Source organism: Equus caballus, chromosome 10, assembly GCF_041296265.1.
Source record: "Equus caballus isolate H_3958 breed thoroughbred chromosome 10, TB-T2T, whole genome shotgun sequence".
NCBI lineage: Eukaryota > Metazoa > Chordata > Mammalia > Perissodactyla > Equidae > Equus > Equus caballus.
Genome location: NC_091693.1, coordinates 86,607,121 through 86,679,209, shown reverse-complemented (window position 1 = coordinate 86,679,209; position 72,089 = coordinate 86,607,121). Strand labels below are relative to the sequence as shown.

Genomic DNA, 72,089 nt, shown 5'->3' with positions numbered 1-72,089 from the left:
CAGAAGTGGTGCTTTGGACAGCTGCGGTTTGGGATGCTTCTCAGCCAGTCACCGTTCCAGCCCAACCCTCCACCCACCTCTAGATTCTTAATGCAGACAAGACCAGTATTCTCAGCATCCCTGTCCACATGGGAAGTTAATTGGGACAACTGGTTTCATCTCACACACTAACAGTGTTCAATAATTGGTTATTGAATAAGGGGATGAATGTGATAATATCTAAATCTTAAGGTATTCCTACTCCAGATTTAACTCTGTGTCTCCCTGAGTTTCCTGAATTTCTAGAACGGGTTATTTTGTATTTTGCATTTTATTTTTGTTTAAGAATTCACACACTGTAAAATAACTTCTCACCTCATGGAAAAAGATGATTATCCATGTGAGGTGGATGCTAAGAAGTTTTTGACAGTATGGAAGCTTACCTAAGTCTAGAGTACGTGTTGGCCCTGAAGTCCAATAGTTTACAATGGAGACCATTTTCCTCCAGACTTTGATTGAAATACCCCTGCCCTGACCCTTTGCTGTAGCAGACCCCGGATTTCCTTGTGCCGCTCATAGTCGATGTTCTATGGGTGCCTACTCTCGAGCTAACAGTGTGCTGTGACTTACCACGTTGGATCTCGGTTTAGTTCATGTCGAATGCGGCGTGGAGGGCAGAGGTAGTGATCTGTATGCTTATAACCAGGCATTGTCTGCTGTATGAATGAGACTGTATACAGAAAAATTAAAAGAGCTGATTTTTGTTGACTTGTTACGTAACTCTATCCTTTTTTTCATGTCTTTGTATGTTTTAAATTTATCTAAAGCTTATAGCACATGGCAGCAACTAACAGTGGTTTTCCTGAAGCCTCGCTTACGGTAATCATTTAGCTTCTTCAGTATATCAGCCAGAACAGAGAGCTGCCTCTTTCTTCCCAGAAACTGAACAGCAGCAAATCATTCCCCATACATATAAAACTGGATTTTACTCAGTTTTCCCCATATTCCACAGATGTGGAGGACTTTTCATTTTTTATGTTAATTCAAAGTACTCTGGGTAAGATCTCACTTTCTTAAATTCATGAGGTTGAAAGTCAACCCATTTCTATGCTTATCTTTTAACAAATTTACTTAAATCCAACCTCGTAATTTCCCCTTAAAATTTCCAGTCTATTTTTTAATGCACAAATAAGGTATATTTCAGGGACTTGTTGCTCTGACAGAATTTTATGGTGAATAACATTGGCCACGTACTGTTGAAATGAATATTTTTCCCATTGGTACGTTATGTAATAAGCTGTAAGCTCAGAGTGAACATCTGTACTGTGGAAACACCATGTGCAGAATTTTGGGGTCAAGTTATGTTAAATCTGTGTTCTCCAAAGTCGTAGTCTCTTTCATAATAAATGACATACAAACGTCAACTTTATTATGTACCTAACAGCTACACATCTATTATTATTTTGACCCTACAATAAAATTTCCTTATGACGATGCCATTATTTTAAGTGTATAATATATCCAGTATGCCGAGGGTCAAAGAGCAGGCTGCCTCCTTTGTTCTCTCTTTTTCAGGGTTTTGTGAACAATCATTTCCTTCCTCCTGCTAGCTTTGGGTTCGGTTTGCTCTTCTTTTCCTAGTTCCTTACAGTGTAAAGTTAAATGACTGATTTGGGGTCTTTCTTATTTTTTAATATAGGCATTGGCTGTTAGTTTCCCTCTCATCACTGCCTTTGCTGCATCACGTAAGTTTTGGTATGTTATGTTTTTGTTTCATTCACCTCAAAGCATTTTCTAATTTCCTTGTGATTTCTTCTTGGACCCATTTGTTGTTTAAGAGTGTGTTGTTTAATTTCCACATATTTGTGAATTTTTCAGATTTCCTTCTGTTATTGATTTCTAGTTTCATTCCATTGTGGTTGGAGAAGACACTTTGTATGGTTTAAATCTTTATAAATTTATTGAGACTTGTTTTGTGGCCTAACAGATAGTCTATCATGAAGAATGGTCCATATGCAATTGAGAAGAACGTGTATTAGAGGTCTGTTAGGTTGGGATATTTATTTTTGACAAAGGTACAAAAGCTACTCAGTAGGGAAGGGAAAATATTTTCATATAGTGCTGGATCAATTGGATATCCGTATGCAAAAAACCTACCTTCTATCCATACCTGGCACAACATACAAAAATTAACTCAAAATGGATCATGCATATATTATAAATTATAACATTCTAGAAATTATAAACCTCTAGGAAAAAAGTAAGAGAAAATCTTTGTGATCTTGATTTAGACAAAGATTTATTAGAAATGAAACCCAAAGCTTGATTCACTAAAGAACAGACATAAATTGGACTTCATGAAAATTAAAAACATCTAGTCTTCACAAAACAAGCCACATCTCTGGAGAAAACATTTGCAACTCATATATCTGATAAAGGACTTGTATCCAGATTATCTAAGAAGCTCTAAAAATGTAATAATAAGGAAATTAAAAAATAGTCAAAAGATTTGAATAGACACTTCACCAAAGATATACAGGTAGCAAATCAGCACATAGAAAGTTAGTCACTGTCAATTGTCATTAGGGAAATGCATATTTTAATCACAAGAAATAACACTACACACCTTTTAAAATTGCTAAAATTTAGAAGTCTGACCACACCAACTGTTGGCGAGGATGTGGAGGCAGTAGACCCATCATACACTATTGATGCGAATATAAAATGGTACAATTGCTTTGGAAAACTATTTGAAAGTCTTTAAAAAAGTTAAACACCACCTATCTTGTGATGTAGCCATTCCACTTCTAGGTGTTTACCCAAGACAATGAAAGCATATGTCCTTACAAAGACCTGTGCATGAATGTCCACAACAGCTTTATTTGTAATAGGCCAAAACTGGAAGCAATCCATACGTTCATCAATAAGTAAATGGATAAATAAATTGTGCTATGTCCATATACGAATATCGATACGTACAACATTAACGAATCTCAAGATAATTATGCTGAATTAAAGAAACCAGACAAAATGAGTACACGCTATCTGATTCCATTCATATAAATTCTAGAAAATGTTAATCTATAGTGACAGAAAGAAGATCAGTGGTTCAGTGTCTTCCTGGGTTTGGTTGTGGAAGAGGGGAGAGAGAGAGGGATGACGAAAGGGCCCAAGGAAACTTTTGGAAGTGATAGATATGTTCATTGCCTTGATAGTGGCTATAGATATATATAATTCCATGCAAAAATAGTTTATTTCATAGCAATAAAACCTCAATAAAGCAGTTTATAAAACAATAGAACAAATAGGATCATATCCCTGGTTAAACTTCTTCAGAGGTTCCGTAGCCTGAGACAGAAGCCAGCCCCCTGGCTGACCACGCTTTTGATGACACCGTCTTCTGCAATTCCTCCACGCACATCTTGTGTTCCTACCACAAGTCCCAAGTTGAGAACAACTTGGAGTTCCCCCAAGGAACCGTAGTTTTTTGAACCCCCTCACTGTGCAAACATTGTTTTTTCCTTAGTTTGAAGCCTCCACTTCTCTTACATGTCAGATAGATGCCTGCTTATCCCTTGGAGAAAAATTCAAATCGCTTTTGTCAAGTTTTCTCCCCAATTCACCAAGGAGCTGGGCTCTGCCTCTCCTGTAGTCCCATAGCGCGCCGTTCAAGCTACTATGGTTACACTCTTGATGGGCTGAAATGATTTGTTTATCTTATAATCTCTTTTCCGTTTGATTGTGAGCTTTTCATGGCAGAGACTGTTTTAAATGACTTTCTCCCCAGCAGATAGCAAAGCTCAATATATTTTTGTTAAATAAATGTATGATCTGAAGTCCAAAAGGTAAAAGTATAAATTGCTTTTATAAAATCATAGTACACAAGAGCCAGCTATTGTTACCGTTCTAAATATGTCCTGGAAGTAAGAATTATTCCAGGAATCATCCAAGCATCTCTCCTAGAAAGGAGACACAGGTTTACATCATACTTTCCATCGATAAATTACTCCACAGACTCCATCATCTAGATTTGTATCTCTCTCTGAGCCCAGTGACATCTTGATGTCCATACAGCTCACATATCCTACTTCTCCCATTATTGAAGTTAAAACAAAGTTATTTGATTATAATATTGGCAGTGTTTTTAAGTAAAAAAAAATCTATAAAATTGTTAATAAGAGAATAAAACTGACTTAATACTACCTTTTTACTCTAGCAGTAATAGTGTAATTACATTTTCATTCATTTCACTGTATTTTCTTAGGTAATCTTAAAACAACACAATGCTTTCAAAATATTTCCTGCTTCCTGGTTTTCCACTTTGATTTTGTATAATGGCTGTTCTTTCTTAACTGAAAAGGCTGCTGAGGATAAAGGGTGGTAATACAATCAGGCCAACCTTTTTCAAATTTCCTTCTTTATTGCTTTCCACCTTAATGAAAACATTCTCACACTAAGCCGTGGTGATATAAAGAACGACATTGCACTGCATTTAGCATTACAGTGTCAATCAAAGAAAACAATTTTGTTGCTCTCTGAGGAATCTGAAAGCAAGATAAGACTATAATTTTTCACCTTTGGATTTGGCACAGAAATACCATTCTTACAATTAAACTTGCTGTTAATTGCATTATGATTATTTTCACCTATTGAATCATGTGCGTAGTTCACCTTCTCTTCAACTGAGCTTGCAAGGCCAAATGACTGGTCACTGGGAAAACTCAGAAGGGACAAAGTTACAAAGCTCCCTTCAGAAGAGATGCTCCTAATCCAATTGATTATGCCTCAGAGAGTCTGTGAGCTCCTTTTCCATAGCTGAGCAATTCTTGTCTGCTCAGCTTTAAATAACTATGAAATCCAGACCGGTGGAACTCTTCCAATCTGTGGACAGTGTGATTAATTCAGAGAGCTTTGGCATGGTAACAAAGTCAAGTGTTTCTCACTGTGAGAAATTCTCAACTTATTTCATGGATACGATTGAGCAGATTTGGAAGTACACTGCTTCCATGGGAATAGCATCAGGAAGTGACACATGGGAAGGGAGGAGCTGGAAAAGCAGTACCTTTGCTGTTGGTTTCTCAGAGCACTTCACCAAGAGCTCTGAGATCTGAGGAACTGTAGCCAACCAGAGGTGGATGAAGCCTCGAAGTCCCTCATACCGAGGAGAGATGACTCATTAATCAAGCACCAATGTTGACCCGGTGACTCAGTATACAGTGAGCATCTATGGTATGTGGCGTGCTTCTAGACATACAGAGCGGAGAGAGAATGACACAGATTTCTGGGCTGAGAGAACGCTTCTCAAGGAGTGATTCTAGCATCACCTACAGCAGAGCTGTCTTCACGTGTGACAATAACCTGGGCACCATCCAGGTTAATGAAGAAGAATTTTGTATGATTTGGCCTGGAAATATGTAGTTTAATCTTCTTCCCAGCAATTTTTATGTATCCTAAAGCATGAGGACCACTGATCTCCAGCTTCCATTCAATGAAAAAATAAAACGAACTAACAAGCTACTCTGATATACAGCATAATTTGATTTCTGTAATGGGAGAGATAGAAACGGCTACTGAGATTTTAAAAAGGGAGAAATTATGCCTGGTAAGAAGCATCTGAAGATAGCTGAGCAAGAAGGAGTGTTCGAGATAGAGTTCCCGGGAAAATATGTGGTATTTCTACGGTTGGCATCTGGAGTAGTCATGCTCTAGATGAAGGGATAACATGAGGAAAAGCAAAGTATGTTCATGAAATGCTGAATTTTGATTAGTAATATGTCTCCACCTTTATGTTATAACACCTGGAGAGCTTTCAAAAATGCTGATGCCCAGGCTCCGCCCTCAGAATTCTTCTTTCATTTGTCTCTTCTAGGGCTTTGACATCAGTTTTTAAAAAATTATTAAATTGTATTATTATCATTTAAAATATTTTTTTGAAAAGGAAAATTAAGAATAGGAGCTGTTCAGCAAGCAGAAAGAGACGGATTTGGTGAGCAAAGAAAGGCTACATGTTAATTGGAGAGGTCGTTAGAATATTCAGGTGTCTAGTTCCAGCAGGTTACAGGAAACGCAAGTTGGAGTTCTGGAAAGAAGATGGAGGAGGAGATACTCCTTTTGAGAGGATTTTAAAGCTTCGAGGGTGGATGAGGAGAGAGCGGCAATTGAGATTTAGGGAGTTAGGAGAAGCAAGAGACATGGAGGTGCTTAGAATTATAGCAGAAGTAGCTGCACAGTCACCACGGTGAAGGGAGGGAAGAGTTCCTGAAGCTTTCAGGTGATCGTCGTCAGGACCAGCTATCACAGTCATTCTCAACGCAAGCTTCCCCTTAGAATTGGCTGGGGTGTGGTCATGTCTGAGGACCATCAACTAAGAGAAGTTGAGAAGGATGGAGATAAAGGAAAGACTTTGGAATCTGGTGATTAGGAGATGACTGGTGATTTTTGAGAGAACAGTTTCAGTTTAATATTTAGAGTGGAAAGCCAAATAGCAAAGGAGTTAAAGAATGAGAGGTAGTGAAGAAGGAACTCTGGCTAGACCACACTGCTTTAGAAAAACATTTTGAAACCAAACCAAGCCAACTTTTATACTTCCTTAAAACCACTTTTAGAGAAAATAGCTATATTCAGAAGACAGCATTAAAAAAAATCAAACCAGTTTGTGACCCACTAGGTTTCTGTGACTCAAATTGTCACAGGGGGCAGGGCATGGAGGCAGCAAGAAATTTGAGATGATAAGTCAAATTTTGGGAATGCCTTTGGATGGAAGTGGTTCCAAAGTGTCCTCCATGGCGATTCCCCCTTTCTTCCTTCTGTGTAAAGTCTTCTTTCCTTTCCATTTTCTCACTTTATTGCCTTGTGGCTCTCTTACATAGTAAAGTGAAGTGATGGGGTAAGCTGGAGAATCTAAGACTGAGAAATAATTTGATTTGAAATATTTCCTACCACTAATTTTGTCCTTGATGGAGTCAGATCTTTTTTATATCAAGGAAATTTTCAGTTTAACAGGAAAAACAGATTGATGTTGAAAGTTATCTTTACATTCTGGCAAACATCTGCATAAAATGTATATTTGAGGTTTGGTGGTCACGTGTATTTTGATGAAGTAGGGTCATATCTACACGTTTTCTTCTTTTGTCTTGTCCTTTTATGCTTACATTTAGCACCCAAATAAGTCAGAAAATAATGATTCTTGAATTTAAGTGACAGCATCATTGATGTTATCTATGGAAGCTTCATGGCTATTGATGTTTCTAGTAGCTAATAACCACAAATTCTGAACTTACTTCAGACTACTTCATCTCTCCTGGTTTTCTCAAATAGCTTTTCTTTTCTTTTCTTCTTCTTTGTTAACTTTTTGCCTTATCCCACGCAAACACCACACTTATATCTTTCTCAATATCAACTGTTGCTTCTGTTTTGGCATTCAGTGATGAGTATTTCAGGTAGAGAGATTAATGAGACATAGAAAAATGCAGCTATCTTTTTTTGAGGAACCTCCATTCCATTTTCCATAGTGGCTGTGCCATTTTACATTTCCACCAACAGTGCACCACGGTTCCAGTTTCTCCACACCCTCTCCAACACTCATTACTATTATTTTTTTTTAAATAGCCATCCTAACAGGCATGAGGTAATATCTCATTGTGATTTTGATTTCCATTTCACTGATGATTAGTGATGTTGATCATCTTTTCATGTACCTATTGGCCACTTGTGTATGTTCTTTGGAGAAATGCCTATTTAAGTATTTTGCCCATTTTGATCAGGTTGTCAAAAAAGTTAAAAACAGAACTACCATATGATCCCAGCAATCTCACTTCTGGGAATGTATCCAAAAGAATTGAAATTGGGATCTTGAAGAGACATCTGTACTCCCATACTCATTGCGATGTTATTCACAGTAGCCAAGACACAGAAAGACCCTAAATGTCCATCGATGGATGAATGGATAAAGAAAACATGGTATATATTTACAATGAACTATTATTCAGCCTTACAAAAGAGCAAATCCTACCATATGTGACAACATGGATGGACCTGAAGGACATCATGCTAAGTGAAGTAAGCCAGTGACAGAAGGGTGAATGCTGCATGATTCCATTGAATGAGGTATCGAAAATAGTCAAATTATAGAAACAGAGAGTAAAATGGTTGCCAGGAGCTGGGGAGAGGGAGAAATAAGGAGCTGGTGTTCAACAGGCATAAGGTTTCAGTTATACAAGATAAGTAAGTTCGAGAGATGTACCGTAAAACATGTGCCTAGAATTACTAATACTGTGTTGTGCACTTAAAAATTTAAAAGGGTAGATCTCATGTTAAGTGTTCTTACCACAATAACAACAACAACAAATAACATCAACAGAAAGTAGTGAAGAAATATCAATATAATTGTATTCAAAAGTATATTTTTAACTTATAGTTTTATTTGAAATTCATTAGAAATTTGTTATAGCAAATACCTCTTTCCCAAGCTTTCCAGCCTTTACGGCCACCCAGTAGAGCCAGGGATGGATGGGTATATAATCCAATTTGATTTTCTCTCTTTATCACTCCCTCTCCTCTCTCCAATGTGGGTGAGGAAGCATTTATTCTTGGAATTATGGGGAGCCCACCAAAGTATGAAGTGGGCATATGGAAGACAAAACAAATAGATCAAATAACCACATTTCCTCTAGAATTGCTTCAGTCCCATGAGCTAACAAATACCCTTTATTTTTTAGGCCAGTCTGAGTTTAAATTTACATTATTTACAACCAAAACATTCTTCTAGAATAAAAGAAAAATTAAGGGATTAGGAGTTCAGGGACCAAGTGCAGGGTGTTATCACATAGTAGATGCTCAGGAAATAGTAGTTGAATGCATAGGTTTTCAAATTTTTCATCATCTCCCTGTGGAAACTTGGGCAAATCACATCGTTTTAATGTCTCTGATTATAAAATAAAAAGTTAAGGAACATTTTCCAAGATTACTTCCCACTAAAAATAACTATGTATTTTCTATGAAGGCAACACTAAATATTACTATTAACATCAATCTCATATTTGAAAGATGATTTCTTTGCATGTTTCTATTTTTCAATTCTCTTTTTTCTCATTGTTTCATTCAGCATCACATTTTCTAGCAAATTATCCACGACAAAAGTAATAAGCATTATATTCGCCAGGAAATATATTCACTATAACATATTTTTAATACATCAATTTATGTCCTTAAGAACGTAAGATATTTATTATAAGATAGCTAAACAAGAAGACCTTTAATATTCGATCACAACAGAAATCTTACCATTTTGCTGTGTACTGAAAACTACAGTCATTGTTTTCCGCAAAGGTTTCAAATATGTGCAGGGTGTGACTATTACGTGAGTTCGAGGACCATCTACTGCTTACCAGGAGCATTCGACTTCTAGTCTTGTCAAAACAATTTGAATATTTTCTACTGTTTTGTACTTTATTTCTCTTCTTTTGCTTATAGAACAGAATAATTTTACACTGAAATGCTAAAATTAGATGTAATTGTTGTATTATTATCTAACCAAGGTTAAAACCAAAAATTCTACTTCAAAGCTTTGGTATGGAAGGTTAATAATTACCTTATTCAGTTACTTAGGGAAACCAGTTAACAGTTTATGTAGAGAAAAGAGAATGACGACTTGAATGAGAAGATTGAGAAATGGTTCGTAAAGTGGCAGCCATATTGGGATTTCGATGAATGTCAGAAACAAGTTTGCGTTGGATGATGTGGAGAATGTGTGACGATTCAATGGAGTTTGTAGTAGTTGCTCTCAGGTTGAAGTTGGAAATTGGTTAAACTCCCTAATGTGGTTGAAGGGCCATTACTTAAAGGAGCCGGCAAACCCTACTTATTGCTTTAAACATTTCAGGACCCTCTCTATAAGAATGTGATATCAAATCCTAATTTCTGCTCCAATTTTATTTGAACTTGGTCATCACTTTATTCATTCAAAATGGTGACTCTGATCCAGTTCTTAAATACTGTAGTTTGTGGCATTCAAAGACTGTGAGTCAACCTGAGCCAACTCTGAGCTTTTTCCTTTTGTGTTACAAGCAGCTTCCAAAATAAGATTATATTCAGAGTCAAAACACTAATAACATTTGTTAGGGAAGTAAAGAACCATAATAAAGAGGCAACTATCATCCCTCTGTGGTCAAATTCTGTTCCATGGAAGTTGATTCCATGTGGAATATAAATATTAAATGGATGCTTAAAAATCATCAGCTATCTCCTGATATTTAAAATTTTAGTATAAAACATCCCTTCATGTCTCCCTAAAAATTATGAGCAGAGAGATTCAACAACTATAATGAATGTAGAATATAGCTTTGAAAAGACACGAATAATTCTTTACTTCTTGGCAAAAATAAATCATCAGAGAGAAGCCATGGCTTTAAATGAAGGCCATGGCCATATGATGTGTTCTTTTCATGGCTTGTTCGTGAAGAACCTGTTTTCAATTGCTCTAAGTAAAAATTTTCAGTTATAACATAATGATGTATTCCACTCAGTGATCTTCTTTCTGTTTTATGGTCTAATTCCCTAAAGGGAAGGAGAGAGCATTTAAAAGGCATCCTAGGGTCCAGATCTCTTAAGGCTTTATTCTTATCTTAAAAAAAAAACACTGTTAGACTTGCCAAGGAATCCAATGCAATTAACATAACAGCTTCATGAGCTATTATCCAGTTGAGAAAAAATATTAAAACTTTAACAATATTATACATTCTTTAAAAAATTTATAAAAAGCACTATGACAAAATTGCAATTTGAAGGGAGGAAACATCACTTAAAGTTTTTTCATTTTACTAGCTTACATAGATTTTATTTTACCAGCATTTGCCTAATTATTTTTAAAGACAGGTTCACACCAGGCCTCTGAAATAGACGAGAGATCAACTTTGGTGTAGTATGTACTTAAAAGAGGTCTCATCAGGACTCCAGCGACAGCAGACTCCCTGTGCCACCTGCAGCACTAACTGAACAGGGTTTGAAGGATGAAGGGGAGGAAATTAATCTCTGGGGGTGGAAGTCAGAGGAGGGCTGACTTTTGGCTGAGGGCAAAGTCTGGGATGGAGCCTGAGGGGGGCTGATGGGCCCAGGTGATTTTACATAACTTGATCTGCGTATAAGCGACATAGGTGTGTTCACTTTGTAAAAGTTAATGGAACAGTTCCCTTAAGACCTGTGTACTTCACTGTATGTTATATTTCAGTAACACAGTTTACCAAAAATATGAAGAGACACTCTAAAAGACAATTGACCTGGATTCTTTTTTTTTTTTTTTCAAGATTGGCACCTGAGCTAACAACTGTTGCCAATCTTCTTTTTTTTTTTTCCCTGCTTTTTCTCCCCAAGTCCCCCCAGTACATAGTTGTACATTTTAATTGTAGGTCCTTCTAGTTGTGGCATGTGGGAGGCCACCTCAGCATGGCCTGACAAGTGGTGCCATGTCCACACCCAGGATCCGAATCAGCGAAACCCTGGGCTACCACATTGGAGCACGCGAACTTGACCACTCGGCCACGGGGCCAGCCCCTGACCTGGATTCTTAACAGAGTCATCATAAAGAAAAACAAAACAAAAAAACAACCAGATGCAATATGTGAATCTTGACTGGATCTTGGATTAAGGGGAAAATAGCTATAAAAGTATTTTGGGGTCAATTAGGGATGTGTGAACATGGAATGGACAGTGGAAGATATTATGAAATTATTCTTAATTTTCTTAGGTGTGACAAGGTATTGTTGTTATATGGTTCTTAGCAAATGCTCACTAATGTACTTAGAGATAAAGTGTCAGGATGGCTGCAACTTCGTTTCAAATGGTCCAGAAAAAATTGCATGAGTGTGTGTGTGTGATTTTGCATGTGAGTGTGTGTTTGTGTGTGAGTGTGTGTGACAGTGTATGAATGTGTGTGCGTATAACAGTGTGAGCAAATTACAGTAAATGAGATGAAATCTTAACAATTGCTAAATCCCAGTGTCGAGTATAATTTTCTTTGAACATTTTTGTATTTAAAGTGTTTTTCCAAGTAAAAAGGGTATTTTAAAAAACGGTAAGGGATAAAATGATCCACTGACCCAAATCTTCAGTCCTGGGCTTCCTGCTGACCAGTTCTGAGGACCAAAATGAAGCTGTGGGTGCTTTACGAGAATGTGGAATAATGACCCCGAGACTCTGGGTGAGTCATATCCTTACATACAAAGCTCCTGAACACTTACTGTCCTAAATTTTATTTTTATATGGTACACATTTAGAAAATTTAGGAGTGTCCTGGAAAGTTGTAACAGCTGGTCCCCAAGGGTTCGGCCCGGGGCGGGCTGGGTGACGGTCTGAGGGAGGCCGAGTTTCAGAGAAAGGCCCCAGGCTGCCCGGGAGCCCACAGTGTGAGAAACAAGCCACGGGACGGGCCCTGACAGATGTTATGAAGGGGTGGTGTTAAGTGCCTTTTTCAGGATATTAAACCAGCATCCTAACTGGCAAAAAAATGAATTGTCACTGACATTGTGTCAGCCCATTGGAGACCCTTGCTGCTGCTTTCCGCGATCTGGGAACCATTATAACGGGAGATCGATATGCTCCTGGGCAAGGATTTAAATAACGATTTCTAATAAAACCTATTTTAGACTATTTGGGCCAGAGGATAGAGACAAGTCACAAAACATAATGTATTTAAAGCTGCTCTCCCTCCCTTTCTCTCTTTTTTAAAGACCTGAATAATGGAGGAGAGATTTGACGATAAGGCACAAAAAGGCCTTTCGGGCCAGGCTGAGCTGCTCAGCTAATGGCTGTAAACTGACACCCCTAATGAAATAAAAATGTCTCAGTTCAAGTGCATAGCTGCACAATTGTTAACAACCCTGAGCCCCGGCTGCCGTCCTGGTGATGGGTGCCCAGCAGCGCGCTGACCGTTTCCCAGGACTTCCTTCCTCTCAGCCCCTGCCCATTGAAAAGCAAATGAAAGAACCTGCACAAAATTACAGGACAGGAGCATCCGGGCTGGAGGCCAGGGAAGCAGTGGCGTTTATCGTTTTTCTCTCTTTCTCTGCTGGTGAAAGTGGACTGTTTCTTTTTCCTGTGAGTCCTGAGGCCTGTGATGGGTGATTGACAGGCAGTGTTCTGTGGGCCGTGGACTTTTTAAAAAGGTGCAGGTGAGATGGAGACACAGAGGGGTGTGTAGCCTGGAGGCCACAGAGCCAGGCTCCGCCCTGGGCCTGGGGCTGCCGGCTGCCCTGAGCTCCCGGCCCCTCTCGGCCTGGCTGGCTGTGGTTGGAACGGCTTTCCCGCTCTGCCTCACAGCTTGCAGTTGTCTGATTTCCATCAGCGGCAGCTCCCTCCACATGTCCAGCCATCAATCTTCCGCCGCCCCTGGATGAGTGTGTCACAGCACGGGGCATGTTCCAGTTAAAAAATAGCCTTCGCCGCAGCTTTCCCTCCTCAGCCACCGATAAGTATGCCTTTGATATTTTTATTAAAAAAGAAAGAAAACACATTGGGAAATATGTTTCATTTCTTACGGCACAGACCAAAGCCCCTGAGGTTGAGAAGGACTGAGGTCTGGTGAGAGGCAAAACAGGGAGGGGCTGGGTTCTGCCTCCGAAGTCCCCGGAGCTGGGCCAGGTGGCAAGGCCACTCCTGCGCAATCACAGCAGCGTCGCTACAGTCTCTGCGGGGGCTCCGAGCCGGGATGCGCCTCGGTACTTTTCCCAAGCCACAAGCCAACATCCCAAGCCTCCAGCAAAGAGGACCACGCATTTTAGGGAGAAACATGGTTTTGAAAGAATTTGCAGATAAGTTGTGGTCTCCCCCTTTAGCTTTCGCCATTCCCACTGATGGTCTTCGGAGAACCTGGAGAGAGCAGCTGTACCTCCTGCTTCCTTGCACAGCCGGCGGCAGGAAGGCAGCAGCGCGTGGGAGACGGGGAAGGCTCCCCTGGCCGGCCTCCGGGAGATGCCTGCCCACTTAGTCACCTCCAGGAGACGACGCAGTAAACATTGTGTAGCCAGGGTCCCGGCGCCTATTTTAAAATAGGCTGTCCCAATCTATTTATCGTCAGGGGTCCACCTACCTTCCTGGCAGGGTCACCAGAGAATCTGCTGGAGGTGCAGTGCTGTAGCCACCCCATCCGGGCCTCTCCACCCCTCCAGCCTTCTGTCCATCTGTAAGGCTGAGGAGAGGCCACCCTGGCTGAGGTTTATTCCAATAGGTTTTTCAAATGAGGTCAGTCATCCATTGCTAGGAGGGACTTCCAAGTTGTCAAACCTTATACCTGACAACATAAGCTCAGAATTTAAGGTAAAAGAAGACCTCTTTGTAGCCCACTCTCTCGTGCCTAATATCCTTTGGGGGTTGCAAAATCAACTGGCGTCTTTCTGGTGTATAGGCTTTCTAGTAGCCACTCCAGAGCCCAAGACCGAGGTAGGAACATGGCGGACATGGAGGGAGGGTTTCTAAATGGCCTGGTGTGGGAAGTTGAGCTGCACAAATCTGTAGGCCCTGGAGCAACTCTATTTTGGAAAAATCTTAGAAATATCAACAAAAAGGCTGGGACTTGAGGAAGCTTCCAGAACTTGTTCTAGGCATCTGGTACTGAGTATGCTTGGAATAATCGTTCAAGGACGTGGCGAGTGGCGAGCCTTCTGTCCTCTGTGGGACCACAGACAATGTTTGCCAAAAGTAGTATCTATATTGTAAAGAACTGATTCATATTAGAAAGGGGAAGGTGAGCCATAATGGTTCCAAAAGGACATGAAGGAAGCAATCTCTTCATTAAGTACTGCTCAAATCTTTTGTCCATCTGGTTAAGCCTTGCATCATTGACTGACTGAATCTGGTGACTTCCCCTACTTGCTGGCTTGCCATAGCCCATAAAATTTTACTAGCTCTGAAATTTTAAACTGTTGAGTGAACGAATAAAATTGCTGTTTGTGATAATAGTGATAATTATGATGTTTATGGTTCAGGACATAAAGACTAAAATAAATAAGTGTATTTATTTTAAAAGAATAAAAAAATTATCCATGAACTCAACATATATTTTTGGGGAAACTGCCATGTGTTAGGCACTGTTTTTGAGGTGGAGATACAACAGAGAAGAAGATAAAATACTTCATGGAGTGTACATGCTAGAGGAGAAGATATACAATAAATGATTAAAAGGAAAAATAAAAGATATAATATCAGATACTGATCAATGCTACTAATAATAATACCGGTGGTTAGAGGTGGCCTTTCTGCAAAGACTTGTTTGGCTAGAGCACTGGATGATGAGAAGCAGTGAGCCCGGGAAGCATCTGGGAAAAGAAGGCTCCATGCAGGGAAACCAGCCTACACGTGTGAGAAAAAGAAAGCAAGCTCGTAGTAGGGGGACCATCCATCCAAGTTTGCCCAGAACTGGGGGCTTCTCAGGACACAGGACTTCCAGGGCTAAAACAAGGAAAGTCCTGGGCAAACTGGGAAGAGTTGGTCATCCTATATGTTCCTGGACACACCAAATGAGAGGCTGTGATACAGGATGAGTTTGGAGAGGTAGATAGGGATGAGGTCACATGGGCTCCTGGAGGCCATGGTTTTGAGTTGTTTTATTCTGAGTTTGATGAGAGGATTTTGTAAGATATCTGTGGGTCGCAGGCTTTTATTCTAGAAAAGGTTCCTATTGCATATGGTGTGGAAACTTGAATGATTTATATTTTGGTTTGATTTATATCCATTCAATTGTATTGAGTGGTATTGAATGGATATTAGGTTAGATTAGCAATGTTCTTATGGGTGCTGTCAACCCTGCGGAATTTTGGAAAAGTGAAAAATATAACAGACCTAGAGCCGGGATGATCAAGCTTTGTAATTTGCTGAAGTTGCTACACAGGCTCCAGTGACAGAAAAGGAGGAACAGGCAGGGCCGTGGCCTTGGTATAAAGACTTTCAGATTGCACACCCTCATTGCTCAGTGGGATGAAGGGAGGGAAGATTCATTTGGGGTTGGGGTTAAAATTTGTTTGTGGGAGATAGGGGGACTTGATTCATTGTAGGGACTTTGTGAGAGTTTGACAGTGAGGGGGGTTGTAATGTTAAATTTTATAGGGTGGCAGGAAACACCAGACACTTGATGTTGGCCCAAGGGTTACTTGGGCTGTGTTGTAATCTGGCACTCACTGTATGACCGTCTCTGGTGAACTTGGATAGAATTAAAGCAGAGCATAAATCAAGATGGAAAATAGAATGGAAGGTAACAATTGGAGATTCTGTATAATGTTACCTTGGGGGAAATATTCATATCCTGTACTGAGCCCTATCAGAAGTTTCTGGAGACAACATTAAAACGGCATTCATGAAAGGCCTTGGGGACTGAACTGTCCGTTTCATTGGTCCCCTGTGGCTACATGGTGCCCAAAGACTAGGGAAACAGCTCCACAATGATGCTGGTGGAACATCTCTGACACTGCTAAATTTGTCTCTCAAGGGCCATATCCCCATCTCTACTTGAATGCTGGATTGTTAGCCCACACGCCCGTCATGTTTTAATTGAATGCAGGAACTTCCTCCTTCTTGATCTCCCGAATCCATTCTTCCCTCCGCTCCTGGGATCTGTTCTCAGCAGGAAGGTCAAAGTGATCTCTTAAAAACAAAGAAATTCCTAATTCCTATCACACTCTGCTTAAAAGTCTGCCAATAGCTTCCCCCTACGGTAAGAATAAAATCCAAGTTCTTTTCACGGCTGCCTTCCTCTCCAGCTCATCTTCCAGCACTCTCCTCTGCCTCAGTCCCCTCCAGCCACCCTGGACTTCTTGCTCATCCTGAAATGCTCCAGCTTGTTCCCATGGCAAGGCCTTTATACTCAGTAGTCCTACTTCCAGGAACACTCTTCTCCACATCTATGCTGGAGTAACTCCTTCATGGGAGGTAGCTATCCACTTAAATCTCATTTCCTTGGAGAGTCCCTTTCTGTCTCCAATATCTGAAATAGCCATCACTGCCCTGTCACTTTCCATCTCCTTAGTCTGCTTTCTTTTCTTAATAGGACAAAGCAGCTATGTTTCATTTATTCAACCAGAATGATAAGAGAACCAGGACTGCTCCCAGGTGGGCACCTTCATTCTTTTCTCTTGAGGATGTTTATTCTTCTACGTGGCAGTCGAGCCCGGGGCTGCTGTCCTTGTCCATGGTGCCTTGGTTACCCTCTATCCTTTTCCTCTGTGTTGATGGATATGCCTTGGATTTATCTCTTCTTCTACTGCAGTGGCAATATCCATGTCATAGGTCTGGTGTTTAGGGTTGAAGTAGACAAAGCTCACGTACGATCTGCTTTGGTTTTAAGACCTACCTGTAATAAAAAGAAAAAGACTCCTGTGCATTATCCTTCCTGACTCGCTGAAGCTCTGCACTAGTCTGCTCGGCCAGCTAATGATAGGCAGCGTTAATTCTTGCTCTTGCCAGTCATCGTCTTGCACAGTAGCCCTCGCAGCGACCCCCGGACAGGGGTTATTGGTCTGGCAGATGATTCAGACATTCCCAGGTTCTCTGCCCAACACGATGTTGATATCATCTCTTCAAAATACTCTTCAAAATGTTATATCATTCCCAACATTTAAGCTTGCCAGAAGGGCCTGGAATACTATTAACGACATAAAAAGATATTTTTTTAACAAGGGCAAAGGAAAAGCTCTAATGGTCTTAAAACACATTTAAGGCAATACATATCATTTCCATCTTGCCTGTACCTAATCCTTTCAATGCTGAAATGACCAGTGACATACTGATAAGTAACACATGAATGCACAAGTAAATATCTCCACCATAGAACAATGCTAAAAGTGTAACACTTTTGGTTTTTATGTTGGAAGTTTACATTAAATACCACTAGCATAAGTTGAGCACTCACAATTTCTATGTTAAAACTCTCTTTCCCAAAATTATATTAATCTGGTTAGGTATGTGGCAGTTAAACTTAATAAGAAACACTTAGCATATTGCTTTAAGATTTTTTCAGTTTTTTGTATTTATTTGCCACAGAAGCTATTTTTGTACTACGTACAAACCAAATCATTGAGTGAATACAAATTAGACCTGCTGATAACTTACTGAATGGCTTGGTTCCTGAAAATCTATTCCTGTTTGATTTAACGGATTTTGAAGGATTTATATTTGAAATTCACTCTCAGTTAAGAGTGTAAAAGATAATGTTTTAATCTTTGCACCTTCTCTGTTCACTTCTGCTCCCTCTGAGCCTACCTCTGTGTTAATACCTTCAGGATCATTTAAGAGGGAGATGGAGATAGAGAGAGAGAGACAGAGACAGAGAGACCGACAGAGACAGAGACAGACAGAGACAGAGACAAATGTTTTAGTTGTTTCCCCTCCAGCTCCTTCTCCGTAACTCTTTCTCACTCTCTGAAAACTTGTCTTGTTTTTACAGTCAACCTTCCTTTTCCTCCTCAAATATTGCTCAATTTCATTTTCTGAAAACACGTTATTAAGTAAGAGAATCAAATACCCCATTGGAGAAAGAAGAAAGTAGTGGTTAAGAGGCTACCCTCTGAAGCAGCCTACCTGGGTTTGAATTCCCAGTCGACTACCTATTTGAAGAGTGAAGTCGGGCAATTTGTTTGAACTGTTAGTTCCTTCGTCTGTGAAATGGGAAGAGTATCAGTGCTTGTCTTATAAGCTGTGTTCTTCCATGATAGAACTTGAATGAAACATGTTAGTAGATATAGAGTGCCTGGCGGTTAGTAAGCACCATAAACTTTTTCCCTTATTATAATCTCCCTTCCAAATCCTGAGTCATGCATGTCATTATCCAAAAATGTCACACAAGACAAACCCTGGGCCACGCTGGGGCTCCCGTGTATGGCCTATGCTCTCCTGCCCCAACCTGTTCATCCATTCAAATCGGGCTAAATCCAACACTGTGGACAGCTTGGAAGGAGAAAACTAATCATAACAGGGGTATCTACAGTGTGTCTGGAGGAAGGGGAGGGGCACGTATTCCCAATGCCTTGAGGACGGGAGATGAAGCATGGACGCAGAACTAACTTGGTGGCTGGGAGACCTGGGCTCCCTTTAGTGCTGTCTTTGGGGATACCTTCTAATCATAATGGAAGTAAGATTAATCTAAGACTTATCTGATTTTGAAGTACAACCTTGTTTGCATTGCCATTGAAAAGTCCCTGCTTAATGACCAAAACCAGGTGTATAAATTGTAAACCCTGCTTTTCAGTAAGGAACGCTGCTTCTATACAAGTGTCTTTTCATTCTCAGACTCTGAAAACCCACACTTTCCACCAAGTAGTCGTTGGAGGTGGAGTGACCTCCAGCAACCATAATTGCTCAAGCCTTTTGTGGCACAGAGAGTTGCAAATATTTCCATCTGGCTCAAGCATCACAGGAAAATAACCACTGGTCTGGCATTACACATCTACCGAAGGCAAGTTTACCTCCTAGGAATTCAAGGCTGTACAATGTTCTTCTTTCTGAAGATAATGATGCCACCTAGCTATATTTTAATTAATAGGAAATTATTGGACATACATTCTGAAAAGTCAGAGCTACATCTGAGGGGACACATTAAAGGAATTCAAAATAATGGGAAGATTATCTGACATTCTTAAGAAAATTTCATAGTTGTTTGCCGTTTTAACATCATAAAATTTTCTTTAAATAAACAGTGATGTTTAATATGTACAAATCTAAGAATGACTTTTAATGATGTGATAAGAGAAAACAAATTTTAAAATAAAGCTGTACACTTATAAAGGTATAATTTAATTATAAATATTAATTAAAATTAATTAAAAATATTAAAATCTGTTTGACTTCACATTCATGGCTCAAAATAGTAGGAAAATGCTTTGAATTTAGAAGAAATAAAGTCAATAATAAATCTTAAAAACTTAAAGATCCTAGAATCAGTCATGATTGCTTGGGTTGCAAGAGACAAAACCCCAATTTAAATTGGTTTAAGGAAAAGAGAGAATTTATTGGGTCACATAACAATACCATATTAGTTTCAGGCATAGTTGGATCCAGGCATTCAGATGCTGTCATCAGGAATTGTCCTCTCTTCCTCCATTTCTTCATTCTCAGGCAAGCCTTTTCCCATGTGAAGGAAAAGATAACCACAAGCAGCAACAGGCTTACAGGATTTGTATAGCTTGAAATCTGGAAGAAAGAAAGATCATTTCCCCTTACTCTCTATAATAATTTCCCCAAAGAGCTCTGATTGATGCTGCTTGGGTCTTGAGCCTAAACTGGGCTAAGTACTTCACATAAAGCAATAAGATCATGTGCCTAGTCTTGTATTCAGGAAGTAAGGTAATGAAATTGATAGCCCCCACATAATCACAGTATGAGGGAGAGGAAGCAAGACAGAAAAAAAATAAAAGAAATAAAACTAGATGTTTGCCACAATGCAGTAAATATATAGTTACTCCATAGAGGTGATGTAACTTTACTAGAGGTTGCTGGTCAGAGTTGCTCAAGGAGCATTTATTGGTTGACTTCTCATATGGGCATAGCAATTTATACTCAGGATTTTCCTCTTTTATTCTTGGGTACTATCAAAAGGAAAACTAGCAAAATTAAAAACAAAAGCACAAACTCCATTTTTAACAACACTTGGAGTCACAAAATTTCTAAAGGTTGCCCAAATTGGTAAACTTCATGCAAAAGATGGAAGGAAGTGGAGAACAGTGGAGAGTGATGGTGGGCCAGATTGTTGAATGTGAAGCCAAAATACACTTCACAAAGTGGAGAGTTACACCTGAGGGTCAAAATGTTTGTCTCTATCTTCAAAAGGGGGTGCAGAAACAGGAGGAGCTAGCTGAAAACAGAAGCCGCCATCCTTGACCCTAACCAAGTAGAATGATTAAGTCTGAAAAAGAGAAGAGAAGGCTTTATAAAAAGCATCATACAGATGCCATATTTGCAGGAGGCAGCCTAGGTTTGTGGTAGCTGAGGATAAGGCAGGGTCTATGATACCAAGAAAACAAAAACAAAAATAAAAACAAAAACCAGCTATTCTAGAGCCCTACTTCATCCCGCCCTACTTACAGGAAACTCTTATTATAACAGGCCCACAAACTCTCAGTTCATACAGTGATAAACCATAGACAGAATCAGCACACGTCAATGCAGAGAAGCCATAAGAAAAAAGGAGGAAACAAGCAGCAACATTTATTAACAAAAACACTTACCAAGTTAAAAAAAAAATGTTGCCATGGAACAGACTAAATTTTAAACAAATATTTTCCTTTACAAATGTTTTAAAAAATAAATATACCAGAGACCTCTGTGAATGAAGACCACAAAAAGGAAGAACTTTGGACAGAGATGGAGAGACAATAGTAGTAGGTAAACTAGCATCACTTGATAAGAAAGTAGGGAAACGAAAAGCATGAAAAAATGAAGAATGAATTAGAAGGAGCTCAAAAGTTAGTAAACATTGAGGAAAAACAACAATGGACACAGATAAGAGAAATGACAAAAATAAATAAAATACAATTAAAATAAATGGTTAAAAAGATTAGAAAATTGTTGGTAATGGAAAATAAGAAAAGGAGATACACCATATGCATAATTGGAGTCTACGAAAGAGGTAAATGGAATAGATCAAACATTTAAAGATACAATTCAAGAAAACATTTCTAAAATAAAATCACTTGAGTCTAAATATAAAGGGCAGGTCACATGTTACAAATATGCAATACCTGAACATTTTTAGTAAAGTTACTGGACTTAAAAAATAAAGAATCCTTTGGGCAGCTGGGAGAAGATATGACTTATATGGAGAAAAAAAAATCCGTCTTCTCTCATAGATCTTCACAGCAATATTTAACGTCAGAATTCAAGTGATATATACTGAGCACTGAACCATGAAAATAGAGAATGCATTTTGTTTTCAAGTGCCCATAAACCTTTCCACAGACCTCAATCATACTGGGCAAGAAAGAAAATCTTAGTATACTCCAAAAACTAAAATTAACACAGAAAATGTCCTCTGATCACAATGCAGTGACACTAGAAATTAACAAAAGCAACCACAAAATGCCTCCACTTCCTGGAAATCAGAAAGTTCTTTTTTTTTTTTCTGCTTTATCTCCCCAAACCCACCCTGTACACAGTTGTATATCTTAGTTGCAGTTCCTTCTAGTTGTGGGAGAAAGTTCTTAACAACAACTTGCTCAAAGAGAAAATTTAATCTGAAATTATAAAATATTATAAAATATCTACAAAATGATGATCACTAGGACTTATGAGATATAGCTAACAGTGTTCAGATAAAATATTTTAGTCTTAAAATATTTTGTCAATAAACAGAAGACTAAAAAAATTATGCATATGTATTAAAAGGTAAGAAAAGGAATAATGATATTAGAAAGGAATTAATAAAGATGGCATTAATTAGAAAATAAACTAATGAATAAATGAAACCCATAAATAAATTCAAAAGCTGTTTTTGTTTAAAGCACTCACTAAGCTAATTTTTTTCTTTTTACTAAGATTATGATAGTTTACAATCTTGTGAAATTTCACTTGTACATTATTGTTAGTCATGTTGTAGGTGCACCACTTCACCCTTTGTGCCCTCCCCCCACCCCCCCTTTCTCCTGGTAACCACCAATCAGTTCTGTTTGTCTAAATGTTAACTTCCACCTATGAGTGGAGTCATACAGAGTTCGTCTTTCTCTATCTGGCTTATTTCACTTAACATAATACCCTCAAGGTCCATCCATGTTGTTGTGAATGGGATGATTTTATCCTTTTTTATTGCTGAGTAGTATTCCATTGTATATATATATACTATATCTTCTTTATCCAATTCAGAAATGAAGGAAATTAAGAGAATTATAGAGAATATTTATGCCCAATTCTATACCAATAAATTAAAAAATTCATATGAAAAGAGCATTTTTATTGGAAAAATGCAATTTACCAAAGCTGACTCCAGAACAAATAGAAAAATCACATTACATAGAAGAAACAGAGAAAACTGTCAAAGAACTTCCTTTCCAAAAAGCACCAGGTGAAGACAGGTTAACAAAGGGTTTCCACCAAACTTTTGGAAGATAACATTATTTAATCAGTTTCAGAGCACAGATAATGAAGGAAAGCATCCACATCTTCTCCAGAAAATGTAAAGATACCTTGATACCAAAGCCTAATAAGGATTGTCCCCATAATAGTTTTTCTACTACATAATAAATTACCACAAATTTAGCAGCCTAAAACAATGCACATTTATGATGCCATATTATCCCTGGGTCAGGAGTCCAGGCATGATTTAGCTGCCATAAACATATCAGCTGGGCTGTATTCTCATCCAGATGCCTGATTAGGGAACAATCTGTTTCCAAGCTCACTTAGGTTGTTGGCAGAATTCATTTCTTTGTGGCTATAGAATTCACGGTAATTTGCTTTTTCAAAGCCACCCATGGAGAGAGAGATTCTAGAGAAAGTTTGTTAGCGAGATGGAGATTTATATAATGTTATGTAAATATGGAGTTATATCACATCACCTTTGCCATATTCTGTTGGCTAGAAGCAAGTCATGGTCCAAACCACACTCAGGGGAAGTCAATCATTCAAGAGCGTAAACACCACAAGGTCACCTTAAAGTCTGTCTGCCACAGCCCCTGACAGAAAACTATGTGGACCTCTCATTTATGAATATCAATATAAAACTTTTGAATAAAATATTAGCAAAAAGAATATAGCAGCATCCTAAAAGAATAGAAGAAGAAAAGAATATAATCTAGTGGAGATAACTCCAGAAATGTAAGGATGGTTCAATAATGTAAATCTGTCATAATCCATTGTATTCATAGTTCTAATAAAAAAAAGATCCTTTCCATAGATGCCAAAAAGGCATTTAACACAATAATTCAATATCCATTCTTATTTTAAAAAACAAATAAGTACTTAATTAACACAACTAAATTGCTGCTTAACATAATAAAATATACCTTATCTCAATAGCCAGTCAGAAGATTCCCTCTAAATTAGGAGAAATAAAGATACCCAGTATCACTACCATTATTTAACACTGTATTGGAGGTGCCCACCAATGCAATTAAAATAGAGAAAGAAACTAGAGACATAAAAATTGGAAAGGAAAGAGTAAAATTATTGTCTTTTTTAAATGATATAAATATGTACCTGGAACATGGAAGAGAGTTGATTGAAAGTATTATTAGCAACACTAGAATCCCGTTAGATAGCAGTGTGGAAAATAAATAAACCAAGACCAAGCTCAACTCCTACATAAATAAGATGAATATGGCTCCTTTCTCTCATTCTTGCACTGTGAGCCTCAAGCTACCAGTGTTCCCCTCTCCTGGCACCAGCCTCTCAATCTTACCCAAGGCCACACAGTTTATGACACCAAGGCCTGCCGTTCAGTTCCCTTGGGAAGCCGTCTCTGATTAGACTCAGCACACTCTCTGTTGCCATTGCTCTGCGTGCCCTTAGCATTTATGGCAGCGGTTTGTCTTGTCCTAGTTTGTTTTTCTTTCTATTGCTTATTAAGTAAGTGTTAAGTGGTATATGTTTTGTTTGCCCAAATAAAGACTTTGAGAATCTTGTCTTTTCTATCCCCCCTCATAGTGCGTAGCTATACTAGTCTACACCCAAGTATTCAGTAAATGCTTCTTTTAATTTTCTAATCAATTTTCAGTATAGGGGACAATTTCCATGGTTCAGACATCGAAAAAGATATAACAGCATAGAGTGAAGAGTCATTCTCCCATCCTGTTCCCCGACTTCTCAGGTCCCATCACTCCACAGGTAACCCCTATTGTGGTTTTCTTATTTATCCTTCTGGAAGAGTTGTACAGCTGTGTAAGCCAGTACAGTTATAGCTTCTCGTTTTTATTATCCCTTTTATATAAATAGTAACATAATGTATCCATTTCTCTAAACCTCTTTTTATACCTTAACAGTATAATTCCACTAATATATAGAGGGCTTCCTCAATTTTTAAATTGCACACTTCATTGTAAGTTTATGCTATCATTTATTTAACCAGTACACTATTATTAGACATTCGTGTTGATTCCAATCTTTTACTATTACAAATAGTGCCTTCCACTTGGCATATTAGACAGCTACAGATGGATTTACATTAAAATTATTGATAGATCAATAGATTCATTTGCAATGAAGTTATATATTGATGACCCAGAACTACCCTGAGTTACTCTAAGGTAACTTTTCATATTAATGTTCTAATTCAGAATGTGTTCCTGGCAGAAGTCTCATTGAAGTTCACCTCCCCCATTCCCGCCCTGCTTGTCCTGTGATTGTAACAGGAAGCCAGTCATTGCCAACAAGGATGGGAATCACTCAAAGGAAGGCCTAGCCTATGCTTAATTCAGGATTGTGACAATAGATCAGGCTGCTGATTCAATCTCTTCCTGTAAAAACTTCTTCAGTGAGGATGATATTTCCAGACATTGAGGTAGATGACTCATGTGCCCCAGGCAGCCAAAATAACTGCATTGAGGACCATGCATCAGCACGTTGGTTAAGAGCTTGGACTCTGAAACCAGACTAATTCCACCCGTGACTTTGGACAACTTAGTAGCTTATTCGCATCTGAGTGGGTCTGTAAAATGTGGCTAAAACAGTTCCAACCCCGTGTCTGACAGTAACTCTATATAAGCGTTAGTTGTTTTATTATTACTCTTTTTAGTAAACACTAGCAAATATGTACTCATCATTCATAATAAAAGCAAAATGCTTACATTCTGCCTTCAGCCCCACAGAAGACCTCACCGAGGCGGACATGCTCAGAGTTTGTTCACACTGATGCCTAGAGCTGTCACACTTCAGTAGGTCCTGAGAACCATTTGGCCAAGCTCACCAACCAGAAATTCACATTTGCACCTGCGGTTGTGCACAACCACCATTTCCATGGCAGGCATATGGAGGAGAACGGCCCTAGACTCCTGACTGTTCTATTTACACAGTGATCTGCAGAGGGGCTCGCTCACCGGAATCCTCCTGACCTAACGACCCTAAGCTGGGGAGATACTTCAGCACAGCGAGCGATAAGGCAACAAAGTCACCCAGGACCACTAAAATTGAATTTAAGCTGTGGTTAAAAATAGTGACGATCAGAGAATTCAGGAAAGTAAAAAAGAAACCCCTCATTTGACTGAGCAAGGTCCATCGCAGCCCCTCCCACCGGCAAATCACCAATAACATGGAGTCTGTGATAGGACTGACCTTTCCCTGGGAGGCGGGAGCTAAAATTAGACACAACTGAGGCCACTATTGCTGGTAATGGTCAGGATTGCGTGTTAATATTAATTTAGTTCATTGACTGGTTACTGCCCAGCAATTTAATGGTAGATAGATGACATCTGTGAATTTTATGACTTTTATACTTATTTATGTGTTCTCCTCAGAACATCTTAGGGAACGAATCATTCTTTTTTTTTTTTTTTTTTTTAAAGATTTTATTTTTTCCTTTTTCTCCCCAAAGCCCCCCGGTACATAGTTGTGTATTCTTCATTGTGGGTTCCTCTAGTTGTGGCATGTGGGACGCTGCCTCAGCGTGGTCTGACGAGCAGTGCCATGTCCGCGCCCAGGATTCGAACCGACGAAACACTGGGCCGCCTGCAGCGGAGCGCGCGAACTTAACCACTCGGCCACGGGGCCAGCCCCGGGAACGAATCATTCTTAACCCCCAAATTAAGCACAACTTCTCAAGCACAAATGAGATATGCTAACTTCCCTAATATACTTTTAAAACAAAACAGTTTAGCAACTATGAGTGAAAGACTAAATATAGCTCTAATAAATAGGATTCTAACACATAAAGTTTTCCATTTCTCATTTCCAAAGTAAAACTCATATAAAGAAGGCAAAAATGCCTTTCCCGTGTTGGATCGTCTGTTGACATCCCGGAACCTCTTGCACATCCTTGTTCCTTCCTCCTGCAGGAGTGGTAGGCCTGAAAACCACGTTTTGCAGTATCCATGCCACCAGCTTCCAGCGGCAGATCTGTGTGAGATTTGCCTGGTGGAAGGAAGCGGGGGCCGTTGCTGCTCTGGCAGGGGCAGGAAGTCGGGTGGCTTCAGAAGGGGGCCAGAAGACACTTGGTGATTTTGCCAGCATTTCCTAGAAACCACCAACTCCAGCCATCCAGGCAGGGAGGTCATCAGCAGGTCATCTCCCGAGGTTCCTGCCCTTCCCAATTTCCTGAACATGAGCAGCAGCTTCCCTGACCTCTGCACAGTCCACTCTTCCAAGGGTAAGACTCTGATCCCCTGTGTTGAATCCCTTCCCACTTGAACATCCTAGAGCGGTTTCTGTCTCCGTCTTCAAATCCTCATTAATACAGCAGCTGGTACCAAAAGTAAAGGCCCATGGAGTCTCTTCCTGACCACGGACTGCAGCAGGTGTTTTTTTGGCTCTTCTTGGGCACCACCTGCTTGTCAGATGTGGCCTTGGACCTGAGAGCTGGCCAATGAAACAGGAGCATCAACCAGGTGCACCCCTCCACCTGGCCCTTATGAGCCTCCCAAAGGTAACTCTCCTCTCTTTCCACACAGAACAGCGGAATGAAACCAGCTCCTGGAGGAGGGCAGAGCCCATGACCAAGAGAATTCGCCTTCCTGATCAACTCTGCAGTGGAGATGCTCTGCTCTGCCTTCCTTCCCATGCAAGCCTCGCAGAATGGGAAAGGTAACGCTGTATCCTGGGAAGCCACTGAAATGTTGGGATTGTAACAGCAGTTAGCCGTCTCCAAGTAGCATGTGGTCTCTGAAAGCAGAAACTATATTCTACAATTTATCTGTTTCCCATGGAGCCAAACATATGTCTAGGGAGAGAACAGACAATCCGTAAACGTTTGCTTTATGAATGAAGGAAAAAAGAGATGAGGATAAATATATTTAAATAAGGGTAATTTAATAGTTAGGTGATCACTGGGGAAGGTAGCTCTAATACATAGCAGCGATCATTACATCACGAGCTTGAATGAGAAAAACGTACTAGTCTTCCAGACCGTGCTAGATGTATGGTTGAGGGCAGAAGTTAGTTAATAGAACATAGAGGTTAAAAGCGTGGATGCTGGGTTCTAGCCTGCTCTGCCACTTAAGCTGGTCATCTTGAAAAACATACTTAAACCTTTGGGGTTTCAGTTTCTTCTTCCATCCATTCTATCTGGAGACCATAATCCTAGTGTAACTACCGTATTGGGTTGCTGTGTGGGTTCTGTGATTTCATATTTGTGGGGTACTGTGAAGAGTGCCTGGCAATCATGTGCATTTGTTAGTACTGAATATAAAAATACTGAAAGGTATCCTGGTCTTCCTTGCCTTTGGCAACGAAGGCATCTTTGATTCTTTTCTTCAATCCTCCTTCCTCCTACACTGATTTTGCCTTGGCTGCCGTAGATTCTTTTTGAGAAGAATCTACAGAATAATTTGGGCTTTTTCATCATCTTTACAGTTTCCAGATTTATTCTGATTTGCAAGTATCCTTGATTTGATTCCATATTGGTTTATCCTCTCTGACTTATCATTCTTACATTCTCTCTATATTAATGTCTCGATTATAATAGTAAATATCTTTTTTCATCCTCAACAGCTTTAAAACTTACTTAGGTTATATTTTTCTAGTATGATTTTTAAGGACCTTTTGGAAATATTTACGAAAATGTGAGTTTTATAGCCACAATGCACACGTCTTGTAGCACAGAGCCTTCTAGCTGTCTTTTGTCACGTGACACACCGCTTCTCTTTTGCATGTCATGACTTTCTTTCCATTACATGTTCTGACATTCAGTGTCTATAACCTACATGCCCACCGCCACATGGTTCATCACACCCCCAGTTTTCTGTCCCCAAAGTAATTCTAGATTCCTAAACAAATGATTTTTGATGTCATTCGGCTTCTCTGTGCTCTTTCTTCCACACATTCACACCGCCATACACACAGCTATGATTTCCCTTCTCCTGACACACCTCCTTTCTTGCTATAATCAGCCATGTGTCCTCAGTAAAGCTTTCGTATTCCCTCCAGAAGAACTCTCTATGTGGCGTTTAGTCTTTTGTCGCTACAACAGACAGGACTCACGAAATGCTGTTTTTAATTTGTGCTGCAGAGCTCAAATGCATATGTTCCTCTCTGAATTAGAGTTAATGAACAGGTCCACTACTCAATGTTTTGACAACCTTCAACTAAATATCGTCTTTCCCTCCCCTACTCCCCACCTCATCATCATATAAACTCCCAGAAGTCAGTGGAGTGAAGGGAGAACCTTCAAGAAGATGGCATGCCTTTGATACTAGTTTATTTCCATCCTTCTTATCTTTCGAATAGCATGATAGACACATAAGACCCTTGATCCAAGTGTTGGGGCCTTCTTTGACTGGGGAGAACCTTTGGTTGAATTTTGTCATTGTTTATCTTGATTTCAAAAGAGGAAGAAGAAAATAGCTCAAGAGGGGACTGATATTCAGGCAGAGCTATGAGGTGGAGCCTTTACAAGTTACCAGTGCTTTCTAAAAATTTATTTATGAAAAGAGCATCTGTTAAATGTGTCAGTGGCTTGCACAGGCTTGCTGCTGCCTTCAAGGGTCCTAGTGTCTGGCGGTAGCAGAGGGAGTTGGGTCCCCAAGAAGAGCAGTGGGTGGGTTATGGGTAAACCCACAGGAACACAGAGGAAGGCTTTTTTGAGCTATCTTTTCTGGGGTTCACTAAGGCTGCCCTAAGTGGAACAAACTAGGCCCCAAACAAGGGGCCCCTGTTTGGGGAACTCTGACCTCTGAACCCTTTGAACCTCACGGCAGTTTGCTTTCAACCCCCTCCCTGCCATTCCCTCGGCAGAGCCCTTTTGCCCTCTGTCACCTCATTGCCTGGTGCTCCCCTGCTCCCATGGCCGCCGGGCATCCCCCTTGGCTGCACCCTGTCCTGACGGTCTTCAAGGTTCTAAGCCTTTCTGCCCTCACTTCTCTCCGCTCCACGTCACGCTTTTCTTATCCTCTCAGCTTCTTACTCGATTATTAGTTTCTTGAGAGAAAGGACGAGATCTAATTTATATTTTCCTCCTGGCATATAGAACAGAGATGTCATCCAGGGACACAGCACAGTACGGAGGTTCAATACGTGGGTGTAGGAAGGATGAATAGTGACCCTGTCCACCCAGGTCCTGCCAGCTGACAGGCTCGCCGATAAGGTATTGTACGTAAAAATGCAACAATGCTTTAGTCTTCTTAGCAAATACTTAAATATTTTTACTATGAAACTAAATGTGCTCATTTTGAAAACTTCAGCGAAGCAGAATCATATGCAGTAGAAGTCCTCTTTCCTTTTCACTCTCTAGCACAGACCAGAGAGATCCATTCTTGGTGGGTGTCCTTCTGAAGACATTCTGTGCATACACAATCACACAAACACATTTGTAATATATGAGTTGCTTTCTAGTAAAGATGCGTGTGTATATATATATATATCTTTACATTAACAACTGTGACAACATGCATGACAGTCTTGCCCATATTCTTCAACGGTGAATACCGAACCTGATGTCTCCTTGTGACTCAGGTTTGTCTGCATGGACACCTGTCACCATACACCAGTCAGTCATTTAGAGCCTCTGGCTTCCGGAAATCCTGTGATGCCCTCCCACACTGCTGAGCTGGTAAAAGTTCTTCTCCTGATAGTGATGGAGAGCACTGTGTTTGTCCTCTGCCTGACTTTAGCACGTCGCCGGCTCCTGCTTAGCTCTCAGCTCTTGCTTTTTGCTGCTATCAGTCTGCTTGTTTCTTTCCTCCTGATTTGCCACCTCTAAATTATCACCCATTTGCACGTTAGCTCACCGGGCCTGCCAGCGACGTGCCTAAAGTGAGGGTGAAGAAGTTCCGAGAGGGCTTCAGGGGGTCTTCTCGAGATGTGTGTCCCTTTGGTCATGGGCCCTGCGATCTGACAGTTACCTACAGAAGAGTTCCAGGACAGGCTGCTGACGGGTGAGACCAGCCAACCCAACCGAGACTGTGTCTTCGCAAGTGTCCCTAGCAGACGGCTAGGTTCCAAACTGGGGAGTGTCCCTGGTTGGCAGAGACTCGAAGAATTCAACTCTGACCTAAAAAAAACCTACAATAACAACAACAACAAAAATAACCGTTTTGCCTAACAGCGACAGGGTTGCTTAAACGTTGGAGTCATGTGAACTGTGAAAGTAACTAAGAACCACGGCTTCCACGCTCAGAGGTAGAAGGCAGAAGAAAATCAAGTGGGGGCAGGGGGGAAAGCCTGTCAGTAGCTTGGAGCTGCCTCATTTTTTTTTAATGGAAAAATTGCTACAAATGGGTTCTTCAGCATATGTTATTAATTTCATTATCCTGGCTTCTTGCCAGCTAAGCACCAAGGTCGGGGTTTTTGTGATTTCAGTTGCAACTAGTAAAACTCATGTGGGCATTAACAGAAACAGACAAGAGAACTTTTTTTTTTCAAATCAATTCCAAGTGACTATTTGAAAGGCTTTTATTTCATGGAACTAGTTGGAACATTTGTTTTTGTTGATGAGAAGAATTATGCTTTCCTAAAGCATAGTATTCCCAGCCTGTCCCAACTTTATTTGAAGGACTTTGAATGAATTACTTGCACTTACAGGTAAAAAATATTTAAATTATGCTTTGAAATGTACAAAATTTTATAAAGGTTCATATAATTTTTACTTTTTATTTTTTACTGCACTGCACAGTTTTTTCATAATAATGAAGACTATGAAAAGAAAAACACTTTTCTTTTAGATGAAGAATTATGCTAAAGCTCTGCAAACAGAATGGCAAGCTTAGTATGAAACTGTTACCATGAAGTACTCTTTATTAGACCTTTTGAGATGGTATGTTTCTGTTATGAAAAGTCATCATCCAAGTGGCAAAAAATGAGCATCTTCCCTCACCTTTAAGCTGACATTTATTGAATTCCAGTCGTAAGCCAGGCACTTTAATAACACCGTTTGCTGTTATTATGTACCAAGCAATGTGTGAAGCGTTGTCTATGTAGTCTTTTTTAAGAAATCCCTACAAACTTTTGATCCAGATATTTCTATCCCCAATTACAAATGGGAAACTAACATCAGAGAGAGCAAGTATGTCTTGCCCAAGGTCAAATTGCTAATAAATGTGAATGGCGAACTCAAACGCTAAGAGCCAGGATGACCAACTGTCTCAGTTTGCCTGGGACTGAGGGGTTGCATGAGATGCGGGATTTGGGGCCTAAAACTGGAAAATCCTTAGGTGACCCGAGATGAGCTGGTCCCCCTCTGGAACCTGTCGTTTACCTGCTATGCTCACCCCTTACCTTGCTCTGCCCTGCCCCTCGTGCTTTCTTTCTTCAAAGCCCATCAACTGCCTGAATTTTGCATTCTTTCTTTCAATCCTGAGCCATGATCCTCACACTACTTTATATTTTTAATTTAAAAAATCCTCCTAAGAGCACAGGACATTTGAAATTGATATACCCATTTTACAAATGCATTCGTTCATTTACTCAACAATTATTTATTGAAAGCCCTTCATGTGCCAGGCACAGGGGTTACAGTGGTCAACAGGACAAAGCCTTATTGTGGGGGAGCTTACAGTGACGTGAGTGGGGCAGATAAGAAACAAATAGGGATAGTTTACATCTGCCCGTGATCTAGTGCTGTGAAGCAGGGCAAGGAAACCAGAAAGAGATTGGTCCTGTTTCGTTGTTGCATGTGTTGTCGTCAGCGAAGGAGTGAGCAGGACTGAGGCGGGAGGGAGTTTGCTGTGAAGGTCATGGGACTGGAGCTGAGCAAGTGAAGTGAGCACTAGATCACAGAAGGCCTCCGAGGCTGTGCCAAGGAAATGGTTGGGGAGGCAGTGGTGAGAATATAAAGTCCTTTACTTTCTCTCTCTCTCTTTCCCTGCCTCTGTCCGTAAATCGTAAAAGCAGACTGCACAGTTTGGAAAATGCTTCCCTGAAGTCTCCTACTTCGCAGTTTGGCCCTGGTGGCCAGGATCAAGTCAGGAGTTAGAACTGAGCCAGTAGAAAGAACTACGGGGTGATGAAAAAGAATTACGCCTAAAGTCTCGTGTTCCTGATTTTCATCATGATTCACCATGTATGGCCTGGGATTGATGAAACTCAGTCGTACTAGCTGAAGATTTCTTGAGCCACTAAATCAAATTGGACATCGATTAGTCGTCAGCAAGTTCTCTGGGGTTTTTTAGGTCCTATGGTCTTAGCTGAGTGAACACAGCAATAATAATGGCAATTAACCACACGGACACCTTGCATTTGAATAGTGACATATAGTTCTCAATGCCTTTTCCTTAGCATTGTCATTTGTTCCTTACAAAACTCAATGGGGTTGGCAGGGAGCGTGTTAATGCCATTTTGTACGTGATGAGACGAGCGTCACAAAGTGAATGTGAGGTGATTGGTTGAGTCCTATTGTAGAAGGTGGTGGAGCCAGGACTTAGTTCAGTGGCTCCACATATGGCCTGCGGGTCATTTGGAGGTGATGGCACTGTTGGAAAGTGTGCCCTAAGGGAAAGTGCCACATCTGTAAGTGCCTGTCTCCTTTGCAATGTCAAGCACCATTTCACAGCAGCGCCGAAGCACCTCAACCCCTTCTTCTGCTTTGGGTTGAGTTCTCTGCTCGTCCTGGAAACTCTCTTGGTGTTCTGAATGGTGGGAGGATGAGTCAGGTTCTTAATCTCCTGTGTCAGGCTCCTTCCTTCTGATCGTCTTCAGAGCCCCATCACCCTGTCTTCCAGAGCAGCGTTTTAGTTTATGTGAAAGAAGATCTATCAGTCCTGTCTTTCTCCCCACACAGGAAGAATTAAACCAGGAAATGTTTCAAACACATTGGTCTCGATTTATAAAAGTATATTACTCTCTGTTTTCCCCAGTATCTGCCCCTTTATCTACATGCTCAAATCTCACTTATCCTTAAAATATGTTTGATTTTAACCTTTCTTCAAATTACTTCCCAATCTTTCTGATTTTCACACCCAAGTTTCTTCCAAAAGTTTTATTCTCTATCTTCTCTCTTCCTCACCCTCTTCTCCCTTTAATCAATTGCTAAATATCATTATTTTTGCTGATCCAATAGCCTTCCTCCTCTCCGTCCTTTTGAGACTGCCCGAGTTTCACCCCGCTTATCTCTTGCAATGAGCTCAGCCTCTCACTGGTGCTTCTGTCACCAGTTTCTTCCTAATCTAATCCATCCTCACGTTGCTACAGTATGATCTTCTCAGCCCAAACCAATCACAACAGTCTCCATGCAAAGAAACCTCTGTTGACTTCCCATGACCAGCAAGATGTAATCCAAGTTCCTTAGCCAGGCACCCAAGACCCATTGCAAGCTGAGCTGGACCTCCTTTTCAAGCTTTATTTCCTGCCTCAATCATTCTTCCCCTTTTCATAGTTCCATGCAGGTGCAAATGCTATTCCCCCTGCTTGGCAGATGCTCATTCAGCCTCTAACGCCCGGCTCAGGGGTCACCTTCTCCCATACCCCTGTGTGAGTCCAAAGTCTTTCGATTATACCCTGTCAGCAGTTCTTGCCATATGGCAATGCTATGTTCCTCTTTATGTGTTCTTCTCCTTGATGCTGCTGTGTTTGGTTCACTGCCTGGCACCTAGTAGGGTCTTCATAAACTTTTCAGTAAATATTGACATGAATAAAGAAACGCATGAATGGAGTGAGTTAAGTAACTTTATTACATAAATATCATCACATATGCCCTTTAGTACAAAGGAAAAGAAAGTCAAACATTTCAGTAAATAAGTAACTTGCATGGAGTGTGTGTAAAATGTGTGTGTGTGTGTGTATACACATTTGCCCTAGTAACTATTCCTTACGGGTATTTCAACTACTGTAGTTTTAACAGCTGTCATATATGTACATATTGCAGTAAATTTGAGGTTGCAGTTTTATGGCATGGAAGTGAAAATGAAAAATTCCAGTGAAACACTAGACTAGAGCAGTATCATAGAGGCTAAACCGTATAGATCATATCACAAGATGGAAAACCCTATGAAGCAGTGACCTTTTTTTGACCTCTGACAAAAATGCACCATTAAGGAACTATTATAATTAAAAGAAAGAAGTATATCACAAACTGGATTTTAGTTAATTCTCTATTAAATGAGGGTCAATAAAATTAAATATCCACTAATACGTGAATTGTTATTCCCCTCGTTCTTCTGTATTTTCTAATTTGTCTCTCACAGGCATGTATTATTTTAATAATGAGAAACAAAATAGAAAATACCATGCTTACATAACTGCAGGCCCTTTAGGTCAAAGAAAAGTTAAATTAATCAATGGCTGGATAGAAGTTTTAGCTGCTTATATTAGATATTTTAATTTTATCATTAATAAATCTGATCTTTTTTACATTCCTTTAAAAATAAGACCATTTCTCATAATTTAAAAAAAATAGGTTTTATATTTAGAGCAGTTTTAGGTTCACAGCAAAACTAGGTGGAAGGTACAGAAACTTCCATTTGCCCCCTGCCCCCATACGTGCATGGCCTCCCCCACTATCGACATCCCCCACCACAGTGGGACATTTAGTACAATTGATGAACCTACACGGACACATCATCATCACTCGAAGCCCGTACTCTACATTAGGGTCGCTCTTGGTGTTGTACAATCCATGGGTTTGGACAAATATATCCATCATGATAGTATCATACAAAATAGCTTCACTGTCCTCAAAATCCTCTGTGCTCCTCCTTTCCATCCCTGTCTGCCCGCTAATTCCTGAAAACCACTGATCTTTTCATTGGCTCCATAGTGTTGTCATGTAGTTGGAATCATACAGTATGAAGCCTTTTGAGATTGGCTTCTTTCGCTTAATAGTATGCATTTAAGGTCCCTCATGTCTCTTCATAGCTTGATAGCTCATTTCTCTTTAGCTCTGAAGAATATTCCATTGTCTGGATGGACCCGTTTATTTATTCATTCGTCTGCTGAAGGACATCTTGGTTGCTTCCAAGTTTTTGGCAATTATGAATAAAGCTGCTATAAACATCCATATGGACGTTCTTTTGTAGACATAAATTTTCAGCTCATTTGGGTAAATACCAAGCAGTGCAATTACTGGATAATATGGTAAGAGTATGTTTAGTTCTGCAGAAACTTCCAAACTGTCTTCCAAAGTGGCTGTAGTTTGCTCCTAATTTTAAGAATAATTTGTTTGTTGTAGTGAAGTTCTTAAGAACAAAATAAAACTAAAGAATATTTAAATTACCCATAACTACACTAGCATAGCACACCTCAGTTCATCTGTTGACTTCCTACCTCCACATGTCTCTCTCACTCAGTCACTCAGTATAGACATTTGCTGAATTTCTGATTGTCTCCTTAGGAAAGTTGTCATCTCTGTGTGGAGATGATTCCAAGATTTAGAAACCAGCCCTGAGTTCCAAACTCACATATGAAACTTCCCCCGTCACAACTTCAGGCATTTCAAAGTCTTAGCCGGCATCTCAAAGTCAGTGGGGCCAGAGTGGTAACTAACTCCGCTTTCCGCTTCCCCTTCACAGCCCCTGCTGAAACCTCCCTGCCAAGTGTTCCCATCTTATAAATTGACCCCCAAATGGGCCCCGTTGCTTAGCTCCATAACCCAAGAGTCATTCTGAGTGTCTCTCCTTGCACCTCGCTACGTCCAGTTCCTGTCAGCACGGCTCCAAAACACGTCCTGCAAAACGGCCCGCCCCTCTCCCTGGGCCGCCACAGCCCTAGTCTGAGCCCCAGCTCCTCTTCTCTACACTGCTTCTAGCCTCTTCTCGAGAATTTCCTACAAACACGCTCCACAACACGAGTCCTTTTGACTCATAATGACTTGAAAATGTCAATCTTCTCACTTAGACTGAGAACTAAAATTTTTAACATGGCATCTAAAGGTGGTGCCCACCCCTTTATCTCTTTCCATTTTTCAGGACTATGCTGGTGAGTGTTTAAAAAGTGGGAGTAGTAAAAGCCCTGTTTGGTAGCATTTGCTGACTTCTCTGCTGATTTCAAGCTACTGGTGTGGTGTCACTGAACGCGGGGTTGCCTTCAGCCGCCGGGAGGCGATCTCAGGGGGCTTCAGCTCACAGCTGGACCCCGCGCACAGGTCTTCTTTTTGTGTCTGAGCACCTCTCACTCTTTCCCACATTAGAGCCTTTGCATCCGCTCCGCCAGGACCTCACGCAGCTGGTTACATCTTGTGGTTAACTTGTCAACTGGAATATCATCTCTGATGACTAATTTGATGTGTCAGCTTGGTGGGACTATAGTGCCCAGGTGTTTGGCCAAACACCAATCTAGAAGTTTCTGTGAAGATGTTTTTTAGATGTGATTAACATTTGAATCAATAGACCTTGAGTAAAGCACATTAAATTTGATAATACGGGTGGGCCTCATCTAATTAGTGGAAGGTCTTAAAAGACAAGACTGACGTCTCTGGAGGAGGAAGGAATTCTGCTTCGGGACTGCCTTGGATGCAGGACTGCGACATGTGCTCTTCCCTGGCTTTCCAGTCTGCTGAGCTTCCCTGCAGATTTCAGACCCACTGGGCTCACAATTATATCAGCCAATGCCTTAAACACTCTGTGCGCATGTGTGTGGGGGTGGGTGGGTGTGTATATTCAATACACATATGCAACCCTATTGGTCCATTTTCTCCGGAGAACACTGACCAATACAGCACCTCTTCAATGAGGATTCCCTGACAACCCCCTGGTCTTTCTCTAACATTTTACTCCAGTTTATTTTCTTCACCCTATGTATCACTTCCTATAATATCTTGTTTATTTATCTATTTATGCACATGCTTATTGTCTGTTCTCCCCCTGCTCCCTCTAGGATGTAAGTCCCCTGAGAGCAAGTACCTGGCCTGCCTTGTTAATTGCTCTGCTGCCACCTCCTAGAAAAATGTCTGGGACAAAGTAGGCACTTAAATAGGTTTGTTCAGTGAGTAATTCTTAGAAGTGTAACTAGGGATCAAAGAAGATATTTTTTAAGAATTTAAAAGTCTTAGTTCTTTAAATGCCTTGTAGAAAGCCTGTATCAACTAAAGCTCTGATCCACATCAGTGTCAGAGTGACTCTCAACATCCCTTCCTTTCCATCGTATATTACTATTTTGGAAAAGCTCTGCTCATGCGACCTACCCCTTCACCATCCATTATAGCTTACAAGTCCATTACTGAAAACAGAATCTTCAGGTTAGACAAACTAACATACACACGTGGCCCGTGGAGCGATACAAAACACCTCTGTGCTTTTCTTCCAAGCGCCCAGCTGGGCCTACTGGAGCTACTGCACGTGGGGTTCAGGGAGTTCTTCTCCCTCTTCCACTGCCTCAGTTTTATTTTTTTCTCTCCATCCTAGTCTGGGGATCAGGAAAGGGTCTCCTGCAAAGAGACACCATTCTGTTAAAAAAGGTCGGGATCAAGAAAAACGGTCCCTCCAGGTGCCGCCTCGCAGTCAAACATCAACATGGAAGCAGCCTGCCCCGTCGCATCACTCTGCGCTCCGTGTCTTTCTCCTGCTTGACCAATCCTTCTATCGCTCTTAATGACTGGGGTCTCAGAAGGATGGGGGTGTGAGGAGGCCCCACTAGGAAGGGATGGGCTGGGGGCTGGGGTAGGGAATGAGTGAAATCCCACTGTACCTGCCCTTCCCCACCCCACTTCGGAGGGTCAAAGTGCTATGTTATTTTAAGTTGACGTGTCCTTATTTGGTAGTGAGGGCAAACAGGTTTTATTATGTCTGTTAGTCATGTATCTATTCCTTGTCAGTGAACTCTAGTTACAAACCCTTGGCCCATTTTCTGATTGGCAAACCTACTGACTGGTGTGAGCTCTTTTTAATGACATAACCCCTTGCCATTTTTCTGAAAATACTTTTCCACATTTATTGCTGATTCCTTAATTTTGCTTCTGATAGTTTTTGATATATCATGGTTTGGATTTTTTATGCACTCAAATATACTGATTTTTTTTTCTCCCTTAGTGATTACTTCCTCTTTATCTAAAATCTGGGCTCAGATTACTATTTATATAAATTATTTCTTTTTTGTAGTTTTGTTTTTTGACATCAATTTTTAATGTTTCTGAACTGATTTGGTTGTAATATCAGGATCCAGTTTATGTAACCTACTGTCACATCACCATGTGTCAAATTTCTTTCTGTGCGATTTAGTAGATTTTTAAATTTTAGTTTTAATAAATGATTTCATTTGCTTTGTTAGATTTTTAATTATCTTTTGCTTATTCTTTTTGTGGTGGTAATTGTGCAATGTAGAAAATGCTTACAATTATTAAAGTTTGTTTCTAGACTTCTTTTTCTGTTTCTTTGATCTGCCTTTTGATTATTGACATTATAGTTATTATTATAGTTATGATTTATGTTTGTAATAACCAATAAGCAAGTCCCCCAGGATTCTTCTTTTTCTAAAATTTCTTTGATTTCTCACCTTTTTATTCCTCTGGATACTCATGAATTTAAGAAAACCTCACTAGGATTTCCACTATTATAATATCTCTATAACTTAATTGGAGAAAAATTACCATCTTTACGTTAAGGCTCTTATCTATCAACATATAAGATTATTATTCTTTATTAAAACTAAAAATAAGGGCAAAGAGATTAAAAGCTAGGGAAGATTAGGTCAAGACTACAGAGGAAATTTTAGGTAAATGCCTGATTTCTGCATCCAAGGCCAAAATGCCCATCTCCCCATCAGCCACCCCGCACACTGTATGCGTATTCTTCATGATGAAAAGATTTTATCTTCTTTCAACTCCTGGCTCTGCATGCTTTAGATTCAGGCCACTAATGTAAATTTTTGACTTTGCATCTATAACATAGTGTGCCTGGAAAATTCATTTTAACTTTCATTTGAAGGGCGAAGGAAGCATCGTATATCTTATAACGCAGGAGGGAGCTTGCCTAAGGGAAAAGGAAAATGATCAAATTAAGCTAATCTCATAACTCTCTTCTTTAAACAAAAGGGTAAACTAGAGCTAAGAGCATTCAGATTCAGGAGCCGCTTCTCGTTCTGACCCTGGTGGTTAAAGGTCGCTGTTCCTCACAGAAGGGCTGATTCGAGAAGGAAACCACAGTGAATCTATGATGTGAGAGCTCCTATTTCAGGATGTTGCTGCGAGAACCCCTTAGAGTGTTTCCTGTCACCGTGAGCAATCCCTGTAGACGTCATTCACCGGTCACACATGACCATCTGTAATCGTGCATTACAAAGCAAGCAAGTTTTCTTTATCTCCAATTAGATTATAAAACAGCATTTTTTCAAAAACATTTTTAGTGATTCCTTTCCCTGCAGTTTATAGTTATTGCTTTTATTTATGATTATTTATGGAACAACTACAATTCTTAAATTAGGAAGAATTTTTAATGAACTCCTGCTCGTGGCCATTCTGTGGAAGGGCTAGCATAAATACTGGGTTGCTGTTTGATTATTTATAAACGGCCAGACTGTGGGCTCTCAGTTTCCCACTGCATTTTTTCTTTTTTATTTGATGTTTTGGAAATATTGGAACAACAAAAGATAGAGCCTGGAAATCAGGAAAAATGTGGTATCTGATGAAAATATGGGAGTTTTAAATCGTACAAGTTCCCAAATATGAATTTATTGTAACCAATTTCCTTCTAACTTAAGAGAAATTACCTCCTGACCCCTGACAAAAGAGTCAATATTAGGAAATGCCTCACAGGGGCATAAATACTGGAATTGAAAAACGATTCTTTCTCAATTGGAATTAAAACTATATTAATTCAATGGATAACGACAATTCTTTTGTTTCCTCTCCTTTTGCGATAGTGCAATAATTTCAACTCTTTCAGTCTAAGAAATGACAGCATCCCTTTGTTTGATCACGTTTTGTGATTATATCATATAATCTCTCTGCCTCCCTGTTGAGTACAGCATTGAATTAAGACAATGATTTTGAGAAAAGTTGTCTACAGTATTGCTAACTTCCTTTTCAAATATTAGAGCCTCTTAGAGGTAATTGCTATCAGCAAGGAATTCTTACATTAGCATATATGTATATCTATAACAATAAACTAAGAACTTCATAAAGCTCCCATAAAGTAAACTGAATATGTGAATTGCACTGTAAAGCCTCTGTTAGTGATACAGGGTGAAATCAAGACTGCCCAAAGTGAAAATGGATCTGGTGCAGTCCATCACATCTTGGGCCAGCGTGTCATGGAATTCTGTCATCAGGCTCTGTGCTTTGCCTGAAAGGTTTTCTACAGTCTGGGGCCCAGGGACAGAAGTGGAGGGACCTTGCATCAGAACTGATTAAAGCATTTGAAAAGGTGGCATGTAGAGCACACTCACACTCTACCTCTTTCATCACTGGGGCTTTTAGGGCATCCTTAGAAACAATAAATTTTACCTAAAATATTTAGACAATAGAAAGTATTCAGGAAAAGAATGCACTTTCTGGAAAAATAGTTCAAATCGTGTTTAAAGCACCTGTGTTTACTCACAAAGAAAAATAAGATTTAAAACATGAGATAATCAACTGACTTTGTGTTAATTGGTTACATGTTACCTGTAGCAAACGGGAAGAAGGTTACTGTGGTATTTTTAATTTATTTTTTTGTGAGGAAGATTGGCCATGCACCAACCTCTGTTGCCAATCTTGCTCTTTTTGCTTGAGGAAGATTATTGCTGAGCTAACCTCTGTGCTAGTCTTCCTCTACTTTATGTGGGACACCACCACAGCATGCTTTGATGAGCGGTGCTAGGTCCATGCCTGGACCTGAACCTGCAAACCCTGGGCCACCAAAAAGGAGTGTGCGAACTTGATCAGTGTGCTGCCAGGCTGGCCTCTGCTGTGGCATTTTTCAAATGAGTAACATATTTTTATAAACATGAAAAAATCCTTGTAACCAATAGCAAGGGGATCTGGTGTGCACAGCATCAACTTTCATTCATTTGCACGTTTTTATTACTAATTTAATATATACCAGATCATGGTAAAAAAATTCACTGGTTCCTATTGTCTACTAGATTTGTGGTCCTCAACTGCGGCTGATCCACCCAGAAAGCTTTTTTTTCCTTTTTAAAGATTGGCACCTGAGCTAACAACTGTTGCCAATCTTCTTTTATTTTTTTCTGCTTTTTCTCCCCAAATCCCCCCAGTACGTAGTTGTATATTTTTAGTTGTGGATCCTTCTAGTTGTACTATGTGGGACACCACCTTAGTGTGGCCTGATGAGCAGTGCCATGTCCGTGCCCAGGATCACGAACCAGCAAAACCCTGGGCTGCTGAAGCAGAGCACGCCAACTTAACCACTAGGCTGGCCCCAGAAAGCTTTTTAGAAATGCTTGTGCTTGAGAGACTTTCCTCACTAATTGGATTCCTCTCTCTGGAAGAGGAGCCAGGTACTGCTGCTTTTATAGAAGCTCCCCAGGTGAACCTAATGTGCTGCAAGAGTTGAGAGTAAATGTCAGATGTCTGAGTCTGGCATTCAAAGCCGTAGCTGTTTAAGCTTTCGCTCCCATTATTTTCCTATATGAACTTAGGTTCTACTTGGAATGACTTGATAAGTATAATTGCCTTGTATTTTCTGATCTCTCCATACATCTTTCCTAATACTCTTCCCTCTGTGGATTTCCCATATCCTACCAAAGTCTAATCACCTTTGAGGTCCTTATATGAAACGAATAATTATTGAGCACTGACATGTTCAGTCTAAGCATTCTATGGTAGTATTTCCGTTCCATGCAATAATATACTTCATAGCCAAGTGGAGAACATGAGTACCTTAAAAGGCAAGAATAAATGAGGCTATGATAACAAAGACAGAAGGTTCTAGGAAAGCACATTGTAAGGGTACCTGGTCCAGACTTAGGGGTTCCAGAATGCTTCCAAGAGGCTGAGACCTGAGAGATGAATGGAAGTCAGTAGGGAGGGAAACAGGACGTTCAGAAGAAGCAGCATGTGCCATGTCTTAGAGTTAAGAGAGAGCATGAGCTCTTTCAAGACAGGAGCAGCGAGTGCAAGGTGGCTGTGGTGAGTGAGTCTAGACAGAAAATGAGGGGCCAGCTTATTCAGGGCGTGTCAGTCCGTGTTAAGATCTTGGACTTTAATTCAAGAACAACGGTGAGCCAGGGACGGGTTTTGAGATAATATATGCAGTTTAGGAAGATCATGTTTGTGGAGGCAAAATGGATTGGGTGGGGCAGACCGGAGACAGGGAAACCAGTTAGAAGGTTGGTGAGGTAAACCAGATGGGAGGGAGATCATGGTGTCCTGAGCTGGGGCAGTGTCTATGGGTTGGGCTGTGACAGTGTCTGGCACACAGTTGGACATGCAGGATTGCTCTTTGTAGGGAACTCTCTAGAAAGCGGATAAAGTTTACAGACTCATCTGATAGAGGTGGGGGTTGGAGCTATGGAAGTAGAAGGGTTTTCTAAGGGAAAAAGTTAAAAGAGGGCTAAGAACAGAACCCCAGGGGGCGCTGACCTTAAGGGAAGGGTCAGGAAGAGGCATGGACTCAAGAGATCAAGAGCAGGCAAAGTACAGAAGGGAAGCAGTGTTGACCAAGGAGCCATTAGTGACATATTGGCTAAGACCAACTTTCTAGAATTCTCCTTGACAAATGCCTGCTGGTAGCATAGGCATCTTTTCCTGCATTATATTACATATCTGTGAATTCTTCATGAAATTTGTGTATAGATTAACTTAATTTTGCATATCTCATCTTAAACAGGCAGATGTTGAGTTGAGTGTAATTATACTATGCGGTATCATTAGGGAAAGAAGAAACTGAAGACTGGAAATTTTAAAAATAATAATTAAAAAGAGGGGATGCAGAAGGAGATAATGGCAGAAAAAAGTGTAGTCAATGATTGAGATGAGGAACAGTAAACTTATTCTCCAGAATTTTTTAAGATGGCAGCTGTAAAGAAAGAGCTTTGCCTTCCTCCCAGCTGAGCCATGATACATGCTCTCCGACGCTGCGTGTTCCCCTTTGTAGTCTATTCAAAGTTGTAATTAAATATAATTATGTGATTAGTTAACTAAAGTCGGCCCCCTTCCCAGGCTGGAAGAGAAGCATCTAGAGGTCAAGGACTGAATCTATATCTCCAGTTAGTAGAATAATGTCTGATACGTGAAGCATGCTCATTAAATAGTTATTGACTAAATGAGGAAGGAAACAGATCCATATGAAAAGTGCTGAAGGAGAAAATCCAAGATGAGGGGGGCGGGATTCAGAGAGATAGGATGTGTGGCCCACAATGCAGGAGTCAACAACTGTCAAAACTCCAGAGAGCACGAGTTGGATGGTGGCCGTAGGTCCCGGGTTGCCTAGGACGTTCCTAATTGACACCTGTTATCTTAGTGTGATTGTTAAAAGTCCCCCATTTCATGCTCAAAAGGGTCTCAGTTTGTGTGAAAAATAATATGAACACCTTAACTAGACATTTGGGTGGAACATCAGATAAAGAAAAAAGCTATACATGCATATGTATATATATTAAAATAATACAACTCTATGTCTTTCCTTCAGGGTGAAAGTTTATGGTAAGTAAAATATGACAAATAGAAATTATTGTAGCATACAAACTGTTTATAAAATTTAATAGATTGTATTTCATTGATAATTTCTTTATTTGGCTACTGACCATCACCATTGTTTTATTCCACAAATATAAATTGCCATAAAGTCCTGATTTTACTTTCCCAAATCCATTTTCCCCATGACACAGTGGAATTTTTAGGAGCCTAACTCTGCTCCCGATGGAGGGCAGCGCCACGCCAAACGGCTACTTCAAACAGCTGTGTGTAAACTCCATTCTTGAACATCAACCACCTAAACTTGCAAAGCCTTTGGAATCCTTTGGATCAAAGCATCTTTTAACTGTAGATTTCTATTATTAATTTGGACGTGGACTTAAGTTTGCCTGGTGGGTGGAATTGAATTGCATTGCTGTTTTATTAAGCTGATCAAACTTCACTATCTTGTAGCAGGTCTTTTCTCTCTACTGTTCGGGATAAGCAGATGCTCAGACTAATCCCAGAAAATACCAGGTAATAACTTTGCATTCCAGTGGGGTCGGGATGGTGCAGGTGAGAGGCCTGACCCGTCGCAGGCTGTGCTGCTGCCCGAAGCGGCCGGCAGTCTTTCTGGAATCCTGGCGTCACTGCTACAGCAGGTGCCCCAGCGTGGCGAATCATTAGGATTTTTCCTGGCCTGGAGATGCTATAAATTTGTCTTATTCATTTTGTATCCACAATACCTGGTACACAGTAGTTGCTCATCATAAAATATTAAATAATGATAAATGGACATACTATTTGGCATTGTTTTCAGTTTTGTTTAGCAGGTTTTTTACGCAATTTAGCAAATTTTATATAATGTGGTACACAGAAAGCATTTGAAAATACTCACTGAACTGATGAGATTGTAGTCCATCTATTTCCTCTGAAAAGGATTTGAGAGGCCCTGTAGAGAAAGTTATTCATCAGTTGTTTTAAGAATTCAATGAGATTGTATTTTTTTTTTTTTTTTGAGGAAGATTAGCCCTGAGCTAACATCTGCCACCAATCCTCCTCCTTTTGCTGAGGAAGATTGGCCCTGAGCTAACATCCATGCCTATCTTCCTCTATTTTATGTGTGGGATGCCTGCCACAGCATGGCTTGCCAAGCAGTGCCACATCCACACCTGGGATCCGAACCTGCAAACCCCAGGCTGCCGAAGCAGAATGTGTGAGCTTTGCTGCGCTACCAGGCCGGCCCCGATGAGGTTGTATTGTTGAAAATTGTTCCTGGTTTGACAGATTTTAATAATTATCACTATTACCATTGTCATCATCATAGTCATCATTCCAACACTTAAAGATGAAAAGTCACGTGATGAAGGAGTTGTGCAGGGGTCATCGACCAACAGAATAAAGAACTAACTCAGTTCTGTCCTCAAACTGCTTGGCCAGACTTCAGCCCCAGTGTTACCTGGGCTGTTGTTTACTGAGGACAATGCCTTAAACTACTGTGGATCAAGGTTAACTCGTTTCTCTCCTGGGTCCTATTAACTCACTAGTTGTGTGACCACGGAGAAGTCACTTAACTTGCTGAGTATCATTTTTTTAATCACTAAAATGCTACATTGTCTGCTCCTCTGTGCTTCTGTAAGAACGTTAAGTTCCCTCTGTTATCAGAGCCATGTCCGGGGCTGTCTAAATCTTTTACATTTATTAACACATTTAAACTTCATATAAACTGTGTAAATTTTTCCTATTTCTTCCTTTCCTTCTCTCCTTCTTCCCTCTTTCCCTTTCTTCTTTCCAAAATAAATTTATGCCCTTTTCCAAAGTCACTAAGAAAGCAAGCTAGGATTTGAACTCAAGCAATTTGGGGCCAGAATCCAAACTCTAACCACTATTTTCTACCTTATTTTATATTTTATTTCATTTTGATTAAATGGGTACATATCTCTTTTCACCTCTAGAATGAGAGCCCCTTATGGCCAAGGATTGTATTTTATTGATCTTTCTTCTTCCTCGTCCTCAAGTATTTTGTTGGTCCCTGGCACATGGTAGATAATGCCATTAGCATTTGTCAAATGAATGGGTGAATAGTCACCCTGTTATCTAAAAGGAATATAACTACTGTGATTAGGTTATGTTAAGCTGCAAAAGTAGGGGAATTTTGCAGATGAATGAAGTCCCTTAATTGGTGGACTTTGAGTTAATCAAGAGAGGTTACTTTGGGTGGGCCTGACTTAATCAGGTGAGCCCTTTAAAAGAGACTCAGAGTAGCAGCAGACTAGTTGCTGTTGGCCTTGAAGGAGTAAACAGTCATGGTGCAGAGGAACCATGTGACAGGGAACAGCAGGAGGCCTCTAGGAATCATGTGACAGGGAACAGCAGGAGGCCTCTAGGAGCTGAGGGCTTCAGTCTCCTGCCACAAAGAACTGAATTCTGCCAACAACTAGTGAGATTGGAAGAGAACCCTGAGCCTTAGACAAAATGGTAGCCGTCACTGACACCTTGATTTGGGCCTGGTGAGACCCTGAATAGGGGGTCCAGTGAAACCCCCAGCCAGGCTCCTGCCCCATGGAAACTGTGTGATAATAAACGTGCGTTGCTGTTAGCCGCTGAATTTGTCATAATTTGAACGGAAGGAACTAGTTCAGGGCACTCAAGTTTAACGTTGGAGGTTTGGTTCTGTTGGATTCCTAGAGTTTGCACACTATAGTGACTGGAAACAGGGAGACAGATGGAAGGCGAAGAGCTGACAGCCATCACTGCAATAAAACCTGCGTGTTGAAAGTCTGTTCGGATTTCTCCTGTCCTAACGCGGCTTTGGATGTCAAGTGTGGAATGTAGTTACTCCTACTCCCGGGTACATGGTGCCATCATCACTGGTCCGTTCGAGTTTCCCTCTTGTTTTATTTTTTCCCTGTTCTTTCCAGATCCCCACCCCGGCACCTTTAGTGTTTTGATGTATGTCCGTGGATATGTAATGATGCTTATAAAATTCAGCATTATTGAGCTGCTGTATGTGTCTGCTCTTCCTTTATATAAATGGTATTGTGTAAATAGTTCTCATTCTATTTCTAATTTTATGCCCTCAAGTTTATGATTTTAAGATCTAGCCACATTGGTACTGTTAACCTGTTGCTTCTTGCTACTGCTGTGTATGGCTGAAAACACACCTGCCGCTTTTCTATCTCCCTCCAGAGAGCTTCCAGCTCTCTTCTCCTGCCCACAGTACTGCGGCAGATGTCTTCCAACGTGCCCGCATGTGGACATGAGCTGGAGAAAGACCCCGGAGTGCTACTGCCGGATCACAGGGGAATATGGATCCTACTGGACGTGGTCAGCTTACTCTCCAGCAGGACTAGTTTACATTCCAGCCAGCAGTGCACGAGAGTGCCTGCTACCCAGAATCTTCCCAAAACTTAGTGTTACATGATTCTCTAGTTTTCTCTCATTGGTCAGGTGAGTTTCCCCTTCTGTGACGTGCCAATTCGTTTACTTTGTCTATTTTTCTTTCTTCTTTCTTTCTTTTTTTTGTCTTTCTCTCTTTCTTTCTTTTCTTCTTTCTTTCTTTCTCTTTCTTTCCTTCCTTTCTTCCTCCATTTCTCTTTCTTTCTCTTTTTTTCCCTTATTTGCAGAAGTTTCTTATGCATCCAGATATTAACTTGTTCTTCTAGGTATCATAATTATCTTCTCTAAACCTGTCACCTAACTGTTTCATCCTTAATTTTGATGTACTGATTTTTTTCTTTTGATTTGGGACTTTAAGGTCTTTTTTTGTAAAGTCTTCCCCACCTCAGTACCACAACAATATTTTGCTTTCACATTTAGTTTTTTATTCTATTTTGAATTTATTTTTGTATATGATGTGAGGAAGACACTTGATTTTATTTTTCTCTCTATAATGAATGAATCTCCCCCAACACATTCAATTAGCAAGCTATTCTTTCCCCACTTGTTTGTGGTACCACTTTTTAATCATATATCAACTACAATTAAGCACAGATTAATTTCTGAGCTATCCATTCTGCTTCATTGTTCTGTTTGTTTCTGTGCTAGTGCCACACCGATTTTTCAAAAAAAAAATAACGTTAACTATGTAATATATGTTAAGTCTGCGTCCCTAAGAAGCAGATGCCTAAATGGGGGGCTGGGAGCTGGGAGAGCCATCAGACCTTAACGCCAGTCTGACCTGAAGTGTGGAAGAGGGGAAGGGAGAGGGGAGAGGTTGGGAGGAAGGCTCTTCGGCTGCCGAGCAGTTCTAAGGAGAGTTTGGCAAGGCTGTTTGAGAGGCTGGGAGGCAAAGTTGGCCATCAGAAGTACAATGGGCTTGCCCTCGTGGCCCTACTGTCTTAGTCAGTTCGGGTTGCTATAGCGAATATGGCACTGACTGGGCGGCTTAACCAACAAACATTTATTTCTCACAGTTCCGGAGGCTGGGAAGTCCAAGATCAAGGTGCTGGTTGATCTGGTGTGTGGGGAGGGCCGGCTGCCTGGTTTGCAGGTGGCCATCTTGTCTTGTTTCCTCACCTGGTGGAGAGCAGAGAGAGGAAGGGAGCTCTTTTGAGTCTCTTCTTATAAGAGCACTAATCCCATTCATGAGGGCTCCACCTTCCTGACCTCATCACTTCCCAAAGGCCCGCCTCCAAATGCCATCACATGGGGGATTGGGCTTTTGCCTATGAATTTGGGGAGATACAAACTTTCAGTCTGTGGTACCTGCTGTGCTTAATACTTGACTGGAGCACGCATGTCCTTGGGCACGAACAGCAAAGGATGTCAGAGCTCCGCAGCTGGGGGCTTGGGCAATCACACTTGCTGTTGGAGACCTGAGAGGCACAGCCCTTCACTGCCAACGTGGTGAATCCATCCACACGGGGATGTAAGGCTGAATCTTCTTTTTAGGACTGACTTAGCCATTCTCATATCTGTATTTTTTTTCAAGTAAATTTTAGAATCAATCTTTCAAGTTCTTCAAAAATAACCTAGTGGAATTTATATTGAAATTGCATTGAAGTTTTGGATTACTTTGGGGAGAATTTATATCTTTAAAATGGTAAGCTTTCTCACTCACAAACGTGTCATACCATTTTATTTATTTAGATATTCTTTTAGGTAGTTTAGTAGGTTTTAAAATTTTCTCTATAAAGGCCTTGTGCATTCACTGTGGTTAAATTTTACATAATTTAGAAAATTTATTGATATTGCAAAGACTATTCATCACTTATCTGGTTTATTACTTCTCAACTCATAACTGTTATGCTGTTTTTGTGTATAATACATAAGAAACAATCCATTTTGGGGGGTTCAGACTCTTTCCTTATGGTTTCCATCTCAGCCCTTTATATTGGATGTCTTCTCTTTTTAAAAATAGTGTTATTAATAATAACACCTTCTCTACCTCCCTCCAAGTGTTTCTGAATGTGTTAAATGAGCTGAAGTATTTCAAATGTTCTGCACATGGAAAAGTGCTAAGCAGACTAGGTTTTCAAGGGGTTGGGAGAAAGAGGATGTTCAGGAAACACTTGTGGATGGTAGACGGAATGGGTATTAGTATATTATATTTCCAGTGTGTGTCACCCAAACTCTCTAGTCTTTCTTTTCAACTGTGTACTGGACACAGCCACTTGAATTTCTCAGAGCTCAGCACCTATCCTGACGTTCCTGTGAGTAGCACCTCTCCTAACTTCTTTGCCATAGGACTTGGCATTTAATAGGAGCTTCTGTCTACATGAATGAGATCTGCCCCATAGGATGTATCTCAGCTTTGCAAACCAAAGGGTGAAAATATCCTTTTTGTGTAGATGCAAATAAATATCTTTGATAGTATCTTCTAATGGGACTCCAAACCTTATGAGGTCTACCTTCACCTACCTGTCAAAGGTTCAAAGATAATAAAGCTGAGAGTAAACAAGAGTGTCAGACAGAGCTCTGGTCAGTGCAAATCATGACTTTGAGGTACCAAAAATAAATATTCCTTCTAGGTGTAACACAGGGAATATTTTTGTTAAAAAAATCACAGAATTCTACCATTTATAATAATTTCATTAATTTATTAATACGGTTTCCAAATTTATACATTTTGATAAAATTACTTTGAAATATACATAATCACTAAATGACAACAGCTTCCCCCTGTAAGTTCTAATGAAAAAATTGACATTTTCTGGTTCTGTGTATCGTTAATTTGACATAATGTATCTATCTGTTTTTATCATTGACTTTGGTTGTTTTTGTAAGTTCTGGAAATATTGAATTTTCATTTCCCCCTTAAATATTTCCCCGTGATTTTTAGGCCATCTATTGGCCACTTTCCTTTAGCTCAGTAAAGACTCAAGAACAGTGTCTGCCTAATCCCCTATCACCATATAAATAGGCAATAAAGAATTTACAGCAAGCTCAAATCTTATGGGGAAAATATTTAAAAGATCATTAAAGTAATTATTCCCTGGAAGCTTAGGTAATTGCTTTAAAATCAGATTTCTAGACTCATATGGCTATTGAATGAGAGTAAAGTTCAGAGACTTAAGCACCAAGTACGTCTTTGGCACTGCATTTAGCGATCTTTCAAAAAGATGGCTTAGATTTCACTGTGAGTCAGATGGATGAAATGGCATATATCATGTTCTTGGGTTTACTGTTGGGCTGACGATAGAGGTATAACGTTCTCCTCTGGTTTGCTTGACTTGCTCTGAGTCGTTGGTCAAGTCGACTTTCTTGATGGCTCGGTTTTCTGGTTTAAACTATTCTTGTCACCCACTTAAGGAAGCTCTAGGTGAGAAGACGGAACCCAACCTGGTTCATTGGGGCTGCTCAGTAACTGTATACTTCCCACCCAGGCTTTATGTATACAAACTTTTCAGACCGCTCACGTGGGTCCTTGTCAGCCAGGACTTCTGTGACACCACAGATGGTCCCACAGCCGCTCCACCACTGTAAAAAGATCTCTGTGCTACAAATGGGAGGATCCTGGCACAGAAGGACGCTAAGCAGCAACATGTCAAGCACTCACTATTTTCTTACCAGGGTAAAGACTTAATGAATAAAAAATATTGAGTAGTGCACTTATGAACTACAGGAGAATATTTCAGTGCCAAATTATCGAAAGATTACTTATCAACAAAACATAAATGTGAATACACAGTACCCCAGGATATGACAATTTATGTTTTTATTTCTAACAAAAACATGAACAAAGACTAAGTTTCATTGGAAGAGGTATTCATTTTCTAGTGCTCTCATAACAAATAACCACAAATTTGGTGGCTTAAAACAATACAGATTTATTATTATCTTATAGTTTGGTAGATCAAAAGTCTGAGTGAGCTTGACTACTTTCTGTGCTCTGGGTCTCATGAGGTCAAAATCAAGATGTCCACCAGCCTGGCTCTTACCTGGAGGCTCTGGAGAAGCCTTCTCCAGACTCGCTCAAGTTGTTTGCAGAATTCAGTTGCGTGCAGTTGTGGAACTGACGTCCTCGTTTCCTTCAGGGCTGTTGGGGGTCATTCTCAGTGTTGAGAGGCTGCCCACATTCCCGGGTTCAAGGCCTCCTTCATTTTCAAAGCCAGCAACCGTGGTTATTCTTCTCCCCCTTCTAATCTCTGTGACCTCCCCTCTGCCTCATCTGCTCTGTCTTCTGCTGGAGAAAGTTTGCTGCTTTTAAGGACTCTGTATGATTAGATTGGGCCCACCTGGATAACTCAGGCTAATCTCTCTCTGTAAGTACATCTGAAAGTCCATTTTGCTATATAACATAACATAGTCACAGGCGCCAGGCATTAGGCTGTGGGCATCTTTGGAGGCCTTGGGGCTGACCAAAGAAGGTAAATTACAAGGGCTAAGTCATTCTCCTGCATCTGGTTTGTGTGCATCCATTTTTCTGCAAGCCTAGGAAGAGGCAACATTCCTGAGGAAGAAATTCACTGTATGTTTCCAAGGGACACCTCATCATTGATGAATCACCTTCCAGTTGAGAGCAAAGTTCAGTAGCTTAGAGTCTGTTTACTCCCAGTGGACCTGTCGGGGATCAGGTCCTTCAGATATGCGAGTGGATTTTGCAGTTTTTAGTCTCTGAAATGCTTCAGTGTTATGATTCAAAACTCGATATCCCAACCTCTGTCTTTGGTGCCCACACTGTTGTGAAATTATCTCCCTAGAATGGATTTTTATTGATGACTTTTTAAAGGAAAGTAAAAGTTGACAGCTACCCAGGCAGAATTTTTAGCTTACTATGTGAGATAGGTTTAAACGCTGCTTCTTGGACTAGCTCTCTTGTTCCCTGTGCCTCCTGGACTCAGAGTTACTGAGAAGCTAATAAAAATTTCCATTATTTAAACGAGCTTGAGAAATAGAAGTGAGGAATTCACTAGAAGGTAAGTTTCCTAAGGACAAAGATGGAGGATTTTATTCACTGCTGTATTCTGACCCCCAGCACAGTCCCGGGCACAGTGTAAGCATTCAGGCAATATTTGTTGAATGAATGAATGAATGCAATATCATATACAAATTAACCTAACCTGGACAAGCTACCATGCTTGCCTTTCTGCATTTGTTTGTAAAAAAGTTGATCTGATGTCAAAATAAACACGTCAGGAGATCTCTTTAGTGGAGGTCTCTGCATAGTTTTCTTAATCAAGGCTTATTATGGATGTATTATTATGACATGACAACCTCTGTGACCGTATTGTAAACTGAATTATCTCAATGCATGAATGAAAAAGCGTTCAGCGATGCTCACACTCTGAACTATATGTGCTAACAGGATGAATCTACACTTACATGATGCCAACACGTCACTGTGCTCATTATTTCAAATTTCCATGTTTAATAAGACTTTTCCCCACAATTATTAAATGTACAAAATTTCTATTTTACAAATGCATGGAAAAGAGGAATAGAAAATGATATGCTAAAATATTAATGGCGGTAAGACCATGGATGATTATTTTTGTCTATAATTATAAGTAAATACTATGAGCACATGAGCACATTTTACTTTCACAGCCAGAACACGATATCCTCCACAAAGGGGCAAACGACTAGTCTTGGCATCTCCCCTGAGCCCACAGGCACTGTTTCCTAATGACCATTTAGGTGGTACAAGAGGCAAAAAGACAATTTCACAGACATCACAGAACTGAGATGGAAACTGTACAAAGGAATAAATCAAGAATCGATATGCCAATAAAATCTTTTAACAGCTTACATATTCCTTTACATTAATGTTTTATATATTCAAAATTGTGAACTGGATGAAAATAAGTGTAAGATGGAAGGCATTAATTAATGACTTTAAGGACTTGTATGTCTTCACTTCTATGAGTTTGACAGACTCCTACAAAATAGGCCAGGAAAACATCCACGAGGCAGGCGACCGGGCGAGTTTCCGTTCTTGTGCTTTCCTCCTTTGTGTCTGGTAAAGCAGAAAAAAAATGCCTAACATTCTTCAGGGGGAATGCCTGCTTCCCTTTGGGGTATTCCACGATGGCAGTCTGTATGAGCAGAGAATCATTATCAGAAAATCAAAGACATGAAAGTTTACCAAATCTTATACTTCTCATCAATACAGATTAACGTTTGTATCCTTCGAGAGCAAAGAGAGTTCAAGGATTTGAACTGTGAATTAGCTGCAGCCTATAAGTTAGAGTATGTGGCTGGGTTGAATGCGGAATAAATTAGCTGAAGCTGAAGAGGAAGGTGAGATAGTGTCGTCTCCTTCCGGGGACTACTCAGTGTGGGACAGCTGTTGTGTCAACAGGGAAAGTGTCAGCCTCTGAAAGTCACAGCCACTGAGAAAGAGTGTAATCCATACCTTCTTATGTGCAACTGCTTGGAGCTTTTAAAATAATGAAGTGGGCAGGTTATAGGTTACAATTCATTCTGTTTTTAAGGAACTATTCTGGAAATTAACAGCCCCATGGAAAAAAGCACTTATAAAACCATCCAAAAATACAACCCGTATACACTTAATTTGTATATTTGCTTTTCTCATAATCTTTAAGGGATTTAAAACAATGTTTACATCCTAGCTTCTGGGCATATATATTTTTTCAGGAGTCTTCAAACAGAAGGAAATATTCTGAAAAACTGTGAATATAATTTGATTTGGGACGCGTTTAACAGCTGGAAGGATTTCACACTTAGAGCCCAATTTACACAACTTCGGAGTTGGCATTGTTTCAACTCTAGTCCTGGAAGTCATAATTTCCCCAAGAGTTTTTTTCTGGATTTGGAAATTATTTGTGTAAGGAACATATATCATTTCAAAAGCCAAGTTATAGCTGAACCTGGCGAAGCATAAACAAGTAACTTCAGAAGAAACTTGTGAAAGCATTATCCACTCCCTCGGCCACTGAAATTGGCTAGCCAGATTCATTTATTAACTATCGAAATTGTTTCTTTGCAAGCAAGCAATCTATGCTTTCACATTCCATATCTTTAATTAGGAGGAGAAACTGGCTGCTTGGTTAAAAAGTAAAATGCAGAATTCTAAAATGATAAATAGGGATAATAAAAAATAGAAACACACTCAGTTTTGTTCTAATTGTGTGTGTGTGGTGTTGGTGGTCATGTGGGAGACGGTTAGAATAATAAAGAGAGTGAGATGAAGAGACTCTGAGGGGCTGGAGTGGGTTCAACTTGTTAAGAACAAGGAAGGAAAAGAACGAGCCTAATAGCAGGGAAGGAAACAAACCCCATGCTGCCATTGCTACTATCAGCTGATCTGATCTGTGCTCCCAGAACACTGCAACGCAGACGGACGACGGGAAAAGGGGACACTGTATTCTTCTGTTCACAGACTCTCCAAGACGAGGCCTCCAGGTCGGTTTCCTTTTGTGCATTCAGATTCCTCTAGACTCAAGAAAATGGATTAAAGCTTGGAGTCCATTTTCAAATTGTAATTTGATGCAGCACCAAAGAAAAATTTTACAAAATTGCCAGTAATACGGCCATCATCATTGGGCATCAAGTTGTCTGGGCCTTGCCTCTTCTCATTAAAACCTCTCACTTTGGCCCCACAAAGCATTTCCCTAACACTTCTCAAAATTCTATTTTGAACCTTGCATTATGACATAAATTTGGCCTGCTGTCACTTGTTCTAGCAACTATATTCGAGTGCTTTCTTTAAGGGAATTGTGAGGGTTTTAATCTTATGAGAAGTACCCCAATGTGGTAGAAACAGCTGGTGCCTAGGAGTCAGAGAGAATGTTCGTATCCTGGTGCTGTAATTTATTAGCTGTGTGATTTGGAGCAAATTACTATACCACACTGAGATTCAGTTTACTCTTGTAATGCATAGTACTAGATTATGGTAAAGATATAATAATGTACATATATTTCACATATGAGATGTATAGACATGAGATAGCACCTGGAATAATACATAAAAAATGAGAGTTCTACAAATCAGTATTTCTGATGCTATGCCGTGTCAAATGCTGCATCAAGCTTTCAAGTGAGTTTTGTAAAAAGTGCCTGCAGAATTGTAAAAATGATTTTAGAATTTATTGTTAACATTAAAAACATTAGCTGTCCATATTAGTGTATCTCTCAGTCTAAAAGAAACGAGGCAACAGAACTAAGGCAAACATTGACATATGCCAATTGTTCAAAGTATCGATTTATAGAAAGAGTTGTCTAAAAGATAAATTTCTCAAGGAAAACTGAAGAAGGGACCACTGAAGCCCTGTTTGATTGTCGGGGTTTTTTTTACACCTGAAGTCTGGTTCCATTAATAAATGATGTTGAATGTTGACTATCATGAAGAGTATGATTATTTTCAATCCTGAATCGTCCTGATGCAACCGGTACAAAGCTGAAGACCTAGAATATTTCAAAAGGTTATTTTCTCTCATTCTGCTACTCAGTTTAAACACATCTTAGGCCACAGGTCTAATTAAATAAATAGAAATATGTTGTGTCCCTACTGGCGTTCTACTTAATTCCTGGCTAGCCACTCTGAGCTAGGCCATGAAAACAAGTCGCACAGTTTCTGCTTGGCTCAGAACGCACAAGATTACAAAATCTGCTTATCCCTGTTTTGTTTTAACACCTGTGAAAAAAAATCCAAGCCTGTCATGTGGCACACAAAAGGCTCAGGTGTCTCCCTGTTTAGAAGCTGGCAGTCCTGCACAGCAAGAGGAAATAAGGTTGTAATATTAATAAACACCTGCCAGCGCTATTATACTCATTGGCTCTATCCCAGTGAAATAGTTAATCAACTAAACCTAACAAAACAATCGTCTAAACCCGAAGGCAGTCTATGTTACCACATGGCTCTGAGTCCACCCTGTGATAAAATACGAGAAGCCCATGTACTGTACTGTTCTGTAACGTAGGAGAGCAGAGTGTATCCCTAAGCATGAAGTTAAAAATAACAACAGTCATAACAGCACAGTTCCTGCGTGCCAGGCTCTGCGGTAGGCGGATAGAGAGGGTACAGCCGTGAATGAGAAAATAAAGGTCTCTGTTTCTGTGGAGGTCACATTCCAGCGAAATAGACGGATGACAAATCGTTATCCTAGTGGTTCCCTTCCTGAGATTCTCAGATCACTCTGCTCATTTCCCTCAGTGTTTATCTATGAGATGGAGACTCACAGGGATGGATGGGGACAGAGGGGCCAAGGCAGCACTAATTTAGAGTAGACAGGAGAGATCTGACTGAAGAAGAGACGTTGGAACAGACGTCTGAAAGAGGAGAGGGAGCCAGGCCTGGGTAGACCTGGAGAAAATGGACTTCTCCAAGGCAAACACAGATGCTCTGAGAGCTGACAGGGAAGCTGGGGGAAGCGCGGCCAAACCAACTTCTGACCAACTATGAAGATGCTCTTTCCAAGACACCAGGCAGAATCGCTTATTTGGAGGAAAGAAAATTTGGAGGATGCTATGGACATTCACAATATTATATTTCTTAGCAGTGTGAGCATTTTCATTAGACCTTGAATATGTGGGATCGTATCAGGACCCACTTCTCAGGAAGGCTTCAAAGCACCACAGCGAGACTGCTTTGAAAACATTCTTCACCGAAACATTTTCCCACTTTATGTTTGCAGGACTTATTGCAAGTTAGGTCTCGTTTCTTGAAATATTCAAGTGTTTGGTATTTAAAGTAGCATGTAACATATAAATCCCGTCTGCGCACACAGATCAAATAGTTGAGAGGAAACAAAAGACATCCAATTGTGGGGCAGAAAAAGGATCAGAAAATCCTGTTACCAACAAATATATTTTACCAATTCTATTTTAAATTAAATAGAATAGAAAGGAGATATGCATATTATTAGGTATAAGCTGCTTGAGGACAGGCTCTGTGGTCATTTGATTTCTGTTTCCTACTGTGTCTTGCACAGTGGAAGACTTCCACCAACATTTGTCTAAGAAGAATGAAAAATGAGTGATAACCAAGCAATTGGCCAGCAAATGGATTCTAAGGAAAGAAAACGGTAATAAAATATTTCTACCAAATGGACAAAAAGTACACAAAGAAATGCATTAATATCAAGTAAAGGCACAGAACAATTAAACAAGAGCCTTGCTTTCCCTTAGGAGAAAAAATAGCAAATACTAAATGAAAAAGGCAGATAATAATATCTTGTGCATCAAATAGTTGGGATGTACATTAATTTTGCCTTATTATATGGAATATTTAAGCTCCCCAGTAAAGAACCCCATCACTTTTGCCCATACGAAGATAGTGGGGATAAAAATAAGATTTTAAAATGTCATTACGTGCCTACCCAAGGCTTTTAGCTAGGAGCAGCTGAAGAGTTAGAAGCTAAGGAAACAGAAAAGAGAGGCTGGAGACCCAAAGTGCAAATCTGGTTTCTCTTCCATTTCCCCGCTGGACCATTACAACTGAATGAAGGAACTTTGCTGGATTATTCTGTTGGTCTACGTGAGTCTGACCAGAGGTTCAGAAACAGAAACATGTGCTGGAGGGCACGGGGAACCTCAGAGAGAGGACCCTGGCTTCGCTCACCCGCACCCACACACGCTCACACAGAAACCCACAGACAACTTTCCCATTGGTGAGTAAGAGAGCAACCTCTTCAGACTTCTAAAATTAGGTGAGACACGCATGAGCACGCTGAATCAGAACTACTACAAGAACACCATAAGAATAAATGAGCCATTTGTCTATTTCAATGATTATTTAATGGCATCCTTATTTACCATTGTGTAAAGATTAAATAACCTGAACTGGTTATCATGACGACTAATTTATTATTGATGACACTAGTAGTGCACAATTCTGTTATTTTAACACACAGTAAAATAGTATCAAAGGAGAGTTATCACTTACTCAAATAACTACTTGAAACACCCAGATCTTAGAAAACTAAATCAGAGTTCTAGGGGCCACCTAATCACTGTTAATAAAATGTGCAATCATGCATATGTTAGAAAACTACTAAAAACTGAAGAAGAGAAACTGAGAAGGTATGATTCGTGGTGATAATAAAATGATAACGTGATCAGACGAGTATAGCAAATGTTGATGATAGAATCTAGATGGGGGGACACAGCTGTTCACCATAAAAATATTTCAACTTTGCTGTAGGTTTGAAAATTTTCTTAATGACATGGGAAAATAAAATTCAGGAAAACATTAAAAAGTGATGACTAAGAGAAATGAGTTAGGATCACAAAGCCTTTGAATGGTGAGATGTTATGGCCAGCACTGAGGCCCAGGAGGGAGGCGGTACACACAGTAGCTAAGAGAACAATCTCTGAAGTTAAATGTTTACATCGAGAATCCAATCTCAGCGCCATTATTTACCAGCTGTGTGACCTTGATGTAATTACTCTGTAAGCCTCTCTTTTGGCATCGGTAAAATGGAAATGATACTGCCTACCTTATAAAAGTATAAACACAGAAAAGTCTTAGAATATCGAACATTATTCACAGTTGCCGTTACAAACAATTATGAAAACAAACAAAACGCCACCAATAGGGGCATAAATTATAAATCAAAAAAATATATTAATGAATTAATTGCGTAAATATTAGCCCCTTAAATATAAAGTGTTCATGGTATATCAGTTAAGATTTTTTTTGGTGCAAATAATGAAATACTCAAATAAGGGTCAAGAGAGGTTTTTGTATATCTCACAGAACACGCAGTCAAGCAGATGGTTTCAGGGCTGGTTAAGTCAGCAGCTTAAGAGCAGAGTGCTGGGGGAGAACTTGGTTTATTCTCATGGTCATAAGTTGGCCATAGCAGCTTCAGTCATAACTTCCTCTCAGTGTAACATCCAAAGGCAAAAATAAAAAGAAAGTTATTCCTTGCACATCCCTCTGGTTATCAGGGAGGAAGTATTTTCCCAGAAATCCTATGACATATTTATTCTCGTGTCTCATTAGCCAGAAATGGGTCACATGTCCGCCCGCAAACGTTCGCTGACAAAGCAGAATGAATTGCAAGGACTGGCTTCAAGCAGTCGTGGTTTATCCCCTGGATTTGGACAAGGGGCCCATCTGCCCTGAGTGCAGTATTGCCAAATATCTGAAAAAAAAATCAAGGTAGCATTGGTAAGAAAGATGAGGAAAATGGCTAGTGAGTTGGCAACCAACAGTGACATGCTACCTATGGAAAAATAGTAATCATGTTAATAAAAACAGAAATTATGTGCTGATCACAATAACTATGCGACATAAAGTAACAAGAACCTCTGTGACAAGAAAAATTTTAAAGCTGCTAGGACTATTTCTGCAGATAGTTTCTAGGAAAGTTTTCCCTACTGAAGTTGATTACTTGGTGAATCTATGCTGCGTCACCTTTGACTAAAAAGGATGAAAGATTTTCAGGACACAAGAGATCCACTTCTAAACAACAAATTACTCCTCTGTCAACATGTCTCTCTGATAAACCAGAACATACATGAAAGTGCTTTTGCTTTACATTTGTTTCTTCAGGGTGAATGTTAAAATAAATTAATGGGTTGGTCCCTATTATAGAATCAAAGCTTACAAATGCCTGTTGTTATCAAAATATTTTTATTTCAGTGGATGCCTTTATTAGTCATGAATAGTTACATCAAGAAACTGGACAGAAATGGCACAGTTCAGATGAAGCTTTTACCATCAAGATGTTCCATATATGGAATGTGATATTCTGGACCGTGTCTGGTTAAAGCAAAAACACCGTTTGCTAATGTTTAAGGGGTTGTTGGAATTGTGTTAGCTGAACCCGAAATTGAGGTAGACGGCTCTGTCACTAGATGCTAGCAAAGTGGGGAGAGGAGAGCAATGTGCATATGAAGCTTTTGGATAAACAAAGTTTTACATGAATAGGGGACCAGGCAGCCCCTTGGAAAACATGCCCCAGACTCCCAGCTAATAGTGTTTTGTCAGCCTTGTATTCAGGCCAAAACTCTTTGAAAGTCCTTGGGGAGCTACAGTACCTAAGTTTCAGCTAATTTAGCATCATTTAACTGGGGCCATGCTACATATCTTAGGGTCTGGATTTTTTTATTTCCAATTATTTGATGGATTTATTGAAAAAGAGTTTTATTTTTAAAATCTTATTAAAAAGGCTCATGTGATCTTCTTCTTTTTTACACTGAAAATACAAGTTACTGCTTTGAATTAAATTCATTCCAAATCAACAAATATTTACTGATTTCTTACGGTTTGTAAGTCCTGTGTTAAGTGACCTGGAAGAGCAGTGGAGCTAAAACATAACCCTGGACTTCTCAGATTTCAAGTAACCACGAACTGAGTTATGAGTATCCTCAGAAAATCTTTCTCTGACATATGCTGTCTGTAGTAGACTCTGGTGGGTAATATGCCTCTGGATGAAAGGAACTAAAACAGGTGAAGGCAGGTAGACTAAAAGAGGGGCATTGCAAGGAGACCTCCACTGTTTTTATACACATCTATATGACTCAAAAACTTTAACGATGAGCATGTGTTTCTTTGTAATAAAGTAATAAACATTTGTTTTCACCTTAATATTTTTGTAACACTGTTGATATTAATCTGTATTTGTCAACATCATAGAAATTATAATATGTGTGTTGTAGGTAGCCTCCCAGATGGCCCCCGATGATCCTCGCCTCCTCGTCCTATTCTTACACCCGTATATTCCCCTCCCACATTGTACCAGACTTGGTCCATGTGGCCAACAGAACATGGCAGAAGAGAAGTATGTCCCTTCTGAGATTAGGATATGAAAGACTGAGGCTTCCTATCCACCTATCTATACTCTATCTATCTATCTCTATCTCTCCCTCTCTCTTATGACTTGCTATAGGGGAAGCCAGCTGCCATATCGTGAGGACACTTAGGCAGTCCTACGGAGAGGTAGATGTGTATGTGATAAGGCCTGCCGGGCACCATGGAGCTTGAAAGCACATCCTTCAGCCCCAGCTGAGCGTGCAGACGACCCGCCAACATCTTGTCTGCAAACTCATGGAAGAGCCACCTGAGCCTAAACCACCAGTGAAGATCAGTGTGTGAGATAATAAATGTTTGTTGTTTCAAGCTGCTTAGATTTGGGTAATTTCTTATGCAGCAATAGGTAACTAATACAATGTACAATGTCATCCCCTAACTGATAACCCATAAAAGGGTCTAGTCCAGTTACTGGAGAGCTAATTCAACAGTTACGCAGCATCTGCTATTTCCTAGGTTAATTTGCTCAAATTTTCTACCTTAAAATTTTTTTCTAAGAAGCCCATTATTCCTCAAAGCCAAAGAAGGATCTTTTGTGTATATCTTTTATCTCAGCTATTAACAAGACCCAAGAGATTATTGAAATAAGTTATTTTAAATACGCAACTTGTAATTTGCTATCTTTCAAATGACTTTTTCTGATTGCTAGATATATGGGTTTGGGATACTCATTTTAACCTATTTTTATCTGTTATATAATTTTGGGTAATACAACAAACTCCCAAATCTCAGTGGCTTAAATCCATCAAACTACCTCTTACTCAGGTAGGTCCGAAGTGGATATCCTGGTAAGTGGGAAGCTTGCTGTTTCTTCAGGTACTCTGGATTCTTGCATTTCATGGATCCTTGGCTGGTCATTTTCATCGGGCCAGTAGATCTGAGAAGAGAGAATATGGAGGATCAAGTAGGATGTTTTTATGCACCAGACCTCAAGTGGGAGATCACACCAATCACATTCTATTGGTTGGATTTCTTCTCTTTCCAATCCTAGGAATTTTGATCAGGCCTAAGGCTAAGAAAATGGATTCTTTCCTAATCTTTAAGACCAGACTGTTGAGACTTGAACAATACCTTTTCTCATTCACTTGCCAGTTTTAAAAATCAAAAGCAGGCTACCAATTTTTGTCCCTTGTTTTTCTGCTGTAACAAATTGAATCTCTTCATTTTGTTGGTGCTGCTGTTTGTTTATTTTTAAATCCAAATAGCACCCTAAGAGTTTAGCAGAAGAGATGGAAATACTAAATTTTTGACACAATTTTAAAAAAAATAGGTAAGACCAATACAGTAATAATAAATCCTTTGAAATTTAATTTTCATTCGGTTTCTCTTGGTTTGTATTTAAAGTACAAATGAACTCAGAATACCTAGGATGAATAGTATAAACAAAAATGAATAATTTTCCTCCATATAGCCATTTACACATAAAGTCAATCACTCCATATGTAAATCTATTCATTTTATGAACATTTATGTGATTTACACTGATATGTAAGCCATAATTGTATTGTTAGCAGTTACTCACTTATGAGCATTCACGTATATGTCCCTACTGTATGTATTTTCATACTGCTCACACTCTTACACTGATTCGTGGACCACATGTTTCATGTAGTTCCAACATTATTCTGCTATTCAGTGAAGGGCTACCAGAGTAAAGACCATAGATTATAAAATTTTCATAATTTTTGGCATAAATATTACTGCTACCCAGGAGTATATTAAATTAGTCATTCTACTATAGAAAACCTTCTAAACTTTTCCCCCTTGAAATGAAATATATTTTTTGATGTAAAAGAGGCAGGAAATAATCAAACTTCCCATTTCTGGGCCAACTTTGTAGTTTCATAGTCTTATTTCAAATATACCACAGAGGAAAGGAAAATTGATAAATCATGAAATAGAAAATTACACAGAACCATGAATCTTACCTGTTTTTTCCTTCTCAAGAAATAATTCAAGTGATTTAGAGTGATTATGGTTTACATGAGAAAGGAGGCAGAACAGCCCCCAAATCTGGAGAAGCGTTTAGTAATAATATGAAAGGTGACCTAATTCAGAACTGTAAGATGACACCCAACGGAATATTTATATTAATACAATGAACAAACATATGGCACTGAGAATTTTGTGTTGAAGTAGAACTTTTCAAATCACCCTGAAAAATAACTAGATGAGTTTATTTCTTTCACTGTGAGGACTAGGCTTCATGAAATTCTGAGCAAATTCTTACTCTGGGGGTAATTTATTCTTTTTTCTTTTTGTCCTGGAGATTCGATGGCTGTAATGATCTCCATAATCTAGTAGCCCAAGGGCCAGATAGAAAAATGTGCAAGAACCCGAGACTCAGTGCTTCCTAGTTTTATGTGTTTTGCTTAAGGTCCTACTGGAAGCAAGTTTATGCCTTTTTTATCCACAAGAAACAAATAGCAGCAACAGCCTGGAAACTCTTCCACCCCCGACACCTAGAAATTCAAGGTAAAACGCAACTTTTCTTTTACATATAGCTGAAATGCATCAAAAAGTAGATTTTCCTGAGTGCTGGGGATAAAATGAGCACTGGCCACCACAGCGGTCAGCTCACGAGCTGATGGAGCTGCTGTAGTCTGGCATTTATAGTTCAAAGTTTCAAAACATCCAGAGATGTAATCCCCCACGACCAAGATTTAAAAGGCATAGTAAACAGCAGATTTAGAAAACCCAATGACGTGAATAAAGCAATCTGACAAAGCATATAAGATAAGTATTTTTAAAATGATTAAGAACATAAAAGGGGGACCAGCCCAGTGGCTTAGTAGTTAAGCTTGTGCTCTCTGCTTTGGCCACCCAGGATTCATGGGTTCAGATCCTGGGCACGGACCCAGCGTGGCTTGTTGAGCCATGCTGTGGCAGCATCCCACCTAAAATAGAATAAGACTGGGGGCCAGCCCAGTGGCGCAGTGGTAGAGTGTACACTTTCTGCTTCAGCAGCCCGGGGTTTGCCAGTTTGGATCCTGGGTGCAGACATGGCACCGATATGGACGCCATGCTGTGGTAGTCTTCCCACATATAAAGTAGAGGAAGATGGTCATGGATGTTAGCTCAGGGCCAGCCTTCCTCAACAAAAAAGAGGAGGATTGGCAGCAGTTAGCTCAGGGCTAATCTTTCTTGAAAAGGAAAAAAATAAAAACAAAATAGAATAGAATAGAATAGAATAAGATTGGCACAGATGTTGGCTCAGGGCCAATCTTCCTCACAAAAATAAAAAATAAAAATCAATCAATCAATAAATAAATAAAAGGAAGAGTTAAAACTATACAAGAACCAAAAGACATCACAAAAGAAACCTTGGGAGATTTGAAAAAGAATCAAATAATAGACACTGATAAAATGAAATTCAATAAATGGGAAAAAAGATATATTTATTTTAAAAAAGAGAGAAATAAGAAACTGATCCAAAGATAGCAGAGACAAAGAGTTGGAAAATGTGAATGAGACAAAGAGATGTGGTACATAGAGTGAAAAGATATGACATATTCATAAGTTCCAGACGAAGAGAAAAAAAAGGAGACAGGCAATATTTAAAGATGTAATTTCTGACAATTTTCCTAAATTGGTGAAGACTTGAATTCTCAAATTAAAGAAATATTATGAGTTCCAAGCATGATAAATAAAAATAACTCCAAACCTAAACAAATAGTAGCAAAATTACAGAATATCACAAAGAAAATATCTTTAAGAGAAAAATTCATCACCTACAAAGGACCTAGGATTAGATTAACAGCGGGTTCCCAGAGCAACGATGGTCAGAAGAAAACAAAATAGCAAGTTCTTTGTAAAAACAATGGGAAACAAATATAAAAAAAACTATTTTCCAAGACAGAGCATTTAAAGGCATATTGAGACAAAGACTATGAGGGGGTTTATCATTTACAAGATCATCACTGAATAAAACTCCTTAAAAATGCATTTTAAGAAGAAAATTGAACCCAGAAGGAATACATAGAATGCAAGAAGCAACTGTGTGAAATGAAATTGGTCAGCACGTGAATAATTCTAAATAGTACTTGGCTGTGTATTTTTGAAATGTTTAATTTTGGAGTATAAAAATGAGATGGAAGTAAAGTACTGGAAATCTGTTAAATATGAGACGCACTGCAGTAAACGTGCTCTAACAATTTAGTGTCTGGAGGGAAGTTAGATTCTAAGAACCTAAGATTGTGTTAAGAATACTGTTTCTGTTAAATTTTAAGATCCATCTTTAATAAAATAGGAATAGCATAAGTCTTCCAAACTATAATGGAGATAAAAAGGAATAAAGAAAACCTAATCAATGTATGAGAAGGCAGGCAAGGAAGAAAATAGAGAAAAGTAGGCTGAAGAAAATAAGATTTTCTGTAGTTGACTATTTCCAAGAATTAAGTTCAAAATGCTTATCATGAAATAGAAAAAATATGTATATGAGACTATTTAACAATATTTTCTCAAGGTATCATCAAATGGAGAACTAAGCTATATTACTATATTATATTTACAATAATTTAGCTAAGTTTAAAGTATAAGCTTGGAAGAATATTAAATACATAATGTTATTATCACCCAACAATCTAAAAATTAAAATTAAGACGGATTAGGTTCTGAGAGAGTTAGATGGCATTTTGAGAGGTGCTTTGCTGACTTCTTCTCTAACGGAGAATATCTGGCATGATTAAACAAGCACAAAAGGATTTTGGAATGCCCAGTTGCACTTGAACAGATGTGGTGGCTGAGTAAAATAGTTCCTTCTGATGTGGTTTCTACTTCCATCTCCTGACCTGAAAAAGGCTGCTAAAGTGAAGAGTCATCCCGTTACATGTTAACAATACAAGAAAATAAGAAGTCAAAGAAAGATATGTTCGTGTCATATTCTACAGTTGCTCCAGTTCACTTAGATACCCACACAGACTGGTTCCAGTCAAATTGTGACGTGCGTGTTTTGGTCCCCGTCATCTTGACATCTCATACCCAATTACTCAAGGGCTCTTTCAGTCCCTCCCTTCAGCTGTCCAGAGTGTGACCTAACTCTGTGCTCCTGAGCCAGTGCTATAAACGGCAAGAATCTCCAACAGTCCTGTTACAACAAACGTACCTGTCCTGTGTTCTGTTCCATAGGCAGCCCTCTCTTTCCAGCTTTCCAAGGGAATAGCAATAATGCCATCAAAAATGTAAGTGGGATTGGATTTCTCTGACCCTCTTCTACTTAGGTAATGTGTGAATTTTAAGTGTAGCCTTATCATGGAATCTAAGATTGTGTTCAGGGTCAGGGCAGCTCTCTACCCAACTGTGAGACTCATGGGAAACAAATAGCTTGTTGAGCCTTAGTTTCTTCATTTGTAAAATGGGAAGATAGTACCTGAACTGCCTGCCTCAGAGGATTATTGTGAACAGCAAAGGAGATAAAACATGTCAAAGTAATCTGAAATGTGTAAACCTCTATAAGTTACTTTTTTAAAAATCTTATTCCAATGGTTTGGCTTTACAAGAGCCTGTTTCGCATATGGCGACTGCTCGAGCTCTGAATATTTTCGAGTGGGTACTCCATTCGAGACACGTTAGGTACATAGTCATCTACACTTTCTTTGAATGTTTTGAAAGTCAACTTGAAATTAGATAGTTCTCATTGAGAAATCCAATTACCTCCAAATAACAACATCAATATATACTTCCTGATTTCTAATCACCCAGGTTCAATAAGGCCAAAAAACAAAAGAAATAAAAGGCATCTAGTGAAAATGGGAAATTTAGCCACATTCATTTATTCTGTTCAAGAACTAGTAAGATCATCTTTTCAACAAGGTTTAGGATATGAAATAGCCTGCAGAACTATTTTATGAACTGACTAAATGATAAGATAATTGAAAACTTAAAAGAATTTTTATTAGCCATTCTGCAAGTCCAGCAAGGGAACCAACTATAGAGGTGAATATAAAGAATTTGGGTCTAATGTAGGAAATGTTCCTCATTTAAAAAAGGAATGAGGGTTGGTCTGGTGGCATAGCCCTTAAGTGTGCACCTTCCACTTCGGTGGCCCCGGCTTTGCCAGTTTGGATCCCGGGTGCGGATCTACACACTGCTTGTCAAGCCATGCTGTGGCAGGTGTCCCACATCTAAAGCAGAGGAAGATGGGCACAAATGTTAGCTCAGGGCCAGTCTTCCTCAAAAAAAAAAAAAAAAAAAGGAATGATTCCCACTTGTTAATTGTAGTGCACTGTAGAGTCAATGACAGATTCTTTTAATGAAAGTGATATTGCTTAACCAGCAAATGTTTTCAGTGCAACTCAAAATGTACCTAAGAAGATTCAATAGATTTAATAACTTGTAGGAGAAAAATAGAGGCAAGGGCAGCCTCAGAATGAGGCTATGCACAAACACACACACATACAGGCTGTTATTCCCTATTACTATCTATTTTTCTCAAATAATGGTAGTTAAAATCTAAGTGGTTTTCATACACATTTAAAAAAATATTCTTTAAGAAGTAATAGAAAAGAAACATGTCAACATCACCTACTAGGACTGGTCAACATAATCAAGAAAGGGAAGCAGTGCGACATTTTCTAGGTATCACACAAGTAGAAACACCTCTCTGTGTGTGCCCTCTCTTCATAAGAAATCCCTGTGCATTCCGCTGGCCAACCGGTAAAATCCACCCTGCAAGTCCTGACCGTACCCACCATGAAAGTACAGAATGGATAGAGCTTCAAGGAGCTCCAGATGGCAGCTCTATTTGCTATAAATTCAATGCAATCAGTGCTTTCTTACTACCTCGTGTGGTCCACGCGCAGGTCTCAGGACAGAGAAAGAGTCTTGCATCCGTGTGCCAATATTTAGTCAAAAAGAAAATATATCCAGTCATAGTATTTCTATAAGTCTTTATAACGCACTTAGCTAGTCCACCGGTGGTCTTTTCCATAAAATGGTTTTGAAAATAAATATTTCAAAACATCAGAGGAAGGGCAAAATGTCCTCTTAACAGATGAAAAGTCTCAACGTTGAAACGTATCCTCATTACGTGGGAGACAAATCTTTCAAGCTACGCCTGTGTAATTGAACACTGTATCAACACTGTAGGTAAGTTGCAACATCCCGGTGACTTATATGAGGGACATCGGGTGATTAGTGGCATACCAATGGAAAAAGCAGAAAATTCACCGCCACCGAGCCTTCAGTTGAGATTTATGGAAACAATGCAGAGTGAGAATGAAGTTGGTTCTGTTGGCTTAAGCTGAGCCTCTGATATTTGCACCCAATCCATTGCATTGGTGCTCCCATTGTATGTTCCACCTTCCCGTTTTGAAACGCAACAAACATTTCTAAGTCAGATTTTTCTAGTTGTTTTCTAAAAAGGTTTATGATCACAGCTGCAGTAGTTATGGCTCGGTTTATAGTACATTGCCCACCGATGGTCCCATATGTCCAACAGAGTTTGTTTGGTACCATACCTTCCACAGACCTGGGCCCGTGCTTGAGGTGTGCCCATAACCCTGCCGTTAAATGGGCCAGCTGTGCTCGTAAACTCACGTTCACAGCCTCAATCCACCCGCCTTACAAAAGTCAGAGGCAATAAATCTATGTTCAGTCTATATATGCACTTTTAAGTATTTTTTTACACTTCTGAAAAGAAAATATAAAATATATCCATGTCTTCTGTGATCCTGTCTGAAATTAGAGCTGGTTTCTTTGGCGTGTATAAACAATGACGTTAAAGTCCTCGCTTTCCATTTCTTTGCAAGATGTCCATTCTTCTCCTGGACAGTCTTTTCTCCTCACCTTAAAAAAAGAGGAGCAAATGATAAGCTTTGTTCTTTTCTTCCCCCTGAAATCCTTTGATAAGGACATTGAGGCCTGGGCATGATTCCATCTATAGCAACAGCTTCTTCACTCGGTGTGAACCAGGAGCGAGCAAGTGTGAACACACAGCCTCCAATGATTCAGCTGTGACAGTGTGCTTCTTCAGTGTGGCCACCCTGGACCACAGCCCTAGCACAGAGGGACTTTCATCACTCTCTTCATTTGCCATCAAAGGCTAGTGCTGATTTCCTAGTCCCCTACAGGGAGGGCATATATTTAAAATTTTTTCCTCAAATTATGACACATTTCTGCCAATTTTAATGAGTCAAAGATAAATATTACATTAAAACCAAGTTTGGAAAGAGTTTTAAATTACTCTGAGGTTGTAAATTGACTTTCCAACTGAAGAAAATTTAGAAAGCCTTATGAACATTTTCTTTGCTTGAAAGTTCTCATCTTGAAATGGCTGTGCATCTGAGAAACAGCAGATTTTCAATCAGTTTTGCAAATACAATTAACAATAATTTATTTTAGACAGCATGAATGATCCTTGGTTGAATATATTAGATGCTGTATTACTAAGGTAAGCACTATCTGTGTGGGACAATCCAGTGGTAACTAAATTGGGAATAGCGGTGGAAGAAATAAGTAAAATAGCTCTTAAGATTGAGTAACAGTTATTCAGAAATGGGCTAGGTTCTCTTTCTCTGTCTCTCTCTCTCTTCCACTAATTTTTTTAAGTAATAAGTAAAGAGGAATTTTTATGTCCACCTCAATTCTTTGTGGCAGGAGGGTAGGCAGTCAGAAACATTTTTCCCTTCCTTCTCTGGCTCAGCGTGAAATATTTCAGTGACCTTGTGAAAGCATTTAACACGATGGTGCCACTCCTTTCTTGTAATATTATTTTCCTTGGTTTCCAGATATACTACTCTCTTACTTTCTGTCTCTTGTGTCTCCTCAAGAAGCCCGTTTTCTTCTACTTGGCCATTAAATGTTTGTGCTCAGTGTTCGGTCACCTGCCCATTCCTTCTTTCACACTGTATCTCACCCGAGGTAATTTCATTTATACTCACAACTTTAATCATCACCTAAACTCAGATTATCTCCCTAGCTGAGACCTTTCCTTGAGTTACAGGTGGGCATATCCAAGAGCTGACTTTGCGTGTTTACCAACCAGTCTCAAATGTACTACAAATTCAGTAAGTCGAAAACCAAAATCATGATCTTGCCCTCCAGACCTTGACTGTTTCTGTCACAGTGGATGGAACTAACGTGTATTATGTTATGTAAGCCAAGAACCTGAATTCATCCTTGAAATCTATCTTTTCTTCTACAGCCTCCTCGCCATATACAATCTATCACCAAGTTATGCTAATTTATCTCCTAAATAAGCTCTGAAATCTGTTCCTTTCTCTGTATCTTTATTGCCAACTCTGTAGTCCAAGCTATGCTGTCTCTTGGCTGGCCTACAAGAAGCCTTCTCTCTGGCCCACCCAGATTCACTTCGGACCCCTCCAACCCAACTCCACATTCTGTCCAGATGCTCTCTCCCCTTGCCCCCTCACCGTCACTACTCCCCAGTTAAGATTCTTCCTGGGCTTACGATTGCTCTCAGAATAAAGACAAAATACCCAGTGTGGCTTATAACTTCCTGAAGGGTCTTGTGCCTACCTGCTTTCTCAGCTCCACCTTGCGCTGTGATCCCTTTTGCTCTCTCAGCTTTAGCTTTGCTGGCCATCCCTAGTCCTTCTTAATCATCGTTTTTTCGCTCTTGTTCCAAGTCCTTTGGATCTTGAATATTCTTTGTTTTCAAATTTGCAAAGTTTAAACCTACTTACCTTTCGGATTTTCGGATCCTGGTATTCTGACTAGAATTCTGACTAGATCTCTAGCACTGTCTGTATCTTCTTCTAGGTAATATTAGAATCTTAATTTTGCATTTATTTTGTGGCTTTTTTATTGCTATCTTCTGAATAGACTTTAAACTTCATGAGGACATTGTCCAGTCTTACTCAGTGTGTGGCACAGAGTGAGTGGTCAATAGCATTTGCTGCAAGAATGGCTTGATGAATAAGCGTGTCTACAAGGGCAGATTTCAAAGTGGTCATAATGAAAGAGTTCTCTCTGCAAGAAGCAGTGGAGTGCGGGAGGGGAATCGCGGATCTTGGAGTCCCACAGACATGGATCTGAAACTACTGTTGTACCACTTAGAAAGCATATTGCTGGAGCCTCCTGACCATCAGTTTTCTCTTCATCAAAAGTGGTGCTAATGATTCCTTCTTTTAGGGCTGTTATGAGGTAAGGGACACAGAGTAAGCACGTAATGGCTAAATAATTTAACAAATATGTTTGTTCCAGCAGCAATTTTTAAGCATGTCATATGTGACGGCGTCTCCATCATCATGGTTGCCCCACAGCGTGGATACGCATTTGGTTTAAGTGAGTCTCAGCTGTGTCACCGATTTGACATCAAGTGCTGTCTTACAGCTAATCTTCTCTGTGTGTACAAACAGATGAGCAGTCAGATATAAGGCACTAAACTTGTTTTTCTCTTAAATGACTCACTTCTTCTTATTGAATATCGCACATAATAAGTGGGCAATAAATATGAGTTGG

General features: G+C 39.8%; 2 long non-coding RNA genes across 2 annotated transcripts in view; one reads left to right on the top strand and one right to left on the bottom strand.

Moving 5' to 3' along the window:
* Positions 1-53,669: 53,669 nt before the first annotated feature.
* LOC138916059 (uncharacterized) lies at positions 53,670-55,522 on the bottom strand. The gene is made up of 2 exons (XR_011422697.1): positions 55,185-55,522; positions 53,670-53,982 (listed from the first exon to the last, which is right to left on the bottom strand). It is a non-coding gene; the product is annotated as an uncharacterized lncRNA (long non-coding RNA).
* Positions 55,523-66,726: 11,204 nt separating this feature from the next.
* The window catches only part of LOC102149962 (uncharacterized), a 13,852-nt gene continuing 8,489 nt past the window's right edge, over positions 66,727-72,089 (top strand). The window contains exon 1 of the long non-coding RNA XR_001379401.3: positions 66,727-66,847. This is a non-coding gene — a long non-coding RNA (uncharacterized lncRNA). The remainder of the gene's footprint in view (positions 66,848-72,089) is intronic.